Here is a 63,536-nt window from a genome sequence, read left to right on the forward strand (position 1 = left end):
TCGGTTTTCATTCATGTTTCGCACTTTTCTAATGCGAAGCCCTTTTTAGTGTAGAATGGGAAACTTTTTTTTTTCATAAAAGAAAAGTAAAAAAAAAAAAAGGAAACGGGAACATGAAAATGAAAAGTAAAAAAAAAAGGCAATCCGCTTTGTGCAAACTCGCGTCGTTTACATAATTTGTGTGTGACCTCGGTTTTCATTCATGTTTCGCACTTTTCTAATGCGAAGCCCTTTTTTTCGTAGAATCGTAAACCTTTTTTTTTTCATAAAAGAAAAGAAAAAAAAAATGGAAAGGGGGACATGAAAAAGAAAAGTAAAAAAAAAAGGTAACCCGCTTTGTGCGAACTCATGTGGTTTATATAATTTGTATCCGACCTCGGTTTTTCATTCATGTTTCGCACTTTTCTAATGCGAAGCCCTTTTTAGTGTAGAATGGGAAACTTTTTCTTTTCATAAAAGAAAAGTAAAAAAAAAAAGGAAACGGGAACATGAAAAAGAAAAGTTAAAAAAAAATGGTAATCCACTTTGTGCAAACTCGCGTCGTTTATATAATTTGTGTCTGACCTCGGTTTTCATTCATGTTTCGCACTTTTCTAATGCGAAGCCCTTTTTTTCGTAGAATCGAAAACCTTTTTTTTTCATAAAAGAAAAGAAAAAAAAATGGAAAGGGGCACATGAAAAAGAAAAGTAAAAAAAAAGGTTACTCGCTTTGTGCGAACTCATGTGGTTTATATAATTTGTATATGACCTCGGTTTTCATTCAAGTTTCACACTTTTCTAATGCGAAGCCCTTTTTAGTGTAGAATGGGAAACTTTTTTTTTTCATAAAAGAAAAGTAAAAAAAAAAAAGAAAACGGGAACATGAAAATGAAAAGTAAAAAAAAAAGGTAATCCGCTTTGTGCAAACTCGCGTCGTTTATATAATTTGTGTCTGACCTCGGTTTTCATTCATGTTTCGCACTTTTCTAATGCGAAGCCCTTTTTTTCGTAGAATCGTAAACCTTTTTTTTTTTATAAAAGAAAAGAAAAAAAAATGGAAAGGGGGACATGAAAAAGAAAAGTAAAAAAAAAGGTTACTCGCTTTGTGCGAACTCATGTGGTTTATATAATTTGTATCTAACCTCGGTTTTTCATTCATGTTTCGCACTTTTCTAATGCGAAGGCCTTTTTTCGTAGAATGGAAAACCTTTTTTTTTTCATAAAAGAAAAGAAAAAAAAAATGGAAAGGGGGACATGAAAAAGAAAAGTAAAAAAACAAGGTAACCCGCTTGGTGCGAACTCATGTGGTTTATATAATTTGTATCTGACCTCGGTTTTTCATTCATGTTTCGTACTTTTCTAATACGAAGGCCTTTTCTTCGTAGAATGGAAAACCTTTTTTTTTCATAAAAGAAAAGAAAAGAAAATGGAAAGGGGGACATGAAAAAGAAAAGTAAAAAAAAAAAGGTAACCCGCTTTGTGCGAACTCATGTGGTTTATATAATTTGTGTCTGACCTCGGTTTTTATTCATGTTTCGCACTTTTCTAATGCGAAGGCCTTTTTAGTGTAGAATGGGAAACTTTTTTTTTTCATAAAAGAAAAATAAAAAAAGAAAAGGAAACGGGAACATGAAAATGAAAATGAAAAAAAAAAGGTAATCCGCTTTGTGCAAACTCGCGCCGTTTATATAATTTGTGTCTGACCTCGGTTTTCATTCATGTTTCGCACTTTTCTAATGCGAAGCCTTTTTTTTCGTAGAATCGAAAACCTTTTTTTTTTTCATTAAAGAAAAGAAAAAAAAATGGAAAGGGGGACATGAAAAAGAAAAGTAAAAAAAAAGGTTACTCGCTTTGTGCGAACTCATGTGGTTTATATAATTTGTATCTAACCTTGGTTTTTCATTCATGTTTCGCACTTTTCTAATGCGAAGGCCTTTTTTTCGTAGAATGGAAAACCTTTTTTTTTTCATAAAAGAAAAGAAAAAAAACATGGAAAGGGGGACATGAAAAAGAAAAGTAAAAAAACAAGGTAACCCGCTTTGTGCGAACTCATGTGGTTTATATAATTTGTATCTGACCTCGGTTTTTCATTCATGTTTCGCACTTTTCTAATGCGAAGGCCTTTTCTTCGTAGAATGGAAAACCTTTTTTTTTTCATAAAAGAAAGGAAAAGAAAATGGAAAGGGGGACATGAAAAAGAAAAGTAAAAAAAAAAGGTAACCCGCTTTGTGCGAACTCATGTGGTTTATATAATTTGTGTCTGACCTCTGTTTTCATTCATGTTTCGCACTTTTCTAATGCGAAGGCCTTTTTTTCGTAGAATCGAAAACCTTTTTTTTTTCAAAAAAGAAAAGAAAAAAAAAATGGAAAGGGGCACATGAAAAAGAAAAGTAAAAAAAAAGGTTACTCGCTTTGTGCGAACTCATGTGGTTTATATAATTTGTATCTGACGTCGGTTTTCATTCATGTTTCGCACTTTTCTAATGCGAAGCCCTTTTTAGTGTAGAATGGGAAACTTTTTTTTTTCATAAAAGAAAAGAAAAAAAAAAAAAAGAAACGGGAACATGAAAATGAAAAGTAAAAAAAAAAGGTAATCCGCTTTGTGCAAACTCGCGTCGTTTATATAATTTGTGTCTGTCCTCGGTTTTCATTCATGTTTCGCACTTTTCTAATGCGAAGCCCTTTTTAGTGTAGAATGGGAAACTTTTTTTTTCATAAAAGAAAAGTAAAAAAAAAAAGGAAACGGGAACATGAAAAAGAAAAGTAAAAAAAAAAAGGTAATCCGCTTTGTGCAAACTCACGTCATTTATATAATTTGTGTCTGACCTCGGTTTTCATTCATGTTTCGCACTTTTCTAATGCGAAGCCCTTTTTTTCGTAGAATCGAAAACCTTTTTTTTTTCATAAAAGAAAAGAAAAAAAAATGGAAAGGGGGACATGAAAAAGAAAAGTAAAAAAAAAAGGTAAGCCGCTTTGTGCAAACTCATGTGGTTTATATAATTTGTATCTGACCTCGGTTTTCATTCATGTTTCGCACTTTTCTAATGCGAAGCCCTTTTTTTCGTAGAATGGGAAACTTTTTTTTTTCATAAAAGGTAATTAAAAAAAAATTGAAACGGGAACATGAAAATGAAAAGTAAAAAAAAAAAGGTAATCCACTTTGTGCAAACTCGCGTCATTTATATAATTTGTGTCTGACCTCGGTTTTCATTCATGTTTCGCACTTTTCTAATGCAAAGCCCTTTTTTTCGTAGAATTGGAAACTTTTTTTTTTCATAAAAGATATGTAAAAAAAAAAATTGAAACGGGAACATGAAAAAGAAAAGTAAAAAAAAAGAGGTAATCCGCCTTGTGCAAAATCGCGTCATTTATATAATTTGTATCCGACCTCGGTTTTCATTCATGTTTCGCACTTTTCTAATGCGAAGCCCTTTTTTTCATAGAATCGAAAACCTTTTTTTTTTTTCATAAAAGAAAAGAAAAAAAAATGGAAAGGGGGACATGAAAAAGAAAAGTAAAAAAAAAAGGTAATCCGCTTTGTGCAAACTTGCGTCGTTTATATAATTTGTATCCGACCTCGGTTTTCATTCATGTTTCGCACTTTTCTAATGCGAAGCCCTTTTTTTCGTAGAATCGAAAACATTTTTTTTTTCACAAAAGAAAAGTAAAAAAGAAAAAATAGAATGGGGGACATGAAAAAGAAAAACCTATCTGCGACTTAGAGGGAAAAACTTCAACAAGGGTAGGTTGTATTAAGAAAAAAAAAACACTAAGTCATTCTTTGCCCCGCAAAAAAAACACAAACAATTCTCAGCAACAAAAACATGAAAACCTATCTGCCACATTACCAGTCATCCTTCTTTATGAGCGTATAAGCCCTATGCAAAGAATCTTTAACAAAGAAAGGACCAAATATAAAAGGTAGTCACATTTACTTAGTAACATTCATTAAGAAGCTCTAAATCTCCATAAACAAGGTAGCATGTACTTTTGAGTGATTATAAAGGCATAAATGCAAATACTAACATCTTTTTCACGTCCTATAAGTTCAAGCTACATCTTCCACAAAACAATAATGCAAGAAGCATTTCTAATCGATGTTAACATTCCTGAAGCCACTAATCAATTCTCTGAAGTTGTCATTCACCTCCCTTGCATTCTGTAGCTCCCGTACAGTCAATTGAAGCGAACCTTGAGTATGTTCCAATTCTTGTATAGTCAATCGATGCGAACATTGGCTATGTTCCAGCTCCCTTCGAGTTTGTTCCAGCTCAAATCGGGTTTGTTCCAACTCCATTTCCATATCTCTAATTATACGGCTACAACCACTGGGACAATCATCGTCCCGATTAGACATAACAAGAAACCATATAATTGTTATATCCCTAAACCATTGGAAAATTAAAGTGTCTTATTACAAAAGTAAGGAACTAACATACCTGCTTCACATGTTCATTAGTGGGAGGAAATCGTGTAGGTAAATGAATTGTCGTTGGCAACTCCTTCATATTGAAAAATTTCAAGTACGCCTGTTTTGCAGCTTACTAAAACCACTTACTTGAACTTCAGTTTGAGGCCAATTATTGTATATGCCGATATTACGGCCATTGAAAACAACATAGTATTCCTTCGGCATTTCAACAAACCTAAAATAGCATAGAGAAGTGACATACAACACCAAGGGGCATTAGCATTCAATTTACAAAGCATTCTTGTGAACATCAAAGTAATCACCTTGATGACAAACCTAAAAAATTATCCACCGAACAAAATCAAGTGAGATTAGCAAGTTCGTTGAACCATTTGAGAGGTTACGGAACCAATAAAATGCGACAACCAATAGATGAAGCAACAAATTTTCTAATGATTGGCAATCAACCAAGCTTTGAACTTATAAATCAGAGCATCTGCATTCCTAAAAGTATCAAAGTGCAACAGAGAGAATATATATGGATAAGGCCCTCCTCCATCATCAACTCCATTCCACACGTGTTTATATACAAGTATGTGAAGGTGATCTCGAATTCAAAAAACAACTCCTTGCAGGGAATAAAATATGCGGGATGGAAAAGAAACATCAATGGAATGGAGTTGATGGTGGTATTGCTTCCCGAGGTTTGCACTTAAATTGCTTGCTAAGATAAGCATGAATGTTTCAAAAGCTTCTCCCTCCGGCTCTTTTTCGCTCAAATATCAAATTAGGTGATATTGACTGTGGAGAAAGTACCCTCCTCCTCCCTCAGCCAGCTTTAACTAATCATCAGGTCAGCCTCTAAAAGCTTCTCCAGAGAGCTCAATTTCCCCTCAAATGTCAAATTAGGTGATGTTAATCATGGAGAATGTACCCTACTCCTCCTCCCTCAACACCCCCCCCAAAAGAAAAAAAACAAAAAAAAAAGATCACAACATGCAAATCACTTGCTAGCACTCACTACACAACACACTACCACGGTTCATTTGACAAAAAGACTCAAGATCAACAAGTATTGCTACCTCAGGCCAAAACCCAGGCCCTAACGCTATGAATACCTCACTCACAATCATTTCGGCCTCGACAAGTTCAAGATAAACATCACCAATATTAGACTCAAAAGGCCACACAAACAGCTCCCCACTAGACGGCTCTCTCCAAACTTGATAACCTTAATTGTTAAAAAATTTTAATTGATTCATGAAGTAAGAAACCCACCTTCATTAGTTTGAGCATTAGTTACCACAAGGTCGAAATCGGTGCCCCCGCCCAAGTGCTTTGGTTCAAAAAAATTTTCTTTCAAAATACCAACCGATATAAATGGACGGTCCATAGGAATTGAATCGAAATCTCTTGCACTCTTAAATTTATAATACACCGCCATAGAAGTACCTTTTTTTTTCCTTCTTTCTGAATGAATCAAAATAAGCACAAGAACGAAAATCGCCTTGTAAGAACGATGATAAAAGGCCTCTAAAAAAACAGGGCCTGATAATTCAACTAAAGATTCAAAACGGTACTGATTCTAACAACAAGACAGATAATTTTTTTCCTCCTCTCTGTTCTTCACCAAGGAAAACAACAAAGACCGCACCAATCGGGTGCTTCTACAACTCATCCGCGCCAATCCTCGAAAATCCAGCCTCGACTTCGGCGGACATTTAGATGCAGAGCAAAGCAAAGGCCAGACTCACCAACATGAGCTAAACCGAAAAACCCTAAAAACTTCTCAAGAATGCCAAATCATAGAAACTAAATCCGAAGAAAAGAAGAGTCGATCGAGCACCAACCCGTAATCGAGGAGATGCGCACGGAGTCGTAATCTTTTTTAGAGAGATGGATATGTGCTCGGCTTCGAAGCCACCGACGCGCCCCTGGATTTGGTGTCGGGAAAGTCGACGGCGGTTCCGCGGATGATGGCGTCGAAGAGGAGCGCCACCGGCGCAAACGGAGGAGGACGATGGAGCAAATTTGAGAGTTCCGCGGACGCCGGCGTCGAAGAGAAGCGTCACCGGAGCAAAAGGAGGAGGAGGACGATGGAGGAAGTTTGAGAGAGGTAAAAGGGAACTAGAGAGGATGCCGGCATCGATCTGTAAGATTTGAGGAGAGAGGAAATTAGATTTTTTAATTTTTTATTTAGAAATGCTGGTTTCGCGCGCTCAAATTTGAGCTCCCCTCTTCAGATGACGTGGCTGAATCTCAGCCTTCGGATTCAAACGGACGACCGGATTTTATTCTATGTCACCCCTGCCATTAACCCTCTATGGCAGGGGATCCAAATCCCTTGAACCTGGGCAATCGTCAGTGCAACTTGCGAGAAGGACATGGTCAGCGACCAACGACAGGTCTTCGTCAACCCCTAAGTCGTAAAATAAACTAGTGCCAGAGCGAGGCCTCCAATGGTCGCTCTTCCTGAGAAACTTCCCATGTGGTTGCCAACTCATTTGGCCGGAGAATAAACTTTAACCACCACTTTTATAAAAAAAAAAAGGAAAAAGAGTCTCTCTCTCCTTTCCGTTCATCTCATTCTCTTCAAAGACCAAGAAGCTCCTCTTCCCTCTTCACTCTGCAAAAAACCCAGAACACAAAGCAGAGAGAAGCGTCCTCCGCAGATCTTGGGAACTGGGTTTCAGTTCTTCGGAGCATTCTTGGTGACCCATCAAAGTTTTGGATGTTCTTGGCTTGTTTGGTCTGTGAAGAAAGAAAGAACCAGAAATGTCCATTGACTTCGCAGGAAATGCTGTGGGACTTGCATTCGGCGAGCTGTTCTCTCGCGTTAAGGAGATAGTGATAACCATCGCAGCGTTTGGTCCCCAGCTCAGGCAGATCGAATCCACCTTGATCAAGATTGACCCAATCATCAAGCAATGGGATGAGTACAACAGACAGCTGGACTGTAATCCAAAAGAGATAGCTCCGATCAATGACCTCTTTGTCAGAGGCAAACGACTGGTCGAGAAATGCCAAAAGATCCACAGGTTCAACTTTTGCAAGAAGTATTCGCACTCGAACAAGCTGACCGACTTCGATGCAGAAGTACTAAGGGAGTTTCAAATTTACCTGCCGCTGGTGAATGTGATTACTAGCAAGGCGACATCGCTAAACGTGAAGGAGACCGGGAAGGACGTGAGGGAGATGATGGGAGACGTGAAGGAGACCGGGGGAGACGTGAAGGAGGTCAAGGGAGACGTGAAGGAGACGGGGGAAGATGTGAAGGAGATAAAGGGAGAGGTGAAGGAGACCGGGGTAGACGTGAGGGAGATGAAGGGAGACGTGAAGGAGATCAAGGATTTCATATTTTCCTGGCAAGCAAACAGCGGGGCACCACATTGTGTGCTTGAGCTTTTGGGTGACCTTGCGGTCCCTAACGCACCTGATGGCATTGTCGGGTCGGCGGTGGAGGCATCCTTGAGGGAGCTGAAGGAGCGGTTGCTAGAGGAGGGAATGTCTGTGATCGTCGTGACAGCCCCGGGTGGGTGTGGGAAGAGCACTCTGCTTACAAAATTGTGTCATGACGCAGCAATTAAAGGTACGTGTGATTATTATTTGGATTGATCTAGAACTTAAGAAAGGAGGGATGAATTTATTGAATTGATCTTTGCCAATTGGTCACCTCTAATAATCTTTTGATTAGCCATTTATGTGCGTAGGAGCTGTTGCCTGAACCCTATCCCACTTGTGCACATATTGGAATGTATGAATCCCATTACCTGTTCTCTCTGTCAAGCAATAGAGAGTCTTGAAGATGTTAATGTTTTCACAAAGATTTGCTTCGGTTTTGTGCAGATGGGTGTTTCATCGAGCGAAACAATCTTTTTCTCATAGTTTATTTTTGGGTTCTATATTATGTCCAATCAGATAGATCTTTCCCAAGCTTTTAGATATGCAGTAACTTGCCTCTGATTGTGCCGAGTGCCTTTCTTAATAAGTTGAACCCTCCTCTTCACACGCCATAGGATTCGCACTCACTTTTTCTGCTACGCGGTATCTACTTAGCTCTTTTTCTTATCCTACTGAATTCAATAAACTAGAAGTGTCGCAGCAAATTTTCGTACTCTTTGCAAGGGATAGGAGTCAGACTTACTGTGATTTGCATATAGGAAAATTCAAGAACAAGATCATGTTCGTCCGTGTCTCGAAGAAGCCCAACGTGATAGACATTGTCCGGAAGATGATACGGCACAATGGTTTCGAGGTACCTGTGATTGAAACAGAAGATCATGCAGTTCAGTGCTTGCAGCAACTGCTCATCAGAATAGGACAGGATCCTGTGTTGCTGGTGCTGGACGATGTCTGGGCCGACTCGCAATCCATAATCGAGAAATTTGTCTTCAAGGAGATCAAACATTACAAGATTGTGGTGACATCAAGATATGAATTTCCTAATGTTGGTCTTGTGCATCACCTGAATCCGCTGCCTCCTGGGGAAGCCCTGGAACTTTTCCGTCAATCTGTCACTGTTGATGGTAGATGCTTGGTTGAACCAGGTGATGAGCTCTGGGATAAGGTATACTCTTGCTTGTGTGCATCCATTATAGGATTTCTTATGGTCATCGAAACTGAGTTAATTTTTTCTATAAAGAAAATGTTTTATGAAACCAACCTGCTTATCCTTACTTTGATCTCTCTTTCATCAAGTTGCCGTAATTGTTTCTGTTTTCTTTTTCCGTGTGGTAGATAGTGAATCGCTGTAAGGGGTTGCCATTGGCTCTTACAGTCGTCGCCAAGTCTCTCCGAGGAATGGATCGTGCGTTCTGGGAAACAAAGCTTCTTGATTGGTCCTCTTCGGGTTTGGACAATGACATTCTAGATTGCCTCAGAAAGAGCTTGGATGACTTGGATGGTGACCCTTCGACGAAGGAACGCTTCATGGACCTCGCCTCGTTTCCAGAGGATCGCAAGATCCCCGCCACCGCCCTCATTGATATGTGGGTGGAATTGTACAAGCTAGATTTCGATGGCGTGCGTGCCATTGTGGACCTCAATAAACTCGTTTACAGGAACCTAGCTGATCTCGTAGTCACCAGGTATGGCTCTGAAGTTCGTTTTGTTCTCTCACTCTTTAACTTTTATAGTTTTCTACTGCTCTAAGAATCCCTTAACACACTTTCCTGTTTCCACACCACAATTACTGCACCTGACCTTCAGCTATGGTGTGTTCCGCACTGTGAAGGTAAAATGGATTATACAAACGCCTGTTAAGAACATTGCTATCTCCTGGCATGATTTCTTAAACGTGGGAAGGATCAAATGCCTTTCTTTACTAGTAAATTGGTATCATCAAATGCCTTGCATTAGATTATAGCACAAGAAACTCGAGCGCAAATGCTTATATCCGAATGTTTGATTGCATACATACAGGACAGATTCAAGTGAGGACGAGGACAAATGTTACAGCAGCCACTATGCTATGCAGCATGATCTGCTCAGAGAGCTGGCTATCATGGAGTGTGACCGAGGGAAAGTAGAGGAGAGAGAGAGACTTATTCTGGACTTAACCGGAGATAATTCTTCCGATTGGTGGAGCGAGCAAAAGCAACCGACTCTCGGCGCTCGTTTAGTGTCCATCTACACAGGTTGGGAACTCTGTCTCTGTGTCTCTCTCAATGACCTGTAGGGAAAATTTTCTGTTGGTTGGTAATTAAGCTACCTTTTAACCTTCTGTGTTCATAATGCAGATGGAACGTTCTCAAGACCCTGGCCAAGTCTTCAATTGCCTGAAGCTGCGGCTCTTGTCTTGAACTTTGAGACAAACATGCAAACCAAAACTTATGCTTTGCCGGAATTCATTGAGAAAGCAGATAAGCTCAAGGCCCTGATAGTAACAAACTACAGCTTCTTTCCAGCTGAACTGCGCAATTTCCATGTCCTTGGGTCCAGTTTAACGAGGATCAGGCTCGAACGCGTCATGGTTCCTCTCCTGAGCATGGGAAAGCGACGACTGCACAGTCTGCAAAAGATATCCTTTTTCATGTGTGACATCAGTCAGGCTTCGACGTCAGACGACGCCAAAATCTCCGATGCAATCCCAAACTTAGTGGAGTTGGACATCAACTATTGCGACGATCTTAAGACATTACCTGATGGCATCTGTGAGATAAAGCCTCTGAAGAAGCTTAGCATCACAAACTGCCATAACTTGTCCACACTCCCTGAACAGATTGGGGAATCGGCGTCCCTCGAAGTGGTCAGGCTTAACTCCTGCACAAGCTTGTCGCGGTTACCGGACTCGATCGGAACCCTAAAAAAATTGATCTCTCTCAATATATCGGATTGCCTGAGCCTGAGCACTTTGCCCAATCAAATTGGTAATCTGGTTAATCTCAAGAGGATGAACTTGAGAGGATGTCTGAGGTTGTCTGTACTGCCACGGTCGATCGTGAAGCTGAGGAACCTGAGGAAGGTGGTTTGTGACAAAGAAAAAGAAGTCATGTGGGAGCCTCTCAAGAGCAGTCTCAATGGCTTGAATATAATAGCGTCCGAAGAAGAGGCTAACTTAGATTGGCTAGACGATTGAAAATAGGACCATGCGATGTTGTCCGAATTTTTTCTCAATGTGAAACGTTGTCTTTTTTTTTGGTAAGGTGTGAAACGTTGTCTTTGAATTATCCTTTTTTTTTTATATATGGATGGCGAGGCATCGCTGACTGGACCAAATAAAATATGAGTAGTGCCACATCATTTACTTATTATGTCTGAGTCAGAATTTTTTTTCCTTTTATTTTCTATTCTTTCCATTTATTTATTACTTCTTCCTCTTCCTTCTACTACAACCAACAACGCCGCTGCAAACCATAACCACCATCGCGTCCCTACTGTAACTGTCGTCGCCGACACCTAACTCGCGCTGCCTTACCACCATGACCACTTCAGCGTAGCCTTCTCTCTCTCTTTAACCATAAGATTCTCTCTATCTCTCGAATCTGAAGTGCAAACTCAGATCCGTGCTGCTGCAACCTTGTATTTGAGGTCGTGGCGGCCTTAAATCGGAGGTCGCGATTGAGGCTTATTGAGGTTCGGATTATTTACCTAATTTTTTGTAAATTCCTCAACAGGAAATGACTTTAGTTGTCCCAAATTAATTTTATAGGATCCCTATCTTTATCATTAAGTCATCCACTTGGGCCATCTGATGTCCCTCCACCCTCTGGATGGACCTTTTTGACTAGGAATAGTTGATTAATATAGCAATTGGAAGCACTTCGGTTTCATAACTTATTCAAAAAATAAAGGGTGGCGAAAGTAATATACCCAATTAAATTTTAATTTGGCCAGTCATGATGTTGGGTCCTTAAGTTATGTCGTGACGTGTCATATCTATGTAGAATAAAAGACCAATCCTCGAAATTAAGCACAAGTTGAATAATTTGGAATCATCCATGTACCGCACTAGCTTCCAAAGAAAAGCATCTTACTAGTTAGCCGATTATTGATGCCCCTTAGCGTGAACGTTTTCCTTTTACTTAATCACTATTGCCGAGTCTTGTGGGACATGGACAAACAAATGGCAAAAGTAAAATTAAAACATCTGAAAGAAATTTCTCGTCCTTCGTATGAACTTCGATTGTATTATTGTTCCTTCTAGATGGATTCGAGCGTCGTTGATTGGTTTCTGGTGTGAAAGGAAGAAGAGGAAGGTGTGAGGAAGAAAACTGTAAAACTTCATGCTTATGAGCAGATGAAAGTTTCTGCGTAGGTTCCAAGCGAAAAGGCAACGTCGCTGAGAATAATGTCATTAAAGGCTTTCTAATGTTTCTGTTCCAATGTAACAGTATCATCGTCATTCAACTTTAGCAGAGGCAATAAAGTTTGCAAATTGCAAGACAAGCTTGAAACAAACCTCTTTATTCAGAGGTGGCGGCAATTCCATAATCACCTTTGCCTTGTTCCCATCAACTTTCGGTTCCCCTTTGATGCATCAAGAATCCTATGAAATTGTCCGTAGTTACCTGAAATGCACATTTTAGAGAGTTTATTTTGAAAGGGTAAATTTTTTATCTTATTGAAGCATTATTTGAGCTTAATGAGATGACACACCTAGTTGAATTCTACTGCTAGAGCATCTACTCATACCTCTATGAAGTTTCTAAGCATTCTAGGAAGCTCTTACTTGAACACGTTTAATATTGAAGTTTCAATTGTAAATGGTATCAATACTTTGAAAGGCACAAATTGTGAATTAAAATTTCATGTGTTTAATTAAGGAACACACTGGAACTTACTCTTATGCTCGGCGATTCGGTTCATTCTTACCCCGTTTGCTATCCTAAATGCCTGCTAGGACCAACTTCTTGTTCGGGCCCTATCACTTTGGCAATCACTTCCCGTCCTTGTTAGACTAGGCCACTACAAAGTCAAAACAGATCAAGCCGAAAAGCCAATCAATTAATCCAAGACTCCGTAGGCAGCAGATGCTCGTATTATAAATAAAAATTAATTTCAAAAGAATAATTACTTTCACAAAAACTAATTTCAGCTTTCCAAACACCGATACTATATAAGATCAGCTAAAATAGTATCATGTCCTCCAAGAAGATCTACATGGCCAAATAAGCTGAGTTATAGAATCGATTGAAATAGATCTACACCGATATTCTTAAGCTATGCACACAGAGTCATTTAATAAATATAATTTCTCTGCTCATAACAAGTAAATTTAATTATGGGCACCACAATCAATAATCCCGCTCACTTTGTGCATAGCTTAAGAATATAAACTTTATTTCCCTTCCATCGAGTTTATCATCACTTGCTCGAACATAACAGTCAAACCAAATATTCTAAAAGTAGAATAATCATTAACTTACCCGACCACACTTCATCAATAGTTCGACATCCAATTATAGCTAGTGGAGCTCACTCACGAGGTCGCTCGTCGTACTAAGGATATTAATCGAAAATTCCCTAGTCATACCAACACTAGAGCATTTTATAGGTCGTCTCCAAAAATATTTTGCTCATCAACTCTGCAACTTGTTATGGTTCACTGGTACTAGTACATGTGTCGGTGCCTTCCTTCAAGCAAAAGTCATTTAGCAGCTCCGAGTAGAGTTACATGCTATTGCTAGTTTGCACATGCTTTACTGTCTTTCCAATCTCATTTTCATCAAAGCTCTTGTCTAATCGTGATAACAACATCAAATTTGTACCTCAGCACAAATACCTAAGTCTTCCTCGAGTAGTCATCCACAACAATTAGTATAATTTGGCATTTTAACACATTTCCTTGAAGGAAATCATGCTAGCATGTGAACATCCAAGTCAAACAACTCTATAATCTTTGTGATCTCTTTGACAATCACACCGAATTGCACTTTCTACGATTTGTTTAATTATATATATATATATATATATATAAAAGTCAGATATCTTATTTAGGGTTAATTTAGACTTACCTACGGTTTGAGTAGCATTTATTTGTGATGCTCTAATTTCTTCGCTTCTCCAAAAAAGGAGAAAAGTCTATACTAATCTCGCGATTAGGGGTGTTAGTGGTTCGGTTCGATTTGATTTTTTAAGAAAATCGAACCGAACTAAACCATTAGGGTGTAACTTTGAACTTGATAGAATCTCGCCTTGAACCAGATATAAATTGATCAAAAAATCTAGTTCGAATTGGTTTGGTTTTCGATTTTCCTTTTCTGATTTTTTTTTCCTTTTTTTCTTATTTTTCTTTTCTCGTTCAAATCTAATGGATCTACCAGCATTGATCGAGGCCGGCAACCCCAGCGTGAGGGCCAACCGGGGTCGCAAGCCCTCGCACGATAGCCGGTGAGGGCCGCGAAGCCCTTACCAACCCTAGGCAAGTGGTCACAGCCCCTCGCTGAGGTTAACAAGGGTCGCCGGCCCTCAACCAGTGATCGGCAACCATCAAATTGCAATGATGGTCATTTTTCAATTACCTGAATCGAAAATCGAACCAAATTGAAATGTGCAAATTTTCAGTTCGATTTGGTTGTTCGGTTTTGATACCCTTATTAGCAATAGATTTATGAAGGATTGTGTTAGTGAGGGCAACAAATTAATAAGACAAAGACGGGGTGATGCTCGTCATAACAAAATTTAAGAATTGAGATTTTCGAAAATCGAGTAATAAATAATAAAAAATTCAGGTGAACAAAATTCACAATAAAAATCGTATAAACTGTTTTTTTTTTTTTCACTTTTGGTTAAGGAGAATTACATAGAAAGATGTGGCTTAAGAGATTGTTAATGTCGACGACATCTTTCACCGGCATCTCTCGCACCTCTTCTATATTTGGGACATCTTTAACTAACTTAGGTTTTCAGTGTCAGAAACCTTTGTGTCTCAGTATCTCTAAAGCGGAGAAAGTCAGAAACGGAGAAAATTGGGGAATCTTGCAATTCGGATTGCAGCTCTATAACATTAACTCGTGTTCACTTAAGTGAAGATCCTGATCCTATAATTAGCTCAAATGCATCAAACTCCATACCTCAGTCCCTTCCCCTCAAGGAAAATTGTCAAAAGTGATAAACTTATTACACTTTTGCTAATTTAGTCCTAAATCATTTTTTTTACTAATTTAACCCCAAACTCTTTGCATTTATCCTAATTCAGTCCTTCCAAAGAACCGGCTGGCCGATGCTATTGTGGATGCCGATCGACACCGATGTAGACAATTTTAAATAATATTTTAATATTTTTCGAATCATTTTTTCTTTTTTTCTTTTTTCCCTCTCCTTTTTCTTTTCTTTTCTTCTTCCTCTAGCTAGTCACCGATTGGCAAGGTAGACCTCGGCAGCCACTAGCAAGAGCGAGCCTTGTCAGCATTGGGCGAGGTCGACCTCGCCCTCGCCAAGCCCGATCTAAGCGACACGGCGGCAGCAATGGATTCCCCCTCCTTTCGTCCTATTCTTCTTCATACAAGGGATCCGCACGGAGGAGGAGGAGGAGAGAGAAACCATGAGAGATAAAATGAAAAAAGAAAGAGAAAGAAAAGAAGAAAGAGAAAAAAAATTGAAAGAAGTGTTGAAAAATTATTATAATTTGTACACGTAAGAGTCAACGTCAACACTAGCCGGTATCCACATTAGCGCCGGCCAAAATCGGTTGTGTTGACACTTAAAACAATCCAAGAAAGACTCGTGACGAGCACGTGAGAAAGCGATGATCAGCTACGGGAAGGAACATCGAAGCAAGGCACGTACCAATCAGAAAGGTGCCACGTGTCGGGGTAAAATCTGGCGCCACTTCCTTCTAGAACAAGAAAAAGCGCACGGAGGGAGGCCACGATCGAGGCGGTTGGCGGTAATCCCCACGAGGTAAAAAGAAAAGGCGCGAAGAATGGGAAACCGTCATCCACGTGGCTTATAGAGAAGAGCAGAGCGTGGGGCCAAAGGAAGAAACCGCTCGGCGGTTACCAAAGAGCTTGCCTATAAATACCTCGCAGTAGCAAGACACACAACAAATCCAAAACACTTGTATTTTCAAACTAGCTCTTAATCTTTAGCCTTTAGCCTAGCCTAGCTATAGTTTTAGATCCCCGTCGTCGATTCAATTCCGGCGAGTATCATATCTAGAGTTAGGTGTCGTCGATTAGATTCCGGCGTCTACTCATTAGGTTCGGTGTCGTTGATTAAATTCCGGTGTTGCACCCTTCACCCATCTTGTCCAGTGCCGTCGATTCAATTCCGGTATTGTGTCCTACAATCCCCCGTCTAGTGTTGTTGATTAAATTCCAGCATTGTGTCCTATATCATCTCCCGATTCTGTCGATTCAATTCCGGGGTCACATCGAAGTTTGTCACATACTGTTACTATTGTATATTGGGCCGTCGAAGTTGTCGAAAGTCTGTTTGTAACGCGCCCTTTTGTGTAAATCTACCGCATTTGACACTCTCTGTCCAAAATCGACCCAGAACTCCTTTTCGGAAAACGAACGGATTAAGTTCGATAAAAGATTCTCGCGTAAGTAACCCTCTTTGGGCCATAGTCAATTTGGGCCTATAACCCATAAACTAGCAAAGCCCCGTCGAAGGATTTCGACGCGCAACAATCTTTTTTGGCACGCCTGGTGGGACCTTTGGTGTTGGTTCGAGAGAAGTGCTATGCCACGCACACGAGGACGTAACAACATAGACGGTGGTGGAGACGAACCTCGGGAAGAAATACAACGAATGGAGTCATCCATGGCTCATCAAGAGGACGTCAAGGTCTCTCGACGTAACGTTGAGGAGCCAAGGAGAAGTCCAGAAATGACGCCTGTCATGTTAACATCGATAAGGCGTACCATCGAAGAAGTCCAGAACGAGTTTGCTGATCACATGGTCCAGCGGATGACCGAGGTTGTCAGGCCGTTAATCATCAACACGTATCACGAATGTGCTACAGGACAACATGGGACTACAATTAACCCACCTCATACTCAAGAAGGGAATGGTTTCGTACCAGCAGCAAACAGCGGTCTACCAAGAACGACACCGCCAAATATAAGCCTTGCGAGACGGAATACTCGGCCTTTAGCACCTGCGCGGATTCCGCAACGAGGGGAGGCGTTACCGGCCAACGAACCTAGACCTCCGATAAATGCATACACAGGTATGTTCCCTATACATCCTATTCGACAAGATATACCTGCGGATATCGTTACGTTTCCGGGACACCCTGTTCGACAAGACGAGAATATTGCTCGTTAGGAGGTCGCTGCCCAGCATAACCCCGTCCCTGTCAATGAACAACCGGTACCCATGATCATCGAAAATCGGGGGGCGTACCCTTTAGGGGGGCAATGGCAAGCTAGGGGGCAGGATCAATTTCCCCAAACCGGGGGACAAGGACAGTATGGACACCGGGCCATACGACTTGGGTATCGACAAATGAATCGGGCTTTACAACCACCGGGTCCCGAGCCAATGTTTCAGCCTGTTGTACAACCCATGTATCATCCGCCACAACCTGGATATCAAATGCCATATCAACCTCGGTACCATTAGCCGTTGTTCGATCGGGCACCCGTATACATTGACCCAAGGTAGGATACCGGGCTAATGTCTACCGAAAACTGTACCCAGATTAGATGGATACAATCCCGTATCCAAGAGGGTTTAAAATACCCGAGTTCACACTTTTTATAGGCGAGGATGATCAGCCCACGTATGAACATATCAATCGTTTTCTAGCACTATGTGGAGATGCTACACATACGGATCACTGGAAATTAAGGCTCTTTCCATTATCCTTGTCGAAAACAGCCTTTACATGGTATACCACGCTACCACCCAATTCGGTGTTGACATGGGAGCAGATGGAACGTTTGTTTCATGGCCGGTTTCAAAGGGCGGTGTTGAACTTGTCAAGAGCGGATTTGTCAACAATGAAGCAAATAACAAACGAGACGGTCGACCAGTTTATTGCAAGGTTTAAACGGGCTAGGAACAAATGTTTAGTTCCTTTACCGTAAAAGACGTTCGCTGAGTTTGCTTTCAACGGATTGAAATTCGAAATACGAGATAGGATGGTGGGACATCCATGTGCAAATCTATTCGAATTATCCACGATGGCAACAAAGCACGAAAGTCTGCTCAAAGAGAAAGACAAAAGACATACCCGAAGAGGAGATGTAAGTTTTGTCGAGCCACCCGATTTCGACGAAGAATCAACGGTTCTCGTCGAAGTGGCCGTCGCCCGATTGACCATCGACAAACCATACACTTGCCAAGCAATCAAGCCAGCAAGGATGAAAGAAAAGTCAGCTATAATGGCTAAAGCAAAAGAGGCAGTGTACTATTCATTCGATACGAATCGGGCAGAAGAAATTTTCGACATATTGCTGGTCGACGGACAAATCAAGCTAACTGAAGGACGGAAGATACCGTCCAAAGAAGAATTAGCAGGGAAGAAGTATTGCAAATGGCACCACTCATGGAGCTATAACACATCGGATTGTTTAGTCCTTAAAAAGAACATTCAAGAAGCGATTCGACAAGGAAAGATCAAATTCACTGAAGACAAAGGGAAACCCCCGATGGAAGTGGACATCGATCCTTTTCCAAGAATGACCGGAATGGTGTCTTTAAAGCGATCGAATAAAGGGCATACGTCAACAAATTTATGCGCTCATTGCAAGCGAAAATTGGGAAACATGAGTACACCCAAGGAAGGGCACCAAAATGGCGGTCAAATTAGTCAGAGGGATAAGACGCATTTTCACATCGAAAGTGCCGGACCTCGAAGAAATCCCAACCATCGGAGAATTTACAAGTCTTTTAAGCAGAGATACGATGAAGGGGACCCTACAATTGGTACTTTATGAGAGCCAAGTGGCAAGTTTGATTATTACGTGAGCTATGGTCCGCCACCCCCACATCCTCGGGAAAGAGTCCATTATGGATGGGGCAAGGAGTTCGACAGAAACTTTCGACAAGGCTCCATGAGCCACATCGTCGACGCACCCTTAAGATACCAGGCAACCCCGTAGAGGGATCATGGTATGAGGTGACGGAAGACCAAGAAAAGGAGAAAATTTTGACCCGAACTCGGAAGAGAAGGGTGCAAATAAAGAACAGGGTCCGCATACTACGGCAACAGGAGATTCCAGCCAGTTATGGCTCAATGGCGACAGCTACTAACCACACCAAACTGCGAAGGCCAAGAAATCTGGTTTGGCGTCGACAACCGTAAGAGACACACCCAGCTCGGGAAAAAGAGGACAAGGGTACAAAGCCACGTAAAACGCTCGCGTCTAAATCCCGATTTAAAGCCTCGCTAGCAGTGTCAATTTCCCCTCTAAGCTCTTGTATGGTACGAGTTACATTACCACATGAGTTTCGACTTGAGTCGACCTCAGCTGACGGCGGAGACAAGGAAACGACGCAAGAAAAGGAAGGGGCTCGGTTTTGCTTCAGCGATGAAGAAACCATGGAATTCGGAAAACCCATGGAAAATCTCTCAAATCATTTGAGGTCGCTCAATATAAATGCCAATATCAACGGGCGGCCGGCAATGAAAGTACTAGTGGATGGGGGTTCAACATTAAATCTCATTCCGTACCGCTTCTTCAAGAAAATAGGAAGGAATGATGATGAAATAATCCCATCGAATATACAGTTGTCTGATTTCACCGGCGAGATTACTAAAGTAAAGGGAGTATATGTCGCTGATCCGACCGTCGGATCTAAAACATCGAGGACGTCTTTCTGCGTCGTCGACGCCGACGGAACTTATAACTTGCTGTTGGGGCGGGATTGGATACATGGAAACCAATGTGTCCCATCAACACTTCACCGATAATCGGCATTCCGGAATTGGGACAAGGTGGAATATGTAAAAGCAAATCCCCGGACTTGTGTTACCTGGACCCATATATCCGGCCGGGACAAAGTGATGCCGGATGATTGCCTACGCATATCTAAGCCACCCGAAGTGGACTCAAGTGATATTGCATTTCGCCGTTTCGACAAAGGGAGCACCGAATGGATCCCAAGAAAGGAGTCGGTGGAACCAATCGACCAGTTTTCCTCCGGAAAATCGGTCATTTGCGCAAAACCTCGCTAAGAGGTATGCGGCCTACCGGGCCGAGCAAAGTGATCGAGCTAGACAGCTTGCAGACGGCATTTTAGATTTTGAAGAATCCCCAATTAAGGAGAACGACAAGGTAATTCAAGCTCAAGACCCACCGGAAGAGGTCAATCTCGGAGATGAGACCCGTCCTCAACCTACTTATGTGAGCTAACTACTCGATCCGCGATACAAGGTTCAAATGGTGAACCTATTGAGGAAATATAGGGATTATTTTGCCTGGAATTACCATGAAATGTCCGGTCTTTCGAGGAGCATAGTTGAGCATCGATTGCCAATTAAGAAAGGATTTCGACCACACCAACAGTCTGCTAGAAGGTTCGCTCCCAAAGTAATCATTAAAATTAAGGAGGAAATCGAGCGTCTCCTTTCGGCCGGATTCATAAGATCAGCAAGGTATGTCGAATGGGTGTCGAATATTGTGTCTGTCAAGAAGAAGAATGGCAAACTCCGAGTGTGTGTTGATTTCCGCGACCTTAACGCGACCACCTCGAAAGACGAGTACCAGATGCCCATGGCCGATGTGTTGATCGATTCGGCCTCCAATAATGAAATGATGTCCCTCATGGACGGACATTCCGGGTATAATCGGATATTTATAGCAGCAGAGGATGTTCACAAGATAGCATTTAGATGCCCCAGGGCCATTGGTACGTTCGAATGGGTCGTCATGCCTTTCGGATTGAAGAATGCCGGTGCTACGTATCAAAGGGCAATGAATTACATTTTCCACGATATGATTGGGGAATTCATGGAGGTCTACATCGATGACGTCATCGTCAAGACAGACCATGTAAGTCATCTGGACCACTTAGAGCAAGCTTTTGAGAGAATGCGCAAATTTAAGTTAAAAATGAATCCTTTGAAATGCGCCTTCGAGATAAAAGCTGGCAATTTCCTTGGTTTTCTAGTTCATCAAAGAGGTATAGAGGTAGACATGAATAAAGCTAAGGCTATTTCAGAATTACCATCTCTTGATAATAAAAAACAGTTGCAAATGTTAATCGGGAAATTAAATTTCTTGCGGCGTTTTATAGCTAACCTCTCGGGAAAAATCGAAGTTTTCTCCCCGTTGCTCAAATTGAAGAATGAGCAAGAATTTGTGTGGGAAGAGAAACATCGTGTGACTTTCGACGGATTAAAAGAGTACTTCATCAAGCCACCAGTGTTGACGCCACCAAAGGCGGGACGGCCATTGAATTTATATTTATCGGCCTCTGATACAACGATCGGGAGTATGCTGGCTCAAGAAAACGACGAAGGGAAAGAGCAGGCCGTGTACTACCTAAGTAGGATGCTCAACGATGCCGAGACAAGATACACGTCCATTGAAAAACTATGTTTATCACTTTACTACGCCTGTACAAAATTACAACATTATATGTTGCCGACTACGATACATGTAATTTGTAAAATAGACGTAATTAAGTACATGTTGTCCAGGCCAATCATTAGGGGCCGGATTGCAAAATGGGCGTTCACTCCGATAGAAATCGACCTGGTTTATGTACCGCTCAAAGCAGTAAAAGGGCGGGCAATATCCGATTTCATTACCGAATACCCTTCAGGTTTAAAAGTCGAGGATGATGAAAATTATCTTGGTATTGCACCTTGGATATTATATTTCGATGGGTCAGTGGCGTCCGGGTCAGCAGGCGCGAGAATCATGGTTATATCACCTTTTCGACAGAAAACAAAACTCATATTCAGGCTTAACTTTGAATGCTCAAATAACCAAGCCGAATATGAAGCCCCGATCGTGGGATCGAATGTTTTAATTGACATGGGGATCAGGTCAATTAAAGTGAAGGGCGACTCTCACCTGGTGATCAAACAGCTAAATGGTGAGTATCAATGTTTGAATGAAAACATTATTAGACATCATCACCTGGCAAAAGAATTGTTGTCAAAGTTCGTCGAATACGAGCTAATCCATGTCAAGAGGAGTGAAAATTCAGAAGCTAATGAATTGGCTCAAATGGCGTCGGGATATCGTATATCGAAGGAACTAGTAGACCACATTATTACCCAGGTAAGGACCTTACCATCGATAGATGCTCGGGTAATGATGATTGAGCAATCTGAAAGCTCGGGAGGAACCAGCGGCCAACAAGATTGGAGAACCCCTTTGGTAAACTACTTGAAAAACCCGGGTTCTGGCAAGAGGGACTTCAAAAGAAAAGCCCTAAAATATCTGTTGATCGACAACGAGTTGTATCGAAAGACAATCGACGGATCGCTTCTCAAATGCTTGGGGGGGGAGGAAGCAATGCTAGTCATGACGGAAGTCCATGAAGGGATCTGTGGTGCGCATTAGGCTGGATTGAAAACAAAGTGGTTGTTAAGGCGACATGGGTATTTTTGGCCAACAATCACCCAAGATCGCATCGATTACGCGAAAGGGTGTCAATCATGCTAAAGGCATGAACCAATCCAGCAAGTACCTGCCGCACCGATGAACCCAATTATCAAGCCGTGGCCTTTTCGGGGTTGGGCAATGGACATAATAGGGAAAATTTATCCTCCCTCGTCGAAGAAGCACGACTTCATTTTAGTGGCCACAGATTACTTCACAAAATGGGTCGAAGCGGCGTCGTACAAAAGCGTGACACAAAAAACGGTTAGGGAGTTCATCGAAGAGCGAATTATTCATCGATTTGGGATTCCGGAGACTATCACCGCCGACCAAGGGACAGTCTTCACAGGCCAAGAAATACGGGATTTTACTAAGTCGAGGGGTATCAAGATGATTCATTCGACGCCCTATTACGCTCAAGCTAATGGCCAAGCAGAAGCTTCCAACAAAATAATCATCGGATTGATTAAAAAGCATTTGGAGGACAACCCAAGGGAATGAGACTCATTGTTGTCGACGGTGTTATGGGCTTATCGAACTTCCAAAAGATCAAGCATCGGAGTCACTCCTTACATGCTAACATATGGACAAGAGGCCGTGTTACCCCCGGAGATTACGGTGCAATCATTAAGAGTAAAACTCCAGGATGGTATGGCTAAAGAGCAAGACGATGAAATGATGTACGCTAACATTGATGAATTGGGAGAGAATCGAGCCGCAAGACTGGAAAAATTAATGGCTCGGAAGCGAAAGGTTGCCAAGGCTTACAACAAGCACGTGAAAGCTAAGTGTTTCGACGTGGGAGATTTGGTGTGGAAGATTATTTTGCCTATGAACCTCGATAGCGAGAAGTTTGGCAAGTGGTCGTCAAAATGGGAAGGACCATACTTGATAATAGACGCCCTCCCGGGGAATGCATATCGAGTAATGGAAATCGATAGAAGAGAACTACAACGCTCGATTAACGGGAAGTATTTGGAAAAATTCTATCCATCGATGTGGGAAATGCAAGGAGAATCGTAAAGCGAAGAGTAAGAAAGGTCAATTCCATTCATTCAATAAAACCTTTTTACATTCTTCCTCCCTTTCTCTCTCTTTCTCTCTTTCTCTTTCGTTCTCTTTCCTTCTTTCCCTTTCTCTCTCTCTCCCTCTTGCTCGCTCGCCCCAAGAAGCCCTTACTGGAAGTGCTCCCCGAAACAAACCACAAAGCCTCGCAGCCGGCACTCTAACTTGGCGTTCTCTTCCCTCGCGCGGTGATGAGCTTCAGCCAACTCTTCCGGGGCCACCTCCAGCTTGTCCTTTTCGTTCTCCAGCCGCTGAAGGTGCTCCTTCCGACCTTGCAGAAGACCATTGGTGGAGTCCAACATGGCCTTCAAACCCTCTAAAGGGGCCCCAATGGAAGCCAAGGAGCGGGTTTCGCAGGCTTCGGTCGGTTCATGTTCCCGCTGCTCGGATTCCTTCAGAGGCTCGCGCAGATGTCGCTGGCTGGCAGTCAGGCGGTAGGAAACAATGTTCCGAAGTTGGAGGACGCTAGCATGAGAGGCATGGAGGGCTTCTTGGACGTTGCAGAGTTCCTTGTGCACCATCTCGCCGTTCTCAATCTCTTCGATCTTACACCAAACTTCATGTTCGGTGAGATCATGCTAAGACATGGTCGCCAGATTCCGGCGAAACTTCTCCAACCCATAGTCGAAGAGTGTAATGAACTCTTCGTAGTCCGACTGGAACGGGTGGTCGGAGGGAAGATTTTGGGGCGCAGAGCGGTTGAGCGGGGCATGTAGCTTCTCAAGGGCCCGTGGTTTCACCACCAGCATGGTATAGGTGTAACTCGGAATGGAGATAATCTCCCTCCGTATAACCGAGAACTCACGGTTGAAGTATGTAGGGGGAGATGAAGCCGTAGAAGAAGACGCACGCTCCATTAAGGCTTTGAGAAGTTTTCTTTAAGAATGAAAGACAGAAGGGTTTGGATGAGTACCCATTCCAGGCAAGTGGTCCTATTTATAAATAAAGGCTAAGGAACGGTTCATCCCACGACGCTACGTATCCGCCCACGACCTTCCGATGATCGAGGCGGTAAAGTTAGTGGACGGTTATCGAGGCGAGGAGGTATATCGCGATTGGTGAAGCACATAAATAGCCATAATGACGCGAGTGGCGGGTTTCCCGCTGGTTATTAACCACGTCGAACCGTCATGACGATTTGAATTCAGAAGGAGAATCGGAAACGACGTCTTTCATTAAATGCCGCATGGAAAAAGGATGATCTTGAGAAGATCATGTCATGATGAACTTTGGAGAATTGACACTAAGACCGGCAGTTCAATGATAGAATAAGATGATAAGGACAAGTGGCATTAATGTGGGACTAGCAACAGCGGATTACAACACGTGCCGTTCAAGACTCAAGACGAAGCTATGAAGTTGCAGTTCATTGTTGCAATTGGCGTCAACAATTGCCTCCTTTCGATGACCGGCCCGCATCATATCAAGGTGCAGCGATTCGCAAATTGCCTCTTGCTGTTTGATTGCCTTCAATTGTGCAGATAGTACTTGCGGGGTGGTACAACCGTCACTTTCCAGGGTATCAAGAACACTGCGTTGATGAGCCAGCTCATTGTCGGCAAGGAGAGAATCAGCTTCCAACTTATCGATGATCGCTAGTTCACGCTGTTTTGTCCTGAAGGATCTTAAAGTCGAGCCAAAAGTGAGGAAGAGTTCATTAATGGCAAATCCAAGGGCACGACATTGGATCGGATAGGGCAAATGGGCCAGAAAAGCAAGAAGAGCTTTGATCTCGTCCTCACCTGACGCTTTGTTACATATGTCGGCATATCCTCCTCCTAGTAAGTCATGCAAGCGTAACCACTTGCCGCGAAGATATGAATAGTCGCAGCGAAGATTATTCGATGGGCCAGGTGAGGCACTCGCCATGTTCATATGAACAACCCACGATTTGTTGGGTAGGTCATCCGTGCGGCCGTCAGAAGCCGGTGAATCATCCGGGGAGGAAGTCAGATCAATACTTACATCAAGCAAGAATACAGAGAAGTACCAATTTTCATTATCAGCTTGTTTATATCAACAGAGGGTTTACCTTCATCGGCTGGTTGCTCAAGTATAATGCTCGGTATAAGGAAAGAAGCGGGTCTTCTTAGAGGATCCAGCAAGCCCAATGAGTTTCGACGGACTTTCGGAAGAACGTCCATTGCACCGGTTGAGAACAAAGAGGAGCGATAGGAGAGCCACCACTTGTCGAAAAATGAGGTGCTACAAGGATGGTCAGAGAAGCCGACAAATACAAAGCGCCCGAGAACAGCATGTACAACTTCGATATGGCCCATCATGTCACTCACCTCCTCCTTGCAACTAGAAAAGGAGAAATTCATGGAATACACCACCGGCATTGGAATCCCCCGAGTAAGCCCGAATTGGCGAGCACAATAATGAGGATTATAAATCTCAAATCCCGATGAGAATTTACCGCCACCGGACAAATTCATGGCTAAGTCATTTGAGACTAACACGCTCATCCGGAAAAGATGAGAATCGGGATCTGCGCTGGAGGAGTTATAGATATCATTATCGACGGGCAGCCTGGAAAAATCAAAACCGGTGAGAGACAACAGTTCAACAAGGAAGTCGTCGAAAGGGGTAAGGTTGTCGGGGGCATAGCGAAGGGTCCGATTGAACGCCATGGGTACATCATTCCTTTTAATTTTCGATGACTCGGTTGTCGAAGTGAGCGCTTGATCAAAAAACATATGAGGAAAGTACACTCGGAGCCAATAGTGCAAAATCCATAAGGGACCCGAAAAGGGAGCAGGATGATTGTCCATCGGCGAAGATTGAGCATCCGACAATCCCCGATATAATGCAGCCAGGAACATCCGGCCTAGGCCAATATCAACACCACATGCCGGTTCATAGACCATATCAAGGAATTCTGGGGAAATTCGACATGTAGGAAGACAAAAGACATATTTGCAAAGCCAACACGTAAGGAAGGCTGTATGTTCCCCGAAAAGAATGGGTCCTGAAGGTTTAGCATGATGATCCATGAATTCGCCATAGGGCGGGTCAAGGCAGCAGGACATATCAAGGAAAAATTGGTCCTCCGGAGGTCGAGAGTCACCGTCGATAAATGGAGAAAGACCGGTCAGAAACCAAATATCAAGAAGGGTAGGGGTCACTGGACCAATAGGCAAAAAGAAACAGTTCGATGACGGTGACCAAAAGCAACACAAACTACCGACGAGGCCATACTCCGAGGGATCAATAGATGTACCGCAAAAGGACAATAGGACATCTATCCCGGCCTGTGCCCAGATGGTAGCTGCTTCTCCTTCTAGTCGTTTGTACCGGTTGTAAAACTAATGGTCGAAGGTTGGATATGAAGAAAATCTATAGTTACTCGACGACCAAGCGGAGGTACAAATGATAGATTGCTCAAAGGGTAAGACTTCTTTAGAGCAGCGGGGAAAGCAATTAATTAGTGAAGAAGGGGGTGGCAAACTTGTGAGATGCGGACCCAAAATGATGTGACCATTGCTGGGCTGGTGATCCATGAAGGATAAGGAAAGTTCCTTTTTGGCCTCATTGTGAGAAAAAAGGTCAAAACACGACAAGCAAGGAGCTGCGTGAGTACTCATGTGAACTCGATGGCAAAGTTCGTGTGGATTGGCATTTGGAGGCAATCATTATTTATAAGGGATTTTCAAGTAACCGACTCGGGATAGTGATGGCAGTTACTCGGACGTGGGCAATTACATGGATCGTGGCAGAATGCAATACGGAAAATAAGGAGGAAAAAAGGGGGAGATTTCATTAACCAATATCGGGATACAAAGCCGTCTTGATCCCCTCGAGCAACTCACAGAGTAAACGTTCAAACTTCCTATTTTTATCTATATACACATTCCTAGTGTGACGTCGGTCTATTTATGCCCGCACAACCCGAGCGCAATCGGCTCGTTTCTTCTCTTCCAAGGAAGCTGCGAACGTTTTCAGTTGATCTTCTATGAAGGATCGACGGGAAAGTCTTGTCAATCGCTGACTTCGAGTCTCCTCTAGTTCTCTCTCTATCGCTAGCCTCTGTTGCTCCGGGGTAGCCTCCTTCTTATCCAAAGCAGCGAGCTCGTCGACAGCAGATTGAAGGGACTGTTCTCCTTGAGTTACAAGTTGCCTCGCCTCTTGGGTCTCGGAGCTAGGAGAAAAGAGCTGATCGGGAAAATTCGACAGAGCAAGCACCTTGTCCCAAGACCGTCGAAAATGCATAAAGGGAGTAGGAAAGTGCTCCAAGAATGTTTTCAGCCGACGGACTAGACCTTCAGGAAGTTTTGCGCCGACTTCCCCTTTGACCGACCACTCCATCACGGATTGGATGTTTCGAATATTCGATGGGTTGTCGACAAAGGAGGCTACCCCCGAATGAACAAGGTCCAGGGAGCAAGATAGCATGATTCCCAGGTTGCTGAAAATCTCTGAGTCGGGTGAGCCGCTTGATTCGGGCATACTCGGGTGATCTCAAGAGCGAGAAGATCCAGCAAGATGAGCTTGAACATCTTCGATGGGCGACGTAAGAAGAGAAGCAGCGGGAAGATCCCAGATAACATCCGCAGATGAAGGGTCTTCAAGTGTTGAAGGACCTTCAGCTATTAAAGGAACTTCGACCATCGGGGCCGGGACGATGGCAAGCGTCGGCGAAGAAGGTTCCCCTTGAGGTTCTGTAGGCGAAGGAGCCGCGAGTTCGGACGACCCTCCAGCAATGGTATTGTTGCTAGGCCCCCCAACAGTTGGATCAAGATCCACCAAAGAATCTTCGGGACGAGCGGTTGGAGACGCTTCGACGTGCCGAGGAACTATTGGAGATTCCACCGGAGATTTGCTCTTCTTCGCTACCATCTTTCGCCGTTTAAGAGAAGTGAGCGCCTCCTCATCGCCTTCGTCGTCAGAATCGTCACCTAACAGCGAAAGTAAAGCGAAAATCACTCCGAGCCAGTAATATTGAGAAAATTAGGAAGAAAGAAACTCACCAGAAACGGTCGTCGGACGTTTGCGACCACCAATCGAGAGAGCTTTGGTTGCACCCTTTTTCCCGGTTTTCTTCAAGGCGGGACCAAAGGGCAGTATCCGGCTACTTTGAAGGATGGATGAGATGGCATCTTCGAAAGGGCTTTCGAAGGCGAAGGACGTCCACCAGGTCGTAAACTCGGAAGTCACGCCGGGACTAGAGCGAAGTGCTGATGGGATGTCCCCCGAAAACCGCCGATACATCATGGTCGTAATCTCGGTAAAGCAGGTGAACGGTCCATCGATCTTGATGTTATAGATCTTCTTGTCCATCGATGGGAAATCAATGAGATAAGGAATGGGCATAGGCACCGCCCGTCGAAGGCCGAACTGCGCTCGGCACAGTATTGAGGAGAATATGGTTCAAAACCAGGATAGAATCTTCCTTTAAGACATAGCCGGAGTAGAAGGTCTCGAGGGAATAGGACAAAGGTCCAAAAGTCACGGTGGTTGAACCGTTTTAAGGTTCGAGAGTTAAAACAAGAATTGAATTCGCCCGAGCGGTAAGGAAAGAAATCTATTCGATCAGCCTCGTGAGACAGAAGCCGTCGAAGAAAGAACCGAAAAGGTTGAACATCACCGGGGACCTTTAAGTGGACAGCTTGGAGTAGTCGTATGCCAAGCTTCAAAGGAACCATGTTGGGATTGAAGGAAGGGACGCTCTCAAACATGAAAGGGAAGTAGAATGCGACCCAAGCTTGGAGAATCTAGAGCGGACCCGACAGTACACCATCCTCTTCGGAATTCGACATTAGTCGAGCAACGTAAGAAATACTCTTGTACAGAGACGCCAGAGCAAGAGGGCCAAGAGCAACAAGATTCCCTTTTGCTAAAAGTAAGGCAAGGTCGTAATAGTCCTTGGACACTTTGAGGGTTGGGCTAAAGAATAGATACTTCGACTGCCAAAAAAGAAGAAAAGCTGTTCGTTCTTCGAGGGAAACCTCCCCGGATGTTCTACAGTGAGCATCGATGAACTTTCCGTAAGCGAGGGTATCGTCAGAAATAGGGCAATCTTTGGTTTTTCCCGGATTCTTGACCGACGCCCCATAGGGAGAGAAACCAGCTATGGCAAAGGTATCTAGAAGAGTTACGGACATGGGACCCCACGGGAAGAAAAAACAATTGATAGAGGAGGACCAGAAGCTTGTGACGAACCCCGGTAAGCCTTTATTCAAATCATGGGACAACATGCTGACCTCAATTGCTGTCCCGATCTGCGCCGTTTCCCAGAGACCGATTGTTGGAATATCCTCTTGAAGCCTTTGGAACCAGGTATAAGCCCTGTCATCGAATGACGGAAAACTCCTAAATCGCTGAGCCGGCATGGACCAAATGTCCTTTAGTGAAGGGGCTTAAATGGGAAGCTGCTCATCGGCCCGCATTGGGAAGCAAGGCTGAAGAGATGATGGAATGTGGTGGTGATCATGGAGCCTGGGCCCAAGAATGAGACCGGCGTGCTCTCGATGAGTGTTCAACAACTTGAGGAAGCAGTGATCAGCATCGTCACTATTGATGATTCCATCGAAGCGGGCGATGAAATGGTGAGGAAGGAACTCGGGGGTTTCGGTCGCCATGAAAGCTTGGAATGCTCAGAAAAAAGGGTTTAGGGTTTAAAGAAAAACATTGATGAAGAAAGACGACAATTGGGAGCTTTTTCAAGACCCTTAAAAGCGAAGACGAAAAAGGCTAGTGCACGGTACGAAGTCGAAAAGGTTGCGTTTTGGGAAAAGAGATCAAAGGGAAAGCGTAATCATCATTTGTACAGTTGGAGATCACCAAACCAGAGGAAGATATTTTAAAAGAGGTAAATCTTCGATTTACATCTTTTAAGGGGGCATATGTTGACACTTAAAATAATCCAAGAAAGACTCGTGACGAGCACGTGAGAAAACAATGATCAGCTACGGGAAGGAACACCGAAGCAAGGCACGTACCAATCGGAAAGATGCTACGTGTCGGGGTAAAATCTGGCACCACTTCCTTCTAGAATAAGAAAAAGCGCGCGGAGGGAGGCCACGATTGAGGCGGTAGGCGGTAATCCCCACGAGGTAAAAAGAAAAGGCGCGAAGAATGGGAAACCGTCATCCACGTGGCTTATGGAGAAGAGCAGAGCGTGGGGCCAAAGGAAGAAACCGCTCGGCGGTTACCAAAGAGCTTGCCTATAAATACCTCGCAATAGCAAGACACACAACAAATCCAAAACGCTTGCATTTTCAAACTAGCTCTTAATCTTTAGCCTTTAGCCTAGCCTAGCTATAGTTTTAGATCCCCGTCGTCGATTCAATTCCGGCGAGTATCATATCCAGAGTTAGGTGTCGTCGATTAGATTCCGGCGTCTACTCATTAGGTTCGGTGCCGTTGATTAAATTCCGGTGTTGCACCCTTCACCTATCTTGTCCAAGTCCGTCGATTCAATTCCGGTATTGTGTCCTACAATCCCCCGTCCAATCTTGTTGATTAAATTCCAGCATTGTGTCCTATATCATCTCCCGATCCTGTCGATTCAATTCCGGGGTCGCGTCGAAGTTTGTCACATACTGTTACTATTGCATATTGGGCCGTCGAAGTTGTCGAAAGCCTGTTTGTAACGTGCCCTTTTGTGTAAATCTAATGCATTTGACACTCTTTGTCCAAAATCGACCCTTAACTCCTTTTCGGAAAACGAACGGATTAAGTTCGATAAAAGATTCTCGCGTAAGTAACCCTCTTTGGGCCATAGTCAATTTGGGCCTAGAACTCATAAACCAAGAAAGCCCCGTCGAAGGATTTCGACGCGCAACAAGTTGGATGGACTGAATTGGTATAAATACAAAATGTTTAAGACTGGGTTGGTACAAAAAAAAATTAAGATTGAATTGGCATAAATACAAAAATTTAGGACCGAATTGTCAAAATAAAAAAATTTAGAACAGCCTTGACAAAAATGCAATAGATTTAGAACTTTTTCGACAAATTTTCCCTTCTCCTCGTAATAAACTTAGAGCAAAATTTATTAGATAATAAAATTCAGATATTTCAAATTTAAGCTAAGTTTGAGATCCGTACGCGACAAGATTCCTCCCGATCAAAAAACAACATATTTTTTTAGTTCTATGTAGACACGAGGAGACATGCTCAACATAAATGTAAAAATCGATGCACGACATCTAAAGCAAATTTATTTCAATCCATGTACTCTACGTACTGAGATAAAAATTTCCAGATTCCAATGAAATGTTAGACAGGAAAATAATTTCCCACGATATTCTCTATTATAAAAAAAATTTTGTTTTTCACTGGTACATAAATAATAAGTGCAGGAGGGCTTTTCAGACCTTCCGACCGTGGAGGGACAAAAGGGAAAAACAAAATAACAAAGCAGATTAAAGGAAAACATTTGATCCGTTGGAGGGGTAGCCAACAGTTTCGGGAGGATTGAATATGGTTAACTAAAGTAGGAAATCGACCGCTCAACTACCCAAATCATACACGAGATGTAAACACGGCCACACAACGGTCGATGGACATGAACAACGAGTTGAGCCAGCCTGAGGGCTATGCCGTCCTCGAAGTGATCAGGCTTAATTCCTGCACACCCTTATCGCAATTACCGGAGTCGATTAGAAGGCTCCAAAACGCGAGACTTCTCGATAAATCTGATTGTCTGAATCTGAGCACCTTGCCTGATCGAATCGATCAAATGATTAATCTCGAGAGAACAAACATGAGAGGATGTCTCAAATTGTCTGGGTTGCCAAAGTCCATCGTGAAACTGAGGCACTTAAAGAGGGTGACTTGTGAGAAAGAAAAAGCCATCATGTGGGGGCCTCTTAAGGACACTCTCGCCAGCTTGGAGATAAATCTGTTTGAAGAAGGAGCAAACTTGGATTGGTTGAAGTGATGGTGTGTGAACTTTCTATCGAATATATGACGTTGTTCTGGAACTTTTATCAAATATCGAACAATGTTTTTGAACTTTCTAATATGGATGTGGACCGACCCGCCATATTATTTTAATATTTTCAAGTCAGAAATTTTTTCCTTTGAATTTTTGCTTCTTCCCATTTCTTTCTTTCTTCTTCCTCCTCCTCCTGCCACCAACAACGCCGCTGCAAAACGTAACCACCGTGTCCCTACCATCACTGTCGTTGCCGACACCAAACTCGCGGCGCCTTACCACCTCAACCGCTTCAGCTTCGCCTTTTCCCTCTTTTTGACCACAAGAATCTCTCAATCTCTTGAACCTGAGGTGCGAACTTAGATCTGAGCCGCTGCAACCTTATAGTTGAGGTTGTGGCGGCCTTAAATTGGGACCCTGAATCTGAGGTTATGCGCCTCAGATATGTTGAGAGAGGGGTGTGATTGCAATGTCATCTAAGCGGAAGCTTTTTGATAGTGTTAGAGCGCAGCTTGGGTAGGGTGGTGGCTGTGTGAGTGGCGTGGACAAGCGTAGCCGGTTGTGGTGTTGCTTCGGCAATGGTGGCATTGCGCTTCTTTTCGGGATGCAGAGGGGGGAGAGGGGCAAGGAGGAGAAATGGATGCCACGTGGAAGGGTCGAAGATCATAATTTGCTTAATGGGAATTGCTTGAACTTTCTTGCCGTTCCTAATTCATTTATATTGCATTTGATCGTCTGGATTTCTAATCAGGATAATATAAGAAATCCAAAGATTTTGTTACATCCTATATAGTGTTTGGTGAACTACAAATTTAAGTTGGATAAGTAAAGGCAGAGTGTGTCTAAGATCGATTCTATTTTACTGAAACATCAAGATATTTTTGAAATTATTCAATAATAAGTTCTGATGAATGAGTCATTGTTGAACATAGGTTTGTGCCATCTGAATTTGGGCACAACATTGACAAAGCATACCCAATAGAATCTGGGGTCTTGCTTTGGAGTCAAATATTTTGAGAATGACCCGTGCGCCTTACTCGTTGTCTTATCAAGTGAATAAACAAGTGCTGAACAACCTAATTGTTCAGCCTCTTTTCACAAGTTAAAGATGCACTCATGCAGGTCGTCCAAGAGAACCCTTTCGAATATTAATGATCAGCATCGAGTTCTTCCTATCATGTCCAAACCATTTAGAATGTTGAAAATGTTCAAGCGGTTAAAGAACAAGGGACATAATTTCATATCACGTCAAACAATCGATTAAAAAATAATATTGTAGAGATAACCAACTTTGCAACCGGAGACCCCAAGTTGGTGTTGCCGGAAAGATAGCTACACTTAATGGTCCCCACCGCTAGAGAGGCGGTCCCCTCGCTACGGAGGCGGCTCGGCAAGGTGGAGAGGCAACCCAATGCAAAGGAGACCCATATTTACTCTTGTCTGCTCTCTTGAAAAAACCTATCATGGTCTATCCCACCCCTCTCATGAGATTTTTTTATCCCCCTTTATCCAATTCTGGATAGTTGCCAAACACAAGATTGACTTATATCCTAATGACTAAACGCAGCCTCGAGTTGTTGACCCAAAGACGTGAGTATACAGATTCATCCGTAAAACTTCCTTCTTGCTCATCTCGGACAAGAGTTCAATTTTCTTTCCACAATTTAGCACTTTGAGCTAATTCCAAGACAATTAAGGAACGGACCGACTCGAATATAATTTATGTGGACCTATGCAAATTAAATTTTCCATATTTTTTCTGATCGCTTCTTAATTTTTATATGCGACGAATGACTGAATGGGTTGCCAAAATTTAGGTCTCGACAACAATATGTTGTCATATTGAACGATAAACTACCATCACGCGACATATCGTTATATGACATGACATATTATCACACAACACGTCATCACATAACACAATCTTACGTTATATGTCACATATGCTACGTGGTCATCATGCATACATGGATTCATGTTTTCAAACCTTTATCTCAACCGAACCGATCAAAGTTGCCTTTCATGTCTTGGAAATCAAATGATGGAAGAATTCGAAGGATATCATCGACAAAAAAGAGCGGTTACTTTTCAATATCCAAATCGAAAATCGAATCGAACCGAAATGGATGAATTTTTTAATTTCGATTTGGTTCGGGTTATAGTTCAATTCGATTTTTCGGTTCAGTTATGAAAACCTACTAGAAACTCTTTGGTGACCATGACTTGGTTGTTTATTGAGGCCTTCGATTAACTAGAGAAGGTCATTACCCTCTTGCGCCCTTAAGTAATAAAATGTTCTAAACTTGTGGATTTCATATCCTAGCTTATTAAGAGAAAAAAAAAACTATGCTTTATAGCTCGGATTTTCTGGTACAAAATGTAATTTGTATTGTTTGACATTTTCCGATGTATTCAAAATCCATCACCAAACACCCAATAGGAGAATTCGTATTGCATTTACCATCGCTATGAATAACCACTTTTATTTATTTATTTTTTTTGGTCGAAATAAGAATTCCATTCATTCATAATGAAACTACAGAAAAAGATAACAGAGATTCTGAACATGAAAAAACTCCAAAAGGGCCGGAGGGTGAAGATACCCAATTTGTAGGAAAGAACTTGAGATAGTGGGCTTTGGCCAACAAATCAGCTGCTTGGTTGGCTTCCCTACTACAGTGGCCAACTTTCGATACTCTTAAAAGGCCCAAACATTTCTTTGCATTCATCCATAAGGTCTTGAAAGGTCCAAGGACTTTCCAAACGGGCCCATTAGAGATTTTGAGCAGCCCCGCGTGCAAATCACTTCTCCACTTTACTCTTCCCTCGAGCAGATCTGGAATCCTCAGCAAGTACGTACAGGATGGCTTCCCCTCCTGGTAGGGTTAAATTTAGGAGCTCATTTGGTTGGTTAAAAATGTTGTCGATTGTATTTTTGGCTGGATCCACTAAGTTTACCGCAAAAACTATCAAACTCATAATTGAATTGGATTACAGTGCGTGCAAATGAAATAACCAATTCACGATACGAAAGAAGATTGAAACTCGCCGATGCGGACAAAAAACATGCCGGTAGCTTTATCTCGACGAAGACTTGAACCTGGGCAATCGTCAGTGCAACTTGCGACATGGACAGGCGACCAACAACAGGTCTTCGTCGACCCCTAAGTCGTAAAATAAACAAGTGCCAGAGCGAGGCCTCCAATGGTCGCTCTTCCTGAGAAAGTGATTGCCAACTTATTTGGCCGGAGAAAAAACTTTAACTACCACGTTTATCAAAACAAAGAAAAAAGTCTCTCTCTCCTTTCCGTTCATCTCATTCTCCATTATTGCTTCAAAGACCAAGAAGCTCCTCTTCCCTCTTGACTCTGCAAAAAACCCAGAACAAGAAGCAGAGAAAAGCGTCCTCTGCAGATCTTGGGAAGTGCGTTTCAGTTCTTCGGAGCATTCTTGGTGACCCATCAAAGTTTTAGATGTTCTTGGCTTGTTTGGTCTGTGAAGAAAGAAAGAACCAGAAATGTCCATTGACTTGGCAGGAACTGCTGTGGATACGGCATTCGGCGAGCTGTTCTCTCTCGTTAAGGAGATAGTGATAACCATCGCAGCGTTTGCTCCCCAGCTCAAGCAGATCCAATCCACCTTGATTAAGATAGACCCAATCATCCAGCAATGGGATGAGTACAACAGTCGGCTGGACTGTAGTCCAAAAGAGATAGCTCCGGTCAAGGAACTCTTCATCAGAGGCAAACTACTGGTCGAGAAATGCTCAAGGATACACCGATTCAACTTTTGCAAGAAGTATTCGCACTCGAACAAACTGACCGACTTCGATGCAGAAGTACAAAGGGAGTTTCAAATTTACCTGCCGCTGGTGACTGTGATTTCTAGCAAGGCGACATCGCTAAACGTGAAAGAGACCGGGAAGGACGTGAGGGAGATGATGGGAGACGTGAAGGAGACCGGGGGAGAAGTGAAGGAGATCAAGGGAGACCTGAAGGAGACGGGGGGAGACGTGAAGGAGATAAAGGGAGAGGTGAAGGAGACCGGAGTAGACGTGAGGGAGATGAAGGGAGACTTGAAGGAGCTCAAGCATTTGATAATTTCCTTGCAAGTGAACGGGGCACCACATAGTGTGCTTGAGCTTTTGGGCGACCTTGCGGTCCCTAAGGCACCCGATTGCATTGTCGGGTCGGCGGTGGAGGCATCCTTGAGGGAGCTCAAGGGGTGGTTGCTAGAGGAGGGAATGTCTGTGATGGTCGTGACCGCCCCGGGCGGGTGTGGGAAGAGTACTCTGCTTACGAAATTGTGTCATGATGCGGCAATCAAAGGTATGTGTGATTATTATTTGGATTGATCTTGAACTTAAGAAAGTAGGGATGAATTTATTGAATTGATCCTTGCCAATTGGTCACCTCTAATAATCATTTGATTAGCCATTTATGTGTGTAGGAGCTGTTGCCTGAACCCTGTCCCACTTGTGCACATATTGGAATGTATGAATCCCATTACCTTTTCTCTCTGTCAAGCAATACAGTGTCTTGAAGATGTTAATGTTTTCACAAAGATTTGCTTCGGTTTTATGAAGATGGATGTTTCATCGAGCGAAACAATCTTTTTCTCATAGTTTATTTTCGGGTTCTATATTATGTCCAATCAGATAGATCTTTCCCAAGCTTTTAGATATGCAGTAACTGGCATCTGATTGTGCTGAGTGCCTTTCTTAATAAGTTGAACCCTCCTCTTCACACGCCATACTATTCGCACTCACTTTTTCTGCTATGCGGTATCTACTTAGCTCTGTTTCTTATCCTACCGAATTCAATAAACTAGAAGTATCATGGCAAATTTTCGTACTCTTTGCAAGGGATAGGAGTCAGACTTACCGTGATTTGCATATAGGAAAATTCAAGAACAAGATCATGTTCGTCCGTGTCTCGAAGAAGCCCAACGTGATAGACATTGTCCGGAAGATGATCCGGCATAACGGTTTCGAGGTACCTGCGATTGAAACAGAAGACCATGCAGTTCAGTGCTTGCAGCAACTGCTCATCAGAATAGGACAGGATCCTGTGTTGCTGGTGTTGGACGATGTCTGGGCCGACTCGCAATCCATAATCGAGAAATTTGTCTTCAAGGAGATCAAACATTACAAGATTGTGGTGACATCAAGATATGAATTTCCTAATGTTGGTCTTGTGCATCACCTGAACCCGCTGCCTCCTGGGGAAGCCCTGGAACTTTTTCGTCAATCTGTCACTGTTGATGGTAGATGCTTGGTTGAACCAGGTGATGAGCTGTGGGATAAGGTATCCTCTTGCTTGTGTGCATCCATTATGGGATTTCTTATGGTCATCGAAACTGAGTTAATTTTTTCTTTAAAGAAAATGTTTTATGAAACCAACCTGCTTATTCTTACTTTGATCTCTCTTTCATCAAGTTACCGTAATCGTTTCTGTTTTCTTTTTCCATGTGGCAGATAGTGAATCGCTGTAAGGGGTTGCCATTGGCTCTTACAGTCATCGCCAAGTCTCTCCGAGGAATGGATCGTGCGTTCTGGGAAACAAAGCTTCTTGATTGGTCCTCTTCGGGTTTGGACAATGACATTCTAGATTGCCTCAAAAAGAGCTTGGATGACTTGGATGGTGACCCTTCGATGAAGGAACGTTTCATGGACCTCGCCTCATTTCCAGAGGATCGCAAGATCCCCGCCACCGCCCTCATTGATATGTGGGTGGAATTGTACAAGCTAGATTTCGATGGTGTGCGTGCCATTGCGGACCTCAATAAACTCGTTTACAGGAACCTAGCTGATCTCATAGTCACCAGGTATGGCTCTGAAGTTCGTTTTGTTCTCTCACTCTTAACTTTTATAGTTTTCTACTGCTCTAAGAATACCTTAACACACTTTCCTGTTTCCACACCACAATTACTGCACCTGACCTTCAGCTATGGTGTGTTCCGCACTGTGAAGGTAAAATGGATTATACAAACGCCTGTTAAGAACATTGCTATCTCCTGGCATGATTTCTTAAACGTGGGAAGGATCAAATGTTTTTCATTACTAGTAAATTGGTATCATCAAATGCCTTGCATTAGATTATAGCACAAGAAACTCGAGCGCAAATGCTTATATCCAAATGTTTGATTGCATACATACAGGACAGATTCAAGTGAGGACGAGGACAAATGTTACAGCAGCCACTATGCTATGCAGCATGATCTGCTCAGAGAGCTGGCTATCATGGAGTGTGACCGAGGGGAAGTGGAGGAGAGAGAGAGACTTATTCTGGACTTAACCGAAGATAATTCTTCCGATTGGTGGAGCGAGCAAAAGCAACCGACTCTTCGCGCTCGTCTAGTGTCCATCCACACAGGTTGAGAACTCTGTCTCTGTCTCTGTCTCTCTCTCTCAATGACCTGTGGGGAAAAATTTCTGTTGGTTGGCAGTTAGGCTACCTTTTAACCTTCTGTGTTCATAATGCAGATGGAACATTCTCAATACCCTGGCCAAATCTGCAATTGCCTGAAGCTGCGGCTCTTGTCTTGAACTTCGAGACCAACATGCAAACCAAAACTTATGCTTTGCCGGAATTCATTGAGAAAGCAGATAAGCTCAAGGCCCTGATAGTAACAAACTACAGCTTCTTTCCAGCTGAGCTGCGCAATTTCCATGTCCTTGGGTCCAGTTTAACGAGGATCAGGCTCGAACGCATCATGGTTCCTCTCCTGAGCATGGGAAAGCTACGACTGCACAATCTGCAAAAGATATCCTTTTTCATGTGTGACATCAGTCAGGCTTCGACGTCGGACGACGCCAAAATCTCCGATGCAATCCCAAACTTGGTGGAGCTTGACTTCGACTATTGCGACGATCTTAAGACATTACCTGATGGCATCTGTGAGATAAAGCCTCTGAAGAAGCTTAGCATCACAAACTGCCATAACTTGTCTGCACTCCCTGAACAGATTGGGGAATCAGCGTCCCTCGAAGTTGTCAGGCTTAACTCCTGCACAAGCTTGTTGCGGTTACCGGACTCGATCGGAACCCTAAAAAAATTGATCTCTCTCAATATATCGGATTGCCTGAGCCTGAGCACTTTGCCCAATCAAATTGGTAATCTGGTCAATCTCAAGAGGATGAACATGAGAGGATGTCTGAGGTTGTCTGTACTGCCACGGTCGATCGTGAAGCTGAGGAACCTGAGGAAGGTGGTTTGTGACAAAGAAAAAGAAGTCATGTGGGAGCCTCTCAAGAGCAGTCTCAATGGCTTGAATATAATAGCGTCCGAAGAAGAGGCTAACTTAGATTGGCTAGACGATTGAAAATAGGACCATGCGATGTTGTCCGAATTTTTTCTCAATGTGAAACGTTGTCTTTTTTTTTTGGTAAGGTGTGAAACGTTGTCTTTGAATTATCCTTTTTTTTTTATATGGATGGCGAGGCATCGCTGAGTGGACCAAATAAAATATGAGTAGTGCCACATCATTTACTTAATATGTCTGAGTCAGAATTTTTTTTCCTTTTATTTTCTCTTCTTTCCATTTATTTATTACTTCTTCCTCTTCCTTCTACTACCGCCAACAACGCCGCTGCAAACCATAACCACCATCGCGTCCCTACCGTCACCGTCGTCGCCAACACCTAACACGCGCCGCCTTACCTCCATGACCACTTCAGCATAGCCTTCTCTCTTTTTGACCACAAGATTCTCTCTATCTCTCAAATCTGAAGAGCAAACTCAGATCCGTGCCACTGCAACCTCGTATTTGAGGTCGTGGCAGCCTTAAATTGGAAGTCGCGACTGAGGCTTATTAAGGTTCGGATTATTTACCTAATTTTTTGTAAATTCCTCAACAGGAAATGACTTTAGTTGTCCCAAATTATTTTTATAGGATCCCTATCTTTATCATTAAGTCATCCACTTGGGCCATCTGATGTCCCTCCACTCTCTGGATGGACCTTTTTGACTAGGAATAGTTGATTAATATAGCAATTGGAAGGGCTTCGGTTTCATAACTTATTCAAAAAAATAAAGGGTGGTGAAAGTAATATATCCAATTAAATTTTAATTTGGCCAGTCATGATGTTGGGTCCTTAAGTTGGGTCGTGACGTGTCATATCTATTTAAAATAAAAAACCAGTCCTCGAAATTAAGCACAAATTGAATAATTTGGAATCATCCATGTACCGCACTAGCTTCCAAAGAAGCATCTTACTAGTTAGCCGATTATTGATGACCCCTTAGCGTGATCGTTTTGCTTTTACTTAATCACTATTGCCGAGTCTTGTGGGACATGGACAAACAAATGGCAAAAGTAAAATTAAAACATCTGAAAGAAATTTCTCGTCCTTCGTATGAACTTCGATTGTATTATTGTTCCTTCTAGATGGATTCGAGCGTCGTTGATTGGTTTCTGGTGTGAAAGGAAGAAGAGGAAGGTGTGAGGAAGAAAACTGTAAAACTTCATGCTCATGAGCAGACGAAAGTTTCTGCGTAGGTTCCAAGCGAAAAGGCAACGTCGCTGAGAATAATGTCATTAAAGGCTTTCTAATGTTTCTGTTCCAATGTAACAGTATCATCGCCATTCAACTTTAGCAGGGGAAAGAAAGTTTGCAACTTGCAAGACAAGTTTGAAACAAACCTCTTTTTTTCAGAGGTGGCAGCAATTCCATAATCACTTTTGCCTTGTTCCCATCAACTTCTTTTCTTTTCCCCCTTTGATGCGTCAAGAATGCCAAGAAATTGTCCGGAGTTACCTGAAATGCACATTTTAGAGAGTTCATTTTTAAAGCGTAAATTTTTCATCTTATTGAAGCGTTGTTCGAGCTTAATGAGATGACACACCTAGTTGAATTCTACCGCTAGAGCATCTACTCATACCTCTATGAAGTTTCTAAGCATTCTAGGACGCTATTACTTGAACACACTTAACGTTGAAGTTTCAATTGTAAATGGTATCAACACTTTGAAAGGCACAAATTGTGAATTAAAATTTCATGTGTTTAATTAAGGAACACACTGGAACATACTCTCATGTTCGGCGTGCGATTCTATTCATTCTTACCCTGTTCACTATCCTAAATGCCTGCTAGGATCAACTTCTTGTTCAGGCCCTATCGCTTTGGCAACAATCCAAAGTCAAAACAGATCAAGCCGAAAAGCCAATCAATTAATCCAAGACTCCGCGGGCAACGGATGCTCGTATTATAAATAAAAATTAATTTCAAAAGAATAACTACTTTCACAAAAACTAATTTCAGCTTTCCAAACACCGATACTATATAAGATCGGCTAAAATAATATCATGTCCTCCAAGAAGATCTACATGGCCGAATAAGCTGAGTTATAGAATCGATTGAAATAGATCTACACCGATATTCATGTTTTGAAAATACAAAAGTACATATGGCACGCAGAGTCATTTACGAGTGGAAAATTACCAAAAAAATCTTAAACTTTTTGCATTTATACTTATTCAGCCTATTCGGCCAATTTTGACCGGAATATGTTGATTGTTTGTTTTTTTCTTTTCATTCTCTTTCCTTTTTTTTCCTTTCCTTCTTTCTCCTGCTAGTCATGGACCTCGGCGATCAACCAGAGTCAAAAGCCGATATCGTCGACCTTTTATGCCCTCAATCATGTTACTTTCTACATTTTGTTCCTTACTTGCCTTTTATTACTGCTTTTGATGTGTTTGTTTCCGTTCTTTTATGTCATTCCCTGGATTGTGTTTTCTTATTTCGTTTAGCCTAATTTTTTTTTTTTTTGGTCGAAATTTAGCCTAGTTGACCACGCATTAGGATCATAATAAACACAAAAAGAATCGCATGGACAAAAACTGGACTAGACTTTTAAAATTCATAATTGGATAAAAGACTGAATGTGACACTTAGTTAACAAATCAATCAAGTTAGAGTACCGAAAGAGCATTACTTTAAACAACTAGTGTAACCTAGTCCCCAACTCTAACTCTCTAATTGCGTCGGAAGTGAGGTATTCTCTTGTATCTCACTTAGCTCCTAACTAGCCCCCCAAAAGGCTAGTGGCCACTCCAAATTAGGATAGACATTAATAGATAGATAAGAAATGAACCTCCCAACTTGATGCAAGATAAGGTTTTAGGAGAATTCGCACCAATTAGGAACTGTTGGTCCGCTCCCCTCGTTTTAGGAGGGTCACCAAAAAAATCAAGAGGATAGAAGCATTCAAGCAAAAAGCATCCATTTATTCGGTTTGCCAAAAATAAGTGATCAAACAATAAAATATACAAAATAAGGAAACAAATTAAACATCGAATTTATGTGGTTCGGTTGACGGGACCTATTCCACAGGAAGAGCAACATATAATTTTTTTATAGATCAAGCGATACAACATGTTTCACAACTATACTTGAATCACTCAAACACTCTAAGTATTTTCCAACCCCAATTACACCTAAAAATTCATCCAATGCTTATCCCTCACAATTACTCACAATGTTATCTCGCAATCTCACGAGAAAATACTTAAATCATAACACAAATTTTTTGCAACTTCAAACAATCTGGATGTAATTTACAAGTACATTGCACAATTGATTGTCGGCAGAAAAACACCTAGAGTGCCAATATTTGTGTACAGCGCTCACTTTAGTGCCAATATTTTTTTTTATCACTTAAGTGCCACGTCGGAGAAAAAATGATCACCTAAGTGCTAATTCCGGCCAAAAATGATTATTTGAGTGTTAATTCCGGCCAAACAGTACACGTGGCATTTTTTACTAATTTTTTAATATTACGTGTCAATTTTTTTAAAAAAATCAACACCCGTGGATGCCACGTGGACTTTTCAACATTAAAATAGTTAATTTTTTTAAGAAATTAAAATTAAATAGAAAAATAGCCTTAAAAATTCAAAAAAAATGAAAAAAAAAAATTGATACTGAATATCACACAAAGATGTATTGGTTCTTACTCCTAAAAATTTTTTGCTAGAAAAGTTTGCTATCCCTTTGCTGGCCTCTCTAAAAAATAGTTAAGCTTAATCAAATTTAATAGAAAAATAGCCTGAAAAATTCAAAAAAAAATAATAATAAAAATAATAAAGGTAAGCATGAGATGCAGCGGCGAAGGCTGTGAGCCCTCGTTGCCGCCGCCCCACCATCGCCGGCAATGGCCAGCGAGGGGTAGGGGATGCCCAAGGGGGGTTGCCAAGCCAAGGGCTCGCTAGGGTCCGCGAGGCCAGGTGCGGCCGACCTCGCCAAACCCTAGCGAGCCCTTGGTGGGGGTCGCCGACCCCCGATGACCCCCCTCGGCCATGTCCCACCCCTCGCCAGCCATTACCGGTGATGGCGGCAAGGGTTGTGAGCCCTCGCCGCTGCAACAAAAGGCTCCATCCTTTTTTTTTTAACTGTTTCTATTTTTTTTAGTTTTTAGCTTATTAGGTGGAATTTCTTATTATTTTTTGGCTTTTTATTATTGCTTATTAGGATCTCCCACAAGCCATATGTGCGCCACGCATGATTTTCGGCAAGCCACGTCAGACTTGGCACCGAAATAATCGTTTTTCAAAAAAATTGGCACTTAAGTGATATAAAAAAAATATTTGCACTAAAGTGAGCGTCGTACACAAATATTGGCATTCCGGATGTTCTTCCGCCATTGATTGTCACAACCAAAACTCATCTTGGGATGTTTTAGAGTGTAATTCGAGAAGATGAAAACTCTTGGATATTCTTCATGAAGAAGACTCACTTGTTATAGTAGAAAACTTACTCAAATTAGGAATTCAACTCCAACTAGAATTTGGATAAGTATTTTTTTCGAACTCAAACTCAAGATATATTGTCAATAATCTTCATATTAGCCCGACGTCTAAGCCAAGTCACAATTGCTTCGTCGGAACATTAACTTCAATGGTACTCTTCCACAACTTCTAAGGGGTTCAACCACCACATAGATCTTCCAAGTCGAAGTCATACTCAAACTTTGCTATAATTGTGGACCTCATTAGAGCACCAACTCCGCTTGCACCTTTAGTTACTCCACAAAGACTTTTTTTTTTTTTTTTGGTAAAGGCACAAAGATTTTTATTAACCACCTCCTCAACCACAAATAAAGTAGGACCACAGTTGCATCTATATCTATCAAGAGATTGAACATGCAACTTGTTAAATTCAACATTCACAGCAATTGTTAGCTCTACAGTCTCTACTTTGCTACAAGCATACATATCAATTACCATGCTAGCACCCACTAGCTCAAGAGTTTCTAGTTTCAACTCCACCTGGAGCTGAAAAGTGTCTAGATATGCATGAATGTTGCCACAATCACTCCTACCAAGAAATATGGGAGACTTATTAGATATAATTTCTCTTCTCATAACAAGTAAATTTAATTATGGGTGCCACAACCAATAATCTCGCTCACTTTGTGCATAGCTTAAGAATATAAACTTTCTTTACCTTCGATCGAGTTTATCATCGGTTACTCGAACATAACAGTCAAACCAAATATTCTAAGAATAGAATAATCATTACCTTACCCGACCATACTTCATCGGTAGTTCAACATCCGATTATAGCTAGTGGGGCTCACTCACGAGGTCGCTCGTCGTACTAAGCATATTAATCGAAAATTCCCTAGTCATACCAACACTAAAGCATTTTATAGGTCGTCTCCAAAAATATTTTGCTCATCAACTCTGCAACCTATTATGGTTCACTGGCACTAGTACATGTGTCGGCGCCTTCCTTCAAGCAAAAGTCATTTAGCAACTCCGAGTAGAGTTACATGCTATTGCTAGTTCGCACATGCTTTACTGTCTTTCCAATCTCATTTTCATCAAAGCTCTTGTCTAATTGTGATAACAACATCAAATTTGTATCTCAGCACAAATATCTAGGTCTTCCTCGAGTAGTCATCCACAACTATTAGCAAAATTTGTCATTTCGGCACATTTCCTTGAGGGAAATCATGCCAGCATGTGACCATCCAAGTCAAACAACTCTATAATCTTCATGATCTCTCCGTGATCCACACCGAATTGCACTTTCTACTATTTGTTTAATTATATATATAAGAGTCGGATATCTTGTTTAGGGTTAATTAGACTTACCTACGGTTCAAGTAGCATTTATTTGTCATGCTCTAATTTCTTCGCTTCTCCAAAAAGGGAGAAAAGTCTATACTAATCTAGTGATTGGGGTGTTAATGGTTCGATTCGATTTGATTTTTTAAGAAAATAGAACCGAACCGAACCATTAGGGTGTAACCTTGAACTGGATAGAATCTCGCCTTGAATCGGATATAAATTGATCAACAAATCCAGTTTGGATTGGTTTGGTTTTCGATTTTCCTTTTCTGAATTTTATTTTTATTTTTCCTTTTTCTTTTCTTTTTTTTCTTTGTCTGTTCAAATTCGACGGAGCTACCAGCATTGATCGAGGCCGGCGACCCCAAGGTGAGGGCCAACTAGGGTCACCGGCCCCTGTCTTGTGCAATAGCCGGTGAGGGCTGCGAAGCCCTCACCGACTCTAGCCAAGTGGTCGCGGCCCCTCCTTGAGGTTAACAGGGGTCGCCGGCCCTTAGCCAGTGATCGGCAACCGACAAATTGAAATGATGATTATTTTTCAATTACCTGAATCGAAAATCAAATTGAACTGAAATGTACAAATTTTCAGATCGCTTTGGTTCGGTTTGGTTGTTCGGTTTTGATACCCTTATTAGCGACAGATTTATGAAGGATTGTGTCAATGAGGGCAACAAATTAATAGGCCAAAGACGGGGCGATGCTCGTCATAACAAAATTTAAGATTTGGGATTTTAGAAAATCGAGTAAGAAATAATAAAAAAATCAGGGGAACGAAATTCACAATAAAAATCGTATAAACTATTTTTTTTTTCACTTTTGGTTAAGGATAATTACATAGAAAGATATGCTTAAGAGATTGTTAATGTCGACGACATCTTTCACTGGCATCTCTCGCACCTCTTCTATATTTGGGACATCTTTAACTAACTTAGGTTTTCAGTGTTAGCAACCTTTGTGTCTTAGTATCTCTAAAGCATAGAAAGTCAGAAGCAGGGAAAATTGGAGAATCTTGTAATTCAGATTGCAGCTCTATAACATTAACTCGTGTTCACTTAAGTGAAGATCCTGATCCTATAATTAGCTCAAATGCATTAAACTCCATACCTCAGTCCCTTCCTCTCAAGAAAAATTGTCAAAAAAGTCATAAACTTATTGCAATTTAATTCCAAACTATTTGCATTTATGTTAATTCAGTCCTTCCAGTGAACTTTGGCCGGCCAGCGCTGATATAGATGCCGACCGACAACGATGTAGATAATTTTAAATAACGTTTTAATATTTTTCTAATCATTTTTTCTTTTCTCCCTCTCCTTTTTCTTTTTTTTTTCCTTCCTCTAGCTAGTTGCCGACCGGCAAGGTAGACCTCGGCAGCCACTAGCGGGAGCGAGCCTTGTCAGCATTGGGCAAGGTGGAGCTCGCCCTTGCCAAGCTTGATTTGAGCGACACGGCAGTAAGCAATAGATTCCCCCTCCTTTCGTCCTGTTCTTCTTCATGCAATGGATCTACATGGAGGAGGAGGAGAGAGAAACCATGAGAGATAAAATGAAAAAAAGAAAGAGAAAGAAAAGAAAAAGGAGAAAAAAATTGAAAGAAGTGTTGAATTATTATTATAATTTGTACACGTAAGCGTCGGCGTCAACGCTAGCTGGTTTCCACATTAACACCGGCCAAAATCGGTCGGATGGATTGAATTAATATAAATGAAAAATGTGTAGGATTAAATTGGAATTAAAAAAAAATTTAAAACTGAATTGGCACAAATACAAAAATTTAGAACTGAATTGTCAAAGTAAAAAAATTTAGGACAGCCTTGACAAAAATATAATAAATTTAAGACTTTTTCGACAAATTTTCACTTCTCCTCGTAATAAACTTAGAGCCAAATTTATTAGATAATAAAATTCAGATGTTTCAAATTTAAGCGAAGTTTGAGATCCGTACGCGACAAGATTCCTCCCGATCGAAAAAAACATATTTTTTTAGTTCTATGTAGACACGAGGAGACATGCTGACCACAACATAAATGTAAAAATCGATGCACGACATCTAAAGCAAATTTATTTCAATCCATGTACTCTACGTACTGAGATAAAAATTTCCAGATTCCAATGAAATGTTAGACAGGAAAATAATTTCCCACGATATTCTCTATTATAAAAAAAAATTTGTTTTTCACTGGTACATAAATAATAAGTGCAGGAGGGCTTTTCAGACCTTCCGACCGTGGAGGGACAAAAGGGCAAAACAAAATAACAAAGCAGATTAAAGGAAAACATTTGATCCGTTGGAGGGGGTAGCCAACAGTTTCGGGAGGATTTGAACCCGACGTGAATCGAACACGCAACCTTCTGATCTGGAGTCAGACGCGCTACCATTGCGCCACGGATCCGACGACGTTGTCACTCGACATACTTTTATATACTCATTGTCTTTATAGACGTGAATCCTACAAGCTGTAATTTAATTTGCAGCAACGATTTCATGCCGAATCTGAACCCTTACAAACCCCCTCGACACGATCCTGTCAACACACTTTTTTGATTCAACGAGCCATGAAGTGAATCTACTTTGCTGAAAGCATCCCCTGTTTTGTGAAAAGCTAGTTGAATCTACTCGGCCTTCTTCTCTTTCGTCTCCTCTTTCGCCTGAAACCTGCGCTTAATATTCCTGACAACCTTCTCGTCCACCCTTTCGTAGAGTCGCCTCGACCGTGTCTTCATCTTCTCTCGGAGCTGCGTTATCTTATCCTCGTGCCTCACGTACAGAGGAGGTACTGTCATGCCCGAAACTACAGCTGCGACAATCAGTGCGATTCGAATTAGTTGCAACTTGTAGGATAGTTTATTCACAAGCAATGAAAACTATGAACGAAGGTTCATTGAAGTCATCGTTTTGGGTAGTGGAAAAGAATCAAAAAGAAGTTCATCGATCGGTTACCTATATAGACCAGAGTCAGCAAGTCGAGGTAGGCTCCAATCTCGGAGAGCACCCACAAGCCGGCGACCACGCCAGCAAACGTGAACCAGTCTCTCTCGGCACCCACCCTGAATATCCATCTAATGCCTTCTTCGGCCCACGCTCGGACGGCTTTCGCCGTCTCCATCGCCGTTCGCTCCGAGATCTCCATGCTCAGCAACTCCGGTTCTTCTCTGCAAAGTCCCCAGAATTGATATGTCTTATAAAGGGTCAAGATTTTTGTGTTCAACTCGTGGAATTTGGGTTCTTGATTGATGAGGAAGGAGCTTTTATTAATTACTTTCCGAGAAGCCTCAAGGCGGTGCCCCACAGGAAGAGGGAGGTGACCACGAAGATGGATGCCCAGGAAGCGAGAGTGACGAAGTTGAACTGATAAACCTCCATGACCACCCAAGTCGCTGTTGCCATGGTAAGCACCATCAAGCTCAGCTTCTTCCTCCTCCATAGGAACGTGTCCCTCACAACATCTGCAACATATTAGTGGGCATGTCTCAGAGAGAGAGAGAGAGAGAGAGAGAGAGAGAGAGAGAGAGAGAGAGAGAGAGAGAGAGAGAGAGAGAGAGAGGGGTTGTCAATGAAATTACAGAGACGGTCACCTGAAGTGGACGGGACTGGAGTTTGTGAATATTGAGGAGTGTTAGACATGGGAGAAAAAACTTTCCTGTGAAGCTCGAGGCTCAAGGAGAAGATGTTCTTTCGGTTGGACCCTATGTGGGATTTGAAGAGGTTGGGGGAGTGATGAGCATAATAGATGGATTGGAACGAGGGTCAACGCGTGTGAGGGGGTTGAAGGCAACGTGGAGTCCATGCATCCCTTGTCGCAGGTAACTCATGAAGAAGGCACCTGTCGCTTGTGACTTCTGTACAAAGTGACGTTCTTCCCTTAGGTTTTCTGTCCCTTATAGAACGCTTCCTATTGCATACATTGAAAACTCTGCGAATTTCCCAAATGACCATATGGTTCTTTACGAGGAATGTGCTTTGTGTTGGCATGATCATCTCGTGCATTAATGGAGTTTTTGTTGGAGTACAACGTTAGTATTAAACTATTGGAATATTCTTATGAGTGATGGTTTTTTATCTACCGTATGATTAACAATATATTGTAAGTCACAAAAAATAAATAATACATACTTAAGAATTATTGTGAAATATACTATTTCAAAAATTTGTGACCCACAATATACACACATGATTGCTTGTGAGCATGATCTATTTATTAATCCAAATAGAGTTTCACTACAATCTCCATGCAGTGCAAATATATAATTTAATGCTTAAAGTTAAGAAAAATGAATTATCTAACCTAAAAAGGAGAAAATATTTTCTTGAAATAATTTTCCTTTATCATGAAATTTTTCCCAAAATAGGCACAATCTTATATTTATGTATGTGAGATTTTGTGGGACCACACATTATCTGGTCTTTTATTTTTTTTTCCCTAGTGCTAGGAATAGACAAAATAGTGAGTTGGAAATATTTGAACTCAATATCTCTTGCTTTGATATCATATGAAATTTTGTGAGACCACTGTCAATTGTTCTAAAAAAATTAAGTTGTTAGATGAATGCATGATTTAACATTAATATACTCTAAAAATGTAGTTCTCTCTAAATATTTGCTTTTATGTTGAACATTCTTGTTCCCTCACAAATTTATTTCGTGTATGAGGCTGCCAGTTTTTCGATTCTACATTTGTTTTTTTGTCTGATTTACATGTAATCTCATATGACCCATCGACTTAAACTTTTAAATAGGACTTTCTAATACTATAGCATCCTACTGATGCAGTGCCGCCCAATCTATCATCGATAAGAGCCCTCACCGGCACGCCTCCAGGCCCATCCACTGATGACGCCAACCTTCCCGCCGCTTAACTCACGTGGAGCTTCTCTCTCACTCTCTACTAGGAGGTTGTGACCTCTGTCAATTCACTTCGACGAAGATCATCCACCTCGCACAACCTCATGTCTATCGTCGAGAGTTACACAAGCGACGTCCCACTCCTAGGCCAATTCGCTAAAATTTCAATAAGACACGGTGTTACATAAGACAAATTGAACCGGCTGTAATATGCCAGCATAGACAGGCTCATAACACACCAACGCTTTGTTCTACGACACATATATGTTGTTGTGGCAGAGCTCACTCGAGGATCCTGCGTCAATTGCACTGTGAAGTTCAGATTTAATAGGGATGATCAGATTTGCTTGTTGTTATTGTTGTTCTTCGTTGCAATACTTATAACGCAACTAATCCGCTATAAGTAGAAACGAGATAATTGAAATTGACATACCATTTAAGAGCGTTTGGAAGTAATGTGTAAGTGAAAATTGAGGAATCGTGAAAAATGAAAGAGAACCAATTTATAGAGGTTCAAGAAGATAAAATTTGGGTTCCAATGGCCGGCCGGCATAAGGCCCAATGACCGGCAGTTGGGCTGGCTTGGGTCACTAATCCAGTGGCTGAATCTGCTTAGTACAAAAATTTGGGCCATGTTGCCCAAATATATGTTTTAGCGCCTATGGGCCAGACCAGGCCCAAGGTCTAAAAACGGGGCACGGTCCGCCACCCGATGCCCGTGACAAATTCTACTTAACAGTCCATACTCATGATCTCCTACGTACGAGCATTGTTGCCTTTAGGCCCATCCAGTCCTATGGGCTTGGTTGGGCTTTGGTGTATCTTGCACCGTTTTGGTTTTAATGTTTCATCGTTTCAATGCTTATATTGTCAGACCATCTTTTACATATTTACTTGTCTTGATAGATAAAAAAAAGAAGGGGAGGAGAATACTCCATTAGATTCATAGTTACATTACTTATATAGCTTGATTGTACGTAGACAAAGCTCATTCGAAATTGCCTTTCATTCCAAGGCATAACCTGTGTCCATGCATTTCGTATTTGCCTAGAGTTCACTCCTAGAAATATAACCACCCTTGCCCCCCTTACATCAATCCCACGGCCCTCTTATCCGTTCTCATTTGATCACAGCGGGGGCGTAAGTAAAAATAGAAAAACTCACAGTTCCTAACGGAACTATCCCCTTTGGACATTATATATAAGGGTCTCACATTCTCTATGAAAATATTTGATTTGAATCATAATTGTTGTGCCTCCTTCAGCAAGTAAACGAGCGGGCCATCGTAGCACCACAATTGTGCTAGAAATCAGGAAACCTCTCCACATGAAGGGTACCAAATGTTCGAGGCACAAGGTGACGAGAGGTTTGTTCACGACACGGCTCGAATTCGTAATATCGTAAAAGTTAGTTCGATCTCTTTACCATTGTGTGTGAAGTCTCCCTTCCGAACGTGCAATGCTCTTTTTTTGCGCCACGAGCACAACGCATGTTCCTTGTCCCCAAAATAATAATATGAACCAAACATTCCCCCGGCGGAGATTAAGGTCACCGATGGCGGTGCAAAACACATCACTCGCTTTTGTGAGGATGACATCCGGCTCTATTTCGCCCATAATTCACCGGACGGCGTCATTCCGTGTAGTCCCCCACCACCGAGTCCTGCCTCCATAATTTCCCCAACACTCCACGTGAATGGCAATGATTAGCTCTCTCTCTCTCTCTCTCTCTCTCAATCTCTCAATCACGGATCATCGTCACTCATCCGCTGCCCAAAAACGTCAACCTTGATCTCCCAAGCTTAAGGCAACGAAAGGCATTGGACCGAAGCGAAAAACCCATGAAACACAGGAAATCTTTAGCTGTCTAACAGTTGTATGAAGCTTCAAATGTCAACTTGGTCCGCATAGTAAGGCATTTGTTCTGCATAGAAACATAGGAAAAAATTGTCTAAGAAAATTCTAAGCATTTTTGTACTTTTGTCAAATCAGTCTTAAACCTTTTAATTTTGCTAATCGAGTCCTAAACATGTTCACATTCTGCCAACTAAATTCATCCGGCCGATTTTGATAGGAAAGCACTGATGTGGACGCTAGCCGTTCTATGTGACACGACCATTTTTGACATGGATAATTTTAATAATATTTTAATATTATTTGCGAAAAAATTATTGGTTTTTTCTCCTTTTTTGTTTTTGTTTTTTTGTTCCTCAAAGTGGCTGGGAGGACAGTAACTCTTGGCCAAAATTGGCCGGATGGATTAAATAGGCGTAACGCGAAAATGTTTATAGCTCAATTAACAAAATTAAAAAGGTTTTGGACTGAATTGGTAAAAGTGCAATAGATTTATGATTTTTTGAATAATTGGACGGACCAGGTAGGAAGATCTTTGGGGTTGTACCATGACGAAGTTCATGGGATGATGATTCGAGATATTAATAAATCAACCCTATATGGCCGATGATGTTGACTTTCCTAGGGATATACTTAGTCATTCGAATCTTGAATTTGAAAGTGTTCTTTTACATTTGTTGCATGTTCCCTTGAGATCAGGTTGCATGAGGCCAAATGGATATTCCCCAGATACGATTTTCTCCTAAGTCAGGTTAAGTTTGTCTCTGTTTTTTTTTTTTTTTTTTTTTGGGTTTGTTCAATGCTAGGACCTTCACATTGGGATTAGATGGGACTTGTCAGAAATAATTTCTTAATGACGCGACGGAACTACTCGGTCACCGAGAGGTGCATACGATAGATATCGAATTTAAGACCTCACATTTCATGAAGCACAAAGTCTCAAGTGCATTGCTGTCTCATCAACTCCTTCTAGACGATGATGATAGGAAACGAAGAAAGAACAGTTGCCAAACTTCGAAATAGAACATTTGAGTTGATTACGATCTAAGTGATACGCTTGCGAAAGATAAAATGGCTTTTCGTAAATAATGTCAATGAGACGTGAATACGATATATTTTCTTTCTTTCATGGGAATTATCGTCATCCACGAGATGAAAGAACTACATAAAATTCACATTAAGTTGCTGTACGACGTGCTCTTTGATCATTAAGAGTCGCATTTAGAGCAAACAAGTCTTCTTTTTCTTGCGTTTCTTCTACTTTATAGATACAACGGGAGATAAAACTAACGAAAGTTCTCTCATGGGATTGTCCAAAAAATTATACTCTAAGAAGATCAAATTTTGAGCTAGTCTTCTGCTTCAAATTAGCAACCACTTTCGACCAGAGAACAAGAATGTTCCGCATAGTAATTGTAGAAGATGAAGGATCTAGAAGAATGATGAATCACTGTAGCAGAAAAAAAGGAGCGAAGAATGAAAAGACAGAGGAACACATTAGCCAAATCAAAAGCAAAACAGTCAAGAAAGAATCCAAAGGAGGGTGGTTAAGCAAGAATCAGAGGCGAGATTGACGGGCAGGGTCATAAAGGCCAAGCTTAAAACTTTACTCATGATTGAAAATGGTCACAATTCGCGTCTGCCTCCTTTTCAAAATCATTCTTTTTTTTCCTTTTGGACCGACCCAAGTTTTGATGTTTGGTCCATCTATATGATTTATTATCATCATGCGTAAGCGCGTCAAGAATCATGCGCAGTTCCACCTCAATCCGTGAGAGTCACCGACGGAGCAATTTAAGGGCGCTCAAAAAGGTTTTTTTGGGGCCAGTTGGTCAAAAGTCACAGCTAAGGAAAGCAATCCGGAATCATTCAGTGCAGCTTTTTTTCCTCTCGTTGTTCTCTATTTAAGACTCTTCAGCAAAGCAACTGCTTGCAACAAAACTAAGCCGAAATCCGACTTGCTGGAAGGGTCCGAATCCTGGTGCATTGCCATTCTTTCTTTGGTTTTGGTGCTTCTTCATTCTTGGGTATCTTGAGTGTTCTTGTTCACTGTGATGAAGTTATTGTCTGAACAACAATGCGGGTCGTCTTTCGCAGATTAGATTGGACATGGCGAGAGGAGGCATGATCAGCTTGATCTTGGGCTGTTTGGCTGTTTTCAGTGCCTCCGTGGTGGTTGCCGATAACCCATATCGGTTCTACACCTGGACTGTGACTTATGGTACAGTTGCTCCTCTGGGTGATTCTCAACAGGTTGGTGGGTGGGATGTTGCTGCCTCTTTGGTATGAATTGTCTCTGGTTCAGTTCTATCTGATGACTAATGTTTTGGTTTTTGTGCATTTTTGTTTTTGGGTGTGAAGGTCATACTTATAAACGGCCAGTTTCCAGGGCCAAAGCTCGAGGTGATGACCAATGACAACGTAGTCCTCAACTTAATCAACAAGCTAGACCAACCTTTTCTTTTAACTTGGTAAGAACTGAAGTTTCTTGGAAAAAATGTCCATTCTTGTTTGCAATTTCCACTCTCATTTCTGTCTTGGAATTAATTTGCTTATTTACATGGCTAAGTGACATTCCCACAGTTTTTCGACCCGGTCAGTTATTGGAAAGACAAGTTACTAATTCTTGAAAAGCATCAAATTTTCTCCATGCTTCCCCAAAGATTGAGTTCGACCAAAGAAAAATCAGGACTAACTGAGTTATGGGACATGGCCTAAGAAACATCCTAGTTTCAGATATCTGTCTTTACAAGGACACGGACATTGTGGATGTGGACATGCTCTGCTTAATTTGTCATTAACCAACAAACTGAAAGATGTTATTGCAATTTTATCTTTCATAAGCAGCACTATTGTGATCACTAACTTGTAGAGGTTTCTTGATGTCGGTATCAGGAATGGGATCAAACAGAGGAAGAACTCGTGGCAGGACGGAGTGCTGGGCACAAATTGTGTGATCCCTCCAAACTCGAACTACACATACAGGTTCCAGGCCAAGGATCAGATCGGGACCTTCACATATTTTCCTTCGACATTGTTGCACAAAGCTGCTGGAGGGTTCGGGGCGATCAACATCTACGAAAGACCTCAAATCCCTATTCCTTTCCCAACCCCCGCCGGAGATTTCACTTTACTTGTTGGTGACTGGCACAAGACTGGCCACAAGGTAACGGCTATATTCTCGTTCTTTTGCAGAAATGATTTGGTTTATCTCAGATGTGGCATGCAAAAGCACTTGCATTGGTCTTTATATCAGTTGTATCATTAGGTGCTATTCCAAGTTCTAATGCTTAGTCAAGGTCGACCATGTATTGTACACATTTGCAAGATACAGGGTATGCTCAATATTCCTTGAACACATATTGGAAATAAGTGAACATATGCAATCTAATTGTGTAATCTGTATTCAACTTCAAATCGGACGTGGACTTCTAGTATCAGTGATCTGCTCCAACAGTGAATGCCATCCTATCGCTTGATGTTTCTAAAAATCTCTCTGCAGCATTTCACACCAGGTTCTGATTCATTTTATGCTCTATTTTGCAACACTCATTTTCATGCTTCATGACTATTGCAGATGCTGCAGCAGTCTCTCGACTCCGGAAAATCTCTCCCCTTTCCTGATGGCATCCTCATTAACGGCCAAGCTCATACAACCTTCAGCGGTGATCAAGGTCACTCATTATCTGAACTTTTGTGCAGTTAAAGCCACTTTCTATTTTTCAAAACCATGGAATGTTTTGATGCATGCTGCTCACCATGGTCGATCCTCACGAGTTAATTGTATTTTGTGTCCTTCAGGCAAAACATATATGTTCAGAATTTCGAATGTGGGATTGTCGACGTCCTTGAACTTCAGAATTCAGGGCCATAAGTTGGAGCTAGTCGAGGTTGAAGGGTGTCACACTTTCCAGAACACATACGATTCAATCGACGTTCATGTGGGCCAATCTGCAGCTGTCTTAGTGACCTTAAATCAGCCTCCGAAGGACTACCACATCGTCGCATCTACACGGTTCACCAAGACGGTTCTCGATGCAACTGCAGTGCTACACTACACCAACTCACTCACCCCAGTTTCAGGGCCACTACCAGCTGGTCCAACTTACCAAATACATTGGTCCATGAAGCAAGCAAGAACAATCAGGTATCATATTGTCTGTGAAAATTTGGTCTAGTCATTATCCTCAAAGCTGATATAATTAGAACGTTCTTTCCTTGAAGGTGGAATTTGACAGCAAGTGCAGCAAGGCCGAACCCCCAAGGATCGTACCATTATGGAAAAGTTGCAATCTCAAGGACAATAGTCTTGGCCAATTCGGCGCCTTTGATTAATGGCAAACTGCGCTATGCAGTTAATGGCGTCTCCTTCATTAATGCTGATACACCCTTAAAGCTTGCCGATTATTTCAATATCGGCGGAGTTTTCAGCACAAATTCCCTCCAAAGCGTTCCCTCGGCCGGAGCTGCAAATCTTGCCACTTCAGTCATGCCAGCTTCACTTCATGAATTTATTGAAGTCATTTTCCAAAACAACGAAAACACAGTTCAGTCTTGGCATCTTGATGGTTACGATTTCTGGGTTGTTGGGTAACTCTCTGTGCCTTTGTTGTGATCTTTTGCTTTGAGAGATCAGTTCGGTTCTAATGCTAGGCATGTGGCAATATACCAGCTACGGATTCGGGCAGTGGACCCCAGCCAGTCGGAAAATCTACAATCTGGTCGACGCCCCAACAAGGCACACTGCTCAGGTAAAGTAGATGTACACCTGTGATTTATGCTTCCAATGAATGCCATTTCTAGGATCTCTATTCTGCGATGAAAAGATGGACAAACAGCAGTACCGATAGGATAAATATGGTTAACTAAAGTAGGAAATTGACCGCTCAACTACCCAAATCATACACGAGATGTAAACACGGCCACACGAGGGTTGATGGACATGAACAACGAGTTGAGCCAGCCTGAGGGCTATGCCGTCCTCGAACTGCAGCTGAATTGATCAGACCGAACCGCAATTTCTCCAATTCAAGACTGTAATCATCAGAATAGAATAGTGCTTTGATTATTGACACTAGCCAAAATTTTGATGACGGGATAAAGATGAAGAACCTAATGTTTTGCCTTCATTGGCATACTTGTTCATAATGCAGGTGTATCCGAGGTCATGGACGAGTATACTGGTGTCCTTGGACAACCAAGGGATGTGGAACTTGAGGTCGGCGGCATGGGAAAGGCAGTACCTCGGACAGCAGTTCTATCTGAGGGTTTGGACCCCGGACCACAGCCTTGCCAATGAGTACGACATGCCTTCTAATGCTCTACTTTGCGGCAAAGCCGTGGGACATCATCCTTAATGAGATTGGGGTATTCCTTCGAACATTGTTATCTCAGTCACGATAGTTTGACTGTTGGGACAGAGTAGAATGTGAATCAAAAGTGGATTTCATGGATAAATTTACTTTGTATCTTCAATTTTGAAATATATAGTTCTCACGAGTGATGTGTTGTGAAAAATACGAGATTGAACAATAAATTAAACCGAATAAGAAAATAAATCAAACGACGATTACGTGCCTCGGCCGATGATACCAATCCCATGAGAAGAACTGCACATATTCTATTACTGATTAAACGATACAACAGAGATTATGACCATACTTAGAGTTACTCGGACACTCTCATTATTGCTCACCCTCAATTGCACCCAATAATTTACATGATATTTAGCCCTCACAATTATTCACGAAATAATATATCGATCTCATAAAGAAATTGTTGATATTTGTTCGTAGAACAACAAAAATGCCTTTTCCTTGTTGCACATAAGAAAGATGAGAAAGTATGAGACACTTTATAAGTGAAAGACTATTATAGTCTTTCAAATGAAGAAATGAGTTAAGTGGGCTAGATCCTATTATACTCGCGTGCGGGTGCGCAGTTAGCACTTGGCACAATATTAGTATGATTCCATTTGTTGCCATTCGTTTACTATATTTTCGTAATACAAATTACACGAAATTTTAACACAAGATTTGCACGGCTTCAAACAGTAAGAGATATAATTCACGAGTATGTCGTAGATTGTCACGGCCAAGCTCCTCTTGGATCACTTCAGGAGTAATATACAAAGAAGTTATCTCTTATATGCATAACATGAAGAAGATCAACTTCTTATACAGAAAACATTTAGATCCACAATAGGAAATTCAGTCAAATAAAGAAACCAACTTGGATTGAATTTCCTTTACAGGCTTAAATTCGAGACATATTTTTAAAACGATGTATACTAATTTAGCACAAGAAAGGTAGTAAAAGGGAGAATTACACAAAAAAAATCATAAACCTATTGTAATTCTGTCAATTCAGTCATAAATCTTTTTTTCTCAATTGAATCCTAAACTTTTTGTATTTGTGCGAATTCAGTCAATTTGGCCAATTTTGACGGGAAATTGCTAATATGATATGATTGGCGCCGACGTGAATAATTTTTATAATATTTTTAGAAAAATTATGTAGTTTTTCTATTATTTCTATTATTTCTCTTTTTTTTTTCCTTCTTCCTCTTGCCGGTCGCCGAGTCCAGCGACTCACCAAAGGCAAGGGTTGGCGAGGAATCTCGCCGGCCTCGGGCAAAGCTCGCCCTCGCTCGGCCTCTTGCAAAGCTTGCCTAGTGCAAGCCTCATTGTTGATGGGCGAGGTTAAGCCCGACCATGGCTCTTAGAGATGGCGAGCTTCGCTACAAGCCGACGAGCTCAACCTCACCGGTCCTCGCCTCGGGGGCCGACTAGAGGAGGAAGGAAGGAAAAAAAGAAATAAAAAAATATAATTAAAAATTATTCACGTCGGCGCCGGTCGCTCTACTTCAACGATTTCCTGTTAAAATTGGCCGAGTGAATTGAATTAGCACAAATGCAAAAATTTTAGGACTCAGTTAGCATAAAAAAAAGAGGTTTTGAGACCGGATTAATATAATTATAATAAGTTTATGACTTTTTTTTTTATAACTTTCTCGATAGTAACTTCAACGGCATAACAAATTCACCTTGGACCTTTTTCTATATTCATCTCACTAATGAAAACAAGTGATAAACAGAAGAGAACAAATACAGATCCACGTGTAATGGGAAGGAAGCGGGAAGTTCATTGTGGAAGACACGACTATCCACCAAAAAATGATTTAAGTAGCGGCTACAAACTGTCAGAACAAAAACGTAAAAAACGCAAAATCAACAAGATGCACCTGTGATCTTTTAGATGAGAAATTAAGATGTGTGGCGACATTCAAGGACATATTACTGATTGGACAAACTGAGTTAAGTGTTTGCTCCGTGAAAGGACATTGCAGTTCGAGGACCATTTTTGAGGAACAGTGCGAAAAGCCAGATAAACAGAATGCTCTCGGCGCCATGAAGTTAAAAGCCGAAAGCACGGATTAGGGTGTTGGTTCATGAAGGAATTGAATCAAGAACAGAGTCCAAAGGCTGTTCGAGAATAAGTAGAAGGGCTGATAGCTGGAGAACGATCTTTATCATCCATGACGCTAGGAAGCTCTACATGTAAAAATGAAAATATAGCTTGCTTCGGTTTATGACTAATGCGAGGAAAATTGTCCAAAAAAATCCTAAACCTATTGTACTTAGGACTGAATTGACAAAATATTACGTATTATTGAAAATGGCTCACGTCGGCGCTGGCCAAATCACGTAAGACGGCCAACGTCCATGTAAAAAATTTCTAGTAAAAGATTGGCCGAAAAAACTTGATCGTCAAAACATAAAAAAAGTTTAGGATTTAAATGATACAATTAAAATGTATATGACTGAAAGGACAAAAGTACAATAAATTTAAATTACCCAAGCAAGAGAGATGGCAAGTGTTGTTTGATTGAGAGAGAGAGAGAGATAGAGAGATAGAGAGGTGAGTAGGTTCCATCAAAAGAAGAGAATGTCAAGAGAATTTCGATTCAAACCAGAATGAGTTCACATTCAGACGAAGCATCGTGAGCTTGCACATGCCATGAATTAATTCTCACATGCCTGTTTGGAAAAATAAAATAAAATTGGCATTTCCAATGAGATCTGTCCTAGGGATCGATCCCGATTAGAAAATCAGTTGACTTGCTTGCTCATCAATGAAGGCTGTTTTCCGCTCCATTAGCTCTTTAGCTGCATCGTTGACAAGATCTAGTGGCCCCAGTAAATCGTCCATCCCACCTCTTTTTATCATTGTTTCATTAGCTTACGGGGGCGGGTGCGGAAGGACGGCGTATTTTCTCCGAGAAATTCTTAATGTCTTCACAAAGCCGTTTTCTTCCTATGTTTTTCTTCGTCAGCCACCAGCGAGGGTTGCTGGGTCCTCGCTGCTGGGCGAGGCTTGCCGGACCATCACCAACAACTCGGGGGAGGGCTAGGCAACCATCGCCCAATGGCCAGCGATAGCCGAAGAAGAAAATCAGAGGGGGAAAAAATTAGAAAACATATTACAATATCATCAAAATCCACGTCACATCAGCCGTTTCAAGAGGCTCCTCAGCAGCCGGTGTCCAAATTAGCGATTTCCGGCCAATAAAACTGAATTGAGAAAAAGTGAAAAGATTTATGGCTCAATTGATACACTTAAAAGGTTTAGAACTAAATTGATAAAATTGCAATAAGTTTAAGACTTTTTTGATAATTTTCCCTACTCATAAAACTCTCTCTCTCTCTCTCTCTCTACTGTAGGTGGTGTTGGAGACAGCAATGGACGGCGAAGGCATAGCAGTTTCCATTCCGACAATAAGAAAATCACTTTTCCTAAACTACCAGACAAATAAAAATTAACTATTTTCTTTGAAAATGATTATTATAAAAATAATTTTCTATCAAGAAGTTTTTAGTGGAATTCACGCATACAAGACCAGTTTGCATGCAGGCTGCACGAGCCTTTGTCTCCAACCCTCCTCCTTTTTGAGTGTTTGTCGACAGGACACTGAATTGGGCAACCATACGCTTCTAATTGTCATTAAATGTTGGGAAAAGTTTTACTGTACCTTTTAAGCTTTTATTGTCATGATGCAATTGAGAGAAAGATAAGTGTTGTTCAATCCGGGGATGAGCAAAAGTAATTGTCCGGATTGGACTGAATCGGCTGGTTTTTTTTTTTTGGTCGGAAAATCGGCTGGTTTTGAGCAATTCCCTAGGAGCATCAGTCCAGGTCCTGAATCCATAAAACTAGAACCGGTGAATTTTGATCCGATTCTCAATTCTAGGTGTGTAACTATCCACCCGGACCATGCAAACTACACCTGATTTTTTTTCATACCCTACAAATCTGGAAAAAAAAAAACCCTAATTCATTCTTGAATCTTCACAAACCGAAAGAGGTCATCACTTAGCATCTGGTCGCTAGTTACTCACAGTCTCAGACTGACGCTCGCTCGCATTCTATTCAAAAACCTAAACAGTGACTCACTCTGCCCATTATGTTCACAAAACCCTAATCCATTCTTGAATCTTCACAAATCGAAAGAGGTTTTTGCTCAGCGGCTGATGCTCAGCAACTCATGACTCACACTCTCGCCTGGACACCACCCTCTCGCGTTAGTCTTCTTGCCCGAGGCCTTGAGTCAACTCCTCTTACCCGACTTTCAGTCGGCAGATCAATGAGGAGAATGCCAAGAAAAGAACCAAAGATCCCTCGGAAACGATGTCTTCACCAATTGCGAGGTGGGTCTTGTAGTGCCATCAACTGTAGATCTTCGAGGAAATTACAAAAAAGTCCCAAATCTATTGTACTTGCGTCAATTTAGTCATAAACCTCTCAATTGTGCCAATTTAGTCTTAAATCTTTTGACAACTTGTCAATTTAGTTCTAAACTTTTTAATTATGCTAATTTAGTCATAAACCTTTTAATGATTTGCTAAACTAGTCCTAAACCTTTTCACGAATTACCAATTTAACCTTTCTAGCCAATTACTCAAATAATAGGTTTAGGACAAAAATGACAAAATTTCAAAGGATTTACGATTAAATAGGCAAAATTTCAAAAAATATAGGACCGAATTGGTATAATTGAAACGTTTAGGACTAAATTGGCAAGTTGTCAAAAAGGTTTAGGACTGTTTGGACAATTTTTCCGCAGATCTTCCCTTCAAGAGTCATCACAAATACTGTTCCCATGCCTTGGAGAATCCTCTTTCCTCATATGCACAAACAACCCAAGTCCAAGAGAAAAAAAAAGGATATGTCCATTGGTTTCTTTGACCCAATTGGGAACCGAATTAGACCGGATCTAGTCTAGTCCGGTTCCAGCATGAGGTGGTCTAGGTCCTAGCTCCAAGGTGGGAATCAGCCCACCTTGAAACAGTTCACCCCTAATTTAATCGATTTCTAAACCTCAAGAACTGTATAATTGAATCGCAATCATGCTGAACACGGAATGCCACATTGATGATAACAATAGAGAATGTAATTGCAAATTGCTTTTTTTATTAAGTCTTTTGCTCCACTTCGGTAAGCAAAGATGGAAAATAACCGAGAGAGAAGTCTTACCATCTCAAGGACATTATGCACAAGGGCAAAAATTCAAAGTTGCAAACACTAGTAAATGAGTGGATGATTGAAGCCAAACACAGAATTCAAGGAAAGTCATGGAAAGAAGGTCTTGATTTGTAAAACGGCTAATTTATTGGCATTCGAACAATCGTTTTAAGGTATAAATAGGGTGAATCATATGGAAGACGAAGAAGAAGCATACACCTCGAAATCCATTGCGGGTAACTAGTATCTCAATAGCTATAGCACCTCTATGGCTGCAAATAGTATAGAACAACTATTAAGAAACTGACTTACCCAGCTTTTAAATGCTTTTTAAATTATGTATCATCTATTAAGTTCGACGCACAATTTCAACGAAGTAAAGTATAAAAGTAAAAAAGAGAAATTGAGACACAATATTTTTATCATAGTTCACTCTTAAATTAGGGTTACGTCCAATAGAGAATTCCACTATAGTTAGCATATCGCATCTCTCGTTACATCCCTCAATTACAAAAGAAAAAGATATTAGCTATTTATGAGCCCAAATCCAATCTACAAAGGCAAAAATATGAGCTCAAATTATAAAGAATACCACACACCATGCCTCCTTGTCGATGGAAAATATGAGCCCGTACCCCAACATCATCAAAGATTCCAGTCACGACTTTAGCTCAACTACAGTTTTAGGAGAAGGGTTCTAATTGTCCTTCGTTCATTATTGCTTCTCTATTGAAAATAACTCTCAGAAGTGGTAAAAATTGTTAACAACTAACTTATTCCTTCCCTTTTGGTTGCCATAATGCAAGGAACCAGATTGTAACCGTCTACGGAAATGGACATACGATAAAAGGGGCATGGCCGATTATGGCCTGGATCAAAGATGCAGGAATAGTGACGGAACCAGATTGTAAACCGTCTACGGATAAGAATGTGTTGTAGAATCGGAATTTGGATGA

General features: G+C 41.6%; 4 protein-coding genes and 1 non-coding gene across 10 annotated transcripts; 3 read left to right on the plus strand and 2 right to left on the minus strand.

Moving 5' to 3' along the window:
- Positions 1 to 7,014: 7,014 nt before the first annotated feature.
- LOC115746959 (probable disease resistance protein At5g66900) lies at positions 7,015 to 10,970 on the plus strand. Its single transcript, XM_030682947.2, has 5 exons — positions 7,015 to 7,979; positions 8,551 to 8,957; positions 9,128 to 9,477; positions 9,812 to 10,026; positions 10,129 to 10,970. The coding sequence occupies exons 1-5, from the start codon at positions 7,166 to 7,168 to the stop codon at positions 10,965 to 10,967; spliced, it is 2,625 nt and encodes an 874-aa protein (XP_030538807.1). The 5' UTR covers positions 7,015 to 7,165; the 3' UTR covers positions 10,968 to 10,970.
- A 24,562-nt stretch (positions 10,971 to 35,532) lies between these two features.
- LOC125312482 (probable disease resistance protein At5g66900) lies at positions 35,533 to 39,619 on the plus strand. 3 transcript variants are annotated; one of them, XM_048272350.1, is made up of 6 exons: positions 35,533 to 36,371; positions 36,420 to 36,621; positions 37,193 to 37,599; positions 37,770 to 38,119; positions 38,453 to 38,667; positions 38,778 to 39,619. In XM_048272350.1, exons 1-6 carry the CDS (start codon positions 35,811 to 35,813, stop codon positions 39,614 to 39,616), a joined length of 2,574 nt encoding a protein of 857 aa, XP_048128307.1. In that variant the 5' UTR covers positions 35,533 to 35,810; the 3' UTR covers positions 39,617 to 39,619. The 3 variants fall into 3 exon arrangements, with proteins under 3 accessions (XP_048128307.1, XP_030538808.2, XP_048128308.1); XM_048272351.1 differs by having other exon boundaries at positions 35,534 to 36,287; XM_030682948.2 differs by having other exon boundaries at positions 35,533 to 36,621.
- Positions 39,620 to 47,684: 8,065 nt separating this feature from the next.
- Positions 47,685 to 47,756, minus strand: TRNAW-CCA. The gene has a single exon. It is a non-coding gene; the product is annotated as a tRNA-Trp (tRNA).
- An 89-nt stretch (positions 47,757 to 47,845) lies between these two features.
- Positions 47,846 to 49,083, minus strand: LOC115746946 (reticulon-like protein B13). Its single transcript, XM_048272355.1, has 4 exons — positions 48,940 to 49,083; positions 48,624 to 48,810; positions 48,305 to 48,516; positions 47,846 to 48,161 (listed from the first exon to the last, which is right to left on the minus strand). Exons 1-4 carry the CDS (start codon positions 48,986 to 48,988, stop codon positions 47,977 to 47,979), a joined length of 633 nt encoding a protein of 210 aa, XP_048128312.1. The 5' UTR covers positions 48,989 to 49,083; the 3' UTR covers positions 47,846 to 47,976.
- Positions 49,084 to 53,793: 4,710 nt separating this feature from the next.
- LOC115746960 (L-ascorbate oxidase homolog) lies at positions 53,794 to 57,452 on the plus strand. Of its 4 annotated transcripts, none has more exons than XM_048272354.1 (9): positions 53,794 to 53,931; positions 54,157 to 54,312; positions 54,421 to 54,530; positions 54,955 to 55,225; positions 55,637 to 55,733; positions 55,861 to 56,206; positions 56,284 to 56,649; positions 56,732 to 56,810; positions 57,213 to 57,452. In XM_048272354.1, exons 1-9 carry the CDS (start codon positions 53,809 to 53,811, stop codon positions 57,414 to 57,416), a joined length of 1,752 nt encoding a protein of 583 aa, XP_048128311.1. In that variant the 5' UTR covers positions 53,794 to 53,808; the 3' UTR covers positions 57,417 to 57,452. The 4 variants fall into 4 exon arrangements, with proteins under 4 accessions (XP_048128311.1, XP_030538813.1, XP_030538814.1 ...); XM_030682953.1 differs by having other exon boundaries at positions 53,907 to 54,040; XM_030682954.2 differs by lacking the exon at positions 53,794 to 53,931 and adding an exon at positions 54,018 to 54,068.
- Positions 57,453 to 63,536: the final 6,084 nt, after the last annotated feature.

The sequence above is a fragment of the Rhodamnia argentea genome, chromosome 11, assembly GCF_020921035.1.
Source record: "Rhodamnia argentea isolate NSW1041297 chromosome 11, ASM2092103v1, whole genome shotgun sequence".
Taxonomy (NCBI): Eukaryota; Viridiplantae; Streptophyta; class Magnoliopsida; order Myrtales; family Myrtaceae; genus Rhodamnia; species Rhodamnia argentea.

What these genes read in the sequence shown, in the direction of transcription:
- LOC115746959 (XM_030682947.2), top strand. Translation starts at nt 7,166, where the DNA reads ATGTCCATTGACTTCGCAGGAAATGCTGTGGGACTTGCATTCGGCGAG. An exon ending in TCATGACGCAGCAATTAAAG is followed by an intron (nt 7,980 to 8,550) that starts GTACGTGTGATT and finishes ATTTGCATATAG; the next exon opens with GAAAATTCAAGAACAAGATC. An exon ending in TTTAGTGTCCATCTACACAG is followed by an intron (nt 10,027 to 10,128) that starts GTTGGGAACTCT and finishes TTCATAATGCAG; the next exon opens with ATGGAACGTTCTCAAGACCC.
- LOC125312482 (XM_030682948.2), top strand. Translation starts at nt 35,811, where the DNA reads ATGTCCATTGACTTGGCAGGAACTGCTGTGGATACGGCATTCGGCGAG. An exon ending in GTGATGAGCTGTGGGATAAG is followed by an intron (nt 37,600 to 37,769) that starts GTATCCTCTTGC and finishes TCCATGTGGCAG; the next exon opens with ATAGTGAATCGCTGTAAGGG. An exon ending in TCTAGTGTCCATCCACACAG is followed by an intron (nt 38,668 to 38,777) that starts GTTGAGAACTCT and finishes TTCATAATGCAG; the next exon opens with ATGGAACATTCTCAATACCC.
- LOC115746946 (XM_048272355.1), bottom strand. Translation starts at nt 48,988, where the DNA reads ATGTCTAACACTCCTCAATATTCACAAACTCCAGTCCCGTCCACTTCA. An exon ending in GCCTTGAGGCTTCTCGGAAA is followed by an intron (nt 48,517 to 48,623) that starts GTAATTAATAAA and finishes GGGACTTTGCAG; the next exon opens with AGAAGAACCGGAGTTGCTGA. An exon ending in GCTGACTCTGGTCTATATAG is followed by an intron (nt 48,162 to 48,304) that starts GTAACCGATCGA and finishes TGATTGTCGCAG; the next exon opens with CTGTAGTTTCGGGCATGACA.
- LOC115746960 (XM_048272354.1), top strand. Translation starts at nt 53,809, where the DNA reads ATGCGCAGTTCCACCTCAATCCGTGAGAGTCACCGACGGAGCAATTTA. An exon ending in CAACCTTTTCTTTTAACTTG is followed by an intron (nt 54,531 to 54,954) that starts GTAAGAACTGAA and finishes TGTCGGTATCAG; the next exon opens with GAATGGGATCAAACAGAGGA. An exon ending in AAGCAAGCAAGAACAATCAG is followed by an intron (nt 56,207 to 56,283) that starts GTATCATATTGT and finishes CTTTCCTTGAAG; the next exon opens with GTGGAATTTGACAGCAAGTG.